The 68,945-nt window shown below is 36.0% G+C and overlaps 3 protein-coding genes, 1 non-coding gene and 1 pseudogene across 4 annotated transcripts in view; 1 reads left to right on the top strand and 4 right to left on the bottom strand.

The window, feature by feature from the left end:
• The window catches only part of LOC145595556 (NAD(P)H:quinone oxidoreductase-like), a 1,924-nt gene extending 1,789 nt beyond the window's left edge, over positions 1–135 (bottom strand). Inside the window, exon 1 of the mRNA XM_081651968.1 lies at positions 1–135. This exon is cut by the window's left edge and continues 45 nt beyond it. Coding sequence (XP_081508094.1) covers positions 1–52 — 52 coding nt within the window. The 5' untranslated portion in view covers positions 53–135.
• A 6,657-nt stretch (positions 136–6,792) lies between these two features.
• Positions 6,793–6,899, bottom strand: LOC145596267 (small nucleolar RNA R71). Its single transcript, XR_014103125.1, has one exon. It is a non-coding gene; the product is annotated as a small nucleolar RNA R71 (small nucleolar RNA).
• Positions 6,900–22,961: 16,062 nt separating this feature from the next.
• On the bottom strand, positions 22,962–25,096 carry LOC145594363 (protein FAR1-RELATED SEQUENCE 5-like; annotated as a pseudogene).
• Positions 25,097–29,192: 4,096 nt separating this feature from the next.
• Positions 29,193–33,061, top strand: LOC145595548 (phosphatidylinositol 4-phosphate 5-kinase 6-like). Its single transcript, XM_081651962.1, has 8 exons — positions 29,193–30,366; positions 30,581–30,748; positions 31,252–31,417; positions 31,772–31,888; positions 31,979–32,172; positions 32,357–32,460; positions 32,564–32,648; positions 32,773–33,061. Exons 1-8 carry the CDS (start codon positions 29,246–29,248, stop codon positions 33,059–33,061), a joined length of 2,244 nt encoding a protein of 747 aa, XP_081508088.1. The 5' UTR covers positions 29,193–29,245.
• A 1,460-nt stretch (positions 33,062–34,521) lies between these two features.
• Positions 34,522–40,603, bottom strand: LOC145595546 (uncharacterized). Its single transcript, XM_081651960.1, has 8 exons — positions 40,344–40,603; positions 38,705–38,989; positions 38,276–38,335; positions 37,967–38,176; positions 36,478–36,575; positions 36,291–36,388; positions 35,342–35,466; positions 34,522–35,244 (listed from the first exon to the last, which is right to left on the bottom strand). The coding sequence occupies exons 1-8, from the start codon at positions 40,545–40,547 to the stop codon at positions 35,107–35,109; spliced, it is 1,218 nt and encodes a 405-aa protein (XP_081508086.1). The 5' UTR covers positions 40,548–40,603; the 3' UTR covers positions 34,522–35,106.
• Between the last annotated feature and the right edge of the window lie 28,342 nt (positions 40,604–68,945).

The following is a 68,945-nucleotide window of genomic DNA, read 5'->3' as shown; positions in this document are numbered from 1 at the left end:
CGCAAAGAGCAACGACCTTAATCACTGGTTTCTCTTCCATTTCACTTCCCATTTTCTCCTAGTACGTGTTTTTTTTCTTTAGGAATTGATTTATTTGATAGTTTAATCTTTGTTTAAGTTGAAGTCGTAGATCTTGTTGTTAAGATTTATGGGGTGTCACATGGCTTTATATAAGGGAGGGAAATATAGAATTAAATGTCGTTACCAAATTTGATTGGTTAATATGATTGAGATTCATTTTGCAGCCAGTCGTTGAAATGTCAATCCAATGGTCAGATAAAGTCCGATGATCATTTTCTATTTTGCTGACCTATGCGATGATGTGGCTTTTCAATCTGTGGTGTTCTTTTTCTTTTTGCTTTTTTTTTCAACTTTTGTAGAAATTACTTCCTACGTCCACTTATTTTTTACAAGATTATTATATACATTCAGGTATAAGGTACACACCTTATGAGTATTTTGTACCCATTTGGATGATTATTTTTCATTTAATCATCAAGTGAAGAGAAAAAACTAACTTTTCGTGAGTTGGGCGGATTAAGTATTTGTTGGAATAAAGAAAGGGAATTCAAGATGTTACTTCCCATTCTTAATTTCAATTGAATAATTCTCACATAATACCTCTTTTAAGTAGAAGTTTAAGGTGATAAATCACCAACGTTGTACTCTTGTATAACTCTTATAACCTTCCCCTTTTATGAGAATGTTAATGGTGATTAATTACCACCATCAATTTGATTATTCATCTCCTTTTACGTTTGATGGGATTCTTCTTTTATGTTTTTTCTATAAATAGAAGAAGCCTTAGTTATGATACATACACTTAAAACAAATACATATCAAACACAAGCTAAACACATACTCTATATTGGGCATAAGTTACTTGGCTCCAACCTTCCACCCAAAAGTGCCTTTGAGTGGAAGTGGTGTGTTAACCTTAGGGAACGTGCCGACGAATACAATAGAGCACCCCGGTTGCGTCGGAATTTCGTTTTCAAGTCAGTGAATTTGCTTCACGACACACCGTACTCTTTCTATTTTTGTGAGGTCAATTTTTCGATCTTGCTTAATATTTTATACTATTTGTAATAGACTACTTCTTTATTTACAACAGTATTTGTGTACTCGGGTGTATACAAAAAATTTCATATTCTTGCCCCATAGGCGTATGTTCACTTTATTAATTTTTTATTGTACTGTATAAAGTTGATGAGAGAATAATAGTCGATCAGTTCAACATATTGTGGTATACGGCATGGAACAAAATAAAAGGGAGCCCATGAAGAAAAGTGGTGCAAAAATTAAGGGACGGTGAGAGTACGTAGCATAGACTATGTTTATTTCACTTTATTACATGATCTTATTATCCTTTGTATTACTAGCTAATTTCAAATAATATTATATACCAAAAAATGTTTAGATCAAATCATAATACAAATCCTTCTCAAAAAAAAAAAAAAAAATACAAATCAGAGATATAACTCCATATGGAGTACAAAGTCTAAAATCATTAAATACATCAAATAAGTTTAGATCATATCAAACATTAAAGTATACGGAGTAGTAAATTTAGATCATATATATCAACACATAATATTATATGGAGTAATAAATTTAGATCATATTGCATGTGATAATTACATCATAAAGCTTATTTAAGAAACTAATTAAGTTTTTTTTTTTTTTTAAAGCTACAAACTAATTAAGTTGTAGGGATTAGTGCTGTCAAATTTCAAACCGTTTAACTGTCCGAAACCGACCGACCCAAATGAGAACCGAACCGATTAAAAACCGATTTTTTTGAAACCGAAAACCGGCCCGAACCATATTTTAGTAAACCCGATTGATCGACCCGAATAATGTTAAACCGTATAAGAACCGAACCCGTTAACAAACCGAACCAAATATAAACCGAACTGAAAGAAAACCGAACCGAAAGAGAACCGAACCGTATCTAACCCGAAACCGGTTCCAACCCGAAACCGTTTAAACTGGCAAAAAAACCGCTTACACCGAACTGTTAGCAAACTGCTACCCGTTTGCACCGAACCATTTAAAAACCGAACTGATTGTAAACCGAACTGGTTATAAACCGAACCGTTTATGAACCAAATCGCTTCTAAATCGAACCATTTACAAACTTTTTTATATAATTAAATGGATTTTTTTTTTACGGGAATATAATTAAATCGAACCGTTTACAAACTTTTTTTTTTGACGGGAATATAACTAGTAAGATCAGTATGATTAAACTTGAAACAGAACATAATATGTATTTATAAAATCAATGAGAATTTGTTTATGATATGATGCCTAAATATGAAATGATTCACGACTTTATATAAAACTTGTGAACGCAAAAGGTTAGCAAAATTTATCAAATTTCAAACCAAAATCATTTAACTGCCCGAATCCAAACAACTCGATAAACAATTTATTTTTTAAAACCGAAAACGGACCCGAACCGTAATTTAGTAAACCTGAAATGAAACCGATATGAATAACGTTAAAGTGGTTAAACCATCGAAGAACCGAACCAGTTATAAACTAAACCGAAAAAGAACCGAACCAGTTAAAAGCTGAACCGAAAAAGAACCGAACCAGTTATAAATTGAACCAAAAAAGAACTGAACTGTTTCTAACCCGAAACCGTTTCCAACCCGAAACTGTTTGAACCGGGATAAAAACCGTTTACACCGCACCGTTAACAAACCGCAACCCGTCTGCACCGAACCGTTTAATACCCAGACTATTTACAACCCGAACCGATTTAAAACCGCTTAAGAATAAACCAAAACCGAATCGAACCGATAACTATTTAAACCGAACCAAAACCGACCCGTGAGACAATTAAACCGATTTCAAACCGACCCGATTAAATACCGAACCGATTTCAAACCAAACCGAAACCGAACTGTCAAACCGTTTTGACAGTGCTAGTAAGGATGATTATAATAATAAAGTACAAAATTACAATTACCATATTACTAATACTATTATCAACACTCCATATATTAACAAAAACAATTGTTATTCTTCTCTCCTTTTCTTATTAGTTCTATTATTTAAAATACCCCACTTCAGTTACATTTTGTGATTTTTACTTTAAGTAAAATATAATTATATAATATTTTTTTAGATTCGTGTTAATGTGTTCATTATTTTTTTAAAAAAATAATTAATTTTATGTTATGAAATATATAAACTAATTATTGTTACACATGCATAATAAAATATGTAATGGTTATAGTTATATATTGACAAATGTGAAAATAAACACAATGTCTTATATGTGGCTGGCCACATGGTGTGGCCAGCCACTATAAGCCCAATTCGCGCGGCCCAGCTTAGAAAATATAACGGACCCCGTTTTCCTAACCCGTTTTCTAATAATCCCGTTATCGATTTAAATAATAAAAAAAAACCGCCTTAACTTCCCTCCTTCTCTGTTAACTTCTCTTTTTCTTTCATCATATTTTCTCTCTCTTCGTTACTCTCTTTCTCTCTCTTCAAATTTTCTCTGCAATTCGAATTTCGTCTCCAAATTGTTACTTTCTTCCGTTCTCATCAAATTTCTTCTGCTTAATCTCCTCCATTGTTGCAAAATGGTTAAACTTAAGGTCGTTATTCGTGGTGGCAAAAAAGGATCGTCTACTTGCGAAGGTTTTGATCGTTCAGGTACTTTTGCAATTCTAATTTTCGTTTTCTTCTTTTAATTTTGTTGCGATTTCGTTTCTTTTACTACTTTATACTTCAATTTCATGATAGTACCCTAATTTTTACTGTTCGTTGAGTAATTTTATTGTTCAATTTTGATGATCTAACCCTAATTTTTACTTTTCCTGTTTTTCTTGCCCAATTATCTGCTTGATGATGTTTTTTGATCTCATGTGTACTATAATTCTGTACTTTGAACTTTTGCATGTTCTTATTGTTGTCATTTGTTTTTGAAATTCTAATTTTCGTTTTCTTCTTTGAATTTTGTTGCGTTTTGTTTCTTTTACTACTTTTATACTTCAATTTGATGATTGTACCTTAACTTTTATCGTTCGATGAGTCATTTTATTGTTCAATTTGATGATCTAACCCTAATTTTTTTTTCTCTGTTTTTTTTGCTCAATTATCTGCTTGATGATGTTTATTGATCTCATTTCTACTATAATTCTGCACTTTGAACTTTTGCATGTTCTTATTGTTGTCATTTGTACTGTAATTATGTTCTTTGAACATTTGCATGTTCTTATTGTTGTCATTTGAACTATAATTATGTTCTTGATTATGATTATTTTCATTTTTATGTTGTTATTGTTGTTGTTTCTTTTATAATTCTGTTTTTTTTTTTTTTTTTTTTACTTTGCTTGTGTTATTCTGCTTTTTCCTTATGTGCACATATTGTAGTTGCTTCTTTTCGGTTACTTATTAATTATATAGGATTTACTTATGATTTACATTAGGTATTACTTTTACTGAGTACCTAAGGTCAGTTGCTGAGTACTTTTACTGTGTTTTCAGTTGCTGAGGTTACTTATTGGTTACTGATATGTCTAGTTTATGTAGTATTTTACCCCCGTCCCTTGGTCATTATTAGTAGTGTTTTTGGCTCTTTAGAGCCATTTTTATTACTAATATGTGTTTTCTAGTGTTTTCGTAGTTTTGGTTGAGTTTTGTAGGGAATTGCACCTTTGGAGTACTTTCCCGAGATTTTATGGAGCAACTACGAGCATTGGAGGAGCACGGCCATCTTTTGTAGCCCAAGATCGGTTAGAGTAATCAAACCGGTGAATAAGGGCTCGACTTGTGTGAAGACGAGGCATTTGGACCGAATGATTAAAGCCCCAAAGAGGATATTTGGTTTGGGCCAAGTTACGAGCCTAAACGAGGAGTCCAAGCGGCCCAAGGGTGTCCGCCCGGTGGTCTGCCCGATGGTCCGCCCGGTGGTCTGCCCGGTGGTCTGCCCGGTGGTCTGCCTGGTGGTCTGCCCGATGGTCCACCCGGTGGTCTGCCCGGTGGTCTGCCCGATGGTCTGCCCGATGGTCCGCCCGGTGGTCCGCCCGATGGTCCGCCCGATGGCGCGCCCGATCGGGCAAAGAAGACTTATATCGCAACAAAAAGGCGCGCCCGGTCGGGCGGTGTGGCGCCCGGTCGGGCGCGTGTCTCTGATAGATCTTTTAAGCATCGTTTAGTTTGTTTTAGTTTAGGATTCTTGCTTATTATAAATATGTTTTTGTTAAGCAAGTTTAGGATTCTTTTTTTTTTTTTACACTTTGTTATTCTTCCTTTACTTTGGTAATTCTTTCTCTTAGATTTTCTCTCTCTACTTAAGCTTATTTTCTCTCTCTACACTATATACTTTGTTCTTTACTCAACTCTTTATTCTGATTACTTTGGTAACGATTTCTTTTCTCTTAATCTCAGTTATTTATTTTATTCCTTCTATCATGTTTTATTTTGTTGCTTTGATTAGTTTAGATTTAATTATGTGTGAGTAGTTCTTTTTCTAGGGTTTATGGGGATCCATAAATAATATGAAGGGGTAATTTATTGTTGTTAATTATCAATGCTATATTAATTTCCTATTGATTGATTTAATGCTCTGTGACTAGATTAAGCCTGATCTTTTATGCATGAGTTTGACAATATTGATTCGAGATTCGAGAGATGAGAATTGATGTTTAGGTCTAGTTTCAATAGGCAGGTTAATCTATAAATGGTTAAGTCGAGATTCGAGAGATGAGATTTAATACCGGTAGATTAATTCTGTGATTGTAATACGTAGCGAAAGCCCTTTATTATCTGGTTAATTGATGCATTAATGATTGGTTATTATGTTTTACCCTGGAATATTATTTATTGGTGAACCTATGCCCTAGGTCCTTAATTCATTGATTCCTCTTATTTTATTTTCCCTACTTATATTCTTCGTAGTATAATCTTTAAATCACAACAAATTGTTACTAATAATTTAGATTGCTATTAATTAGTTAGAAATAGAAAGACTAGTTTCCCTGTGGATTCGACCCTACTTCCCTATCTACTTTAGTTAGAGGACTTAGGTAATTACTTTTGATTAGGTGATACGACTTTAGCTTGTCAAAATTTGGCGCCGTTGCCGGGGAAACGGTTATATTTTTTATTTCTAATTGTTTTTGTAGTCTAGATTATTTTCCTTCGTCCCGGAGAACATAAGTTTTTTTGGGACAGTTCTCATATCTGTTGTCTAGTTCTTTGTTTATGCCCAGGTGTTCCAGATCAGGCTACATTCCTTTCGATCCTGAGATCGAGCGCTCTTTCCATAGGCAAAAGAATTTATACAAGCAAATACTGGCGAGTTCTGGTGGTGAAATTCCTAGAGACCCTTCATCTGATTCTAGTGATCCAGACACTTCTTCAGAATCATAATTAGAGATGGGAGAAAATCCACCTAAAAAGCTCAACGACTATTCTCAGCCATCTTTGGCGCATTTTCCCCACCTTTCTCCTACGCCAGATCTTGAGGGAGTTCAATTCGAGATCAAGCCCCAGTTCATCACGATGATAGAAAGGAAGCAATTTAGTGGAGCTAAGGGTGAAGACCCAAATCTACACATTGCTGACTACTGTCAATATTGTAACACTATAAGGCAAGCTGGGGTCGCGCAAGACCAAATAAGGGAGATTCTCTTTCCTTTCTCTTTATGTGGAAAAGCTAAACTGTGGTTTAATGGTTTAAATAGAACTGCACTTGGCATTACTAATTGGGAGACTCTTGTTTTGAATTTTTATAACAAGTATTACCCTGCAGAGAAAACAGCTCTATTGAGAAGCGCAATTCAAAATTTCGCCCAAGAGCCAGATGAGTCACTATATGAAGCTTGGGAGAGATTCAAAGACCTGCAGAGAGAGTGCCCTCATCATAACTTAGCACAGTGGCAGTTGATACAAGCTTTCTACAATGGGATCGGAAATTCTTCTAGGGCAATTTTGGATTCTGCAGCTAATGGGAGGTTTATGAACCTCAATGTTGATGATGCAGGTCAGGTTATTGAAGATATGGCGATCCATAATTCCCAATATGGGAATCCTAGAGGTTTTGCAAACAAGGGAAAACACCACGTCGATTCTGTATCCTTTTTGCAATCTCAATTAACCTCTATTTGTCAGAAATTGGATAACCTTACTACTGCTAATTCTAAAATAACTAATGTTTCTGCAATTGATAATAATGCTAATGATGCTTTCTGTGAAAATTGTGGAATTGTAGGTCATTGGGAACATGAGTGTAGGAGTTCTATGGAGCAGGTCAACGCTTTTCAGTCCATCAAGCAAAATAACCCATACTCCAACACCTATAATAATCCCGGGTATCGGAACCATCCTTACCTTTCCTATAGGAGCAGTAATGTGCAAAATCCCACACCTCCACCTCCACAACAACCAACACCACCACCTCAGCAGAAATATTACCATCCCAATGCTGGCCAGAAAAACCAACCGCAAACTCCTCCACCACCTTCTGACCCAGCTTTATCAGAAATTAGAGCGATGTTAACTAGTATGCAAAAGCATATGGAGAGTAGAGACTCACAAATTGACTCGATTGTAGCCCACAATAAAGTCATAGATACTCAAATTGCACAGTTAGCCGCTGCTCTTCAAGTTCGCCCACAAGGAGCCCTACCATCGCAACCAGTACAACCCACAGATCAGGCGTTTGCAATTACCCTCAGGAGTGGTTCACACTATGATGGGCCTCCTATGCCCAAAGAAGATGAACCTGTTTCAATAAAAATTGCTAATCCTGATTCCTTTATACCAAGGGATATTAATCCTAGCCCTGCAGGGCTAAAGGGTAGTACTAATATTTCTGATGTTATATTGCAGGGTAAAACTTCAGGGAAGGTTGTAACTCAAGACAGGAATAATGATGTGCAACAACCAATTATCAAACTACCATTCCCAAATCGACATTTGAAAAGCACCATGGATAAGCAGTTTGGTAAGTTCCTTGACATGGTGAAGGATTTGCAGGTAACAGTTCCCTTTACAGAATTAATCACGCAAATACCTGCATATGCAAAATTCATGAAAGAAATATTGACTAGGAAAAGGTCTATTAGTGAGGTAGAGACTGTCGCTTTTACTGCTGAATGCAGTGCCGTACTACAAAATAAATCTCCACCCAAACTAAAAGATCCCGGTAGTTTTTCTATCCCTTGTCATATTGGTAATTTAATGATTGATAATGCATTGTGTGATTTGGGCGCTAGTGTTAGTGTCATGCCATTATCTGTGTGTTTAAAGCTAAAAATGGGTAAATTAAAGTCTACTAATATTACTCTGCAAATGGCTGATCGTTCTTCTAAATACCCCATAGGCATTCTAGAAGACGTCCCTGTTAGATTAGGTAAATTTTATATACCTGTGGATTTTGTTGTTCTTGATATGGCTGAGGATTTGCATACCCCAATTATCTTGGGTAGACCCTTCCTTAATACTGCTGGAGCAATTATAGATGTGAAATGTGGTAAATTGACACTATCAGTAGGGGATGATAAAATTGTTTTTAATTTGAATAATACCCATAAAAGCCCCATGCTAGAGGAGAAGTGTTATAAAATTGATGTGGTTGGTAATTGTTCTAATAAACCCCAAGCTTTTGTTAAAGATCCCTTGGAGGCGGTATCGTGTGTTGCATCTTCTACAGGTACAACTAACCAATGGAAAGAGGAAGTGGACGCAATAGAGAAAGCCTTATACTGTGAAGGTCTTGGTTTTGAAGATGAGAAGGTGGAAATGAGTACACAAGTTGCGGAAACTGAGCCTATAGTGAGAGTTCCACCAGATCGTGTTGTAATAGCTCAACAAAGTGATAAATCGAGGCAACCAACGGTCAAAAAGGGTTCTCAATCGAACAAAAGTAAAGACCCACCAGTTCAAGCCAAAGAGGATCCACCCAATAGGGTGAATTGGCGCCTTATAGGGCGTGTTAGGAAGCCGAGTCGTGGTTTAAAAATCGCTCAACCGGGTGAAGAACCACCCGACCAGGCGATAGGCCAAGGGGCTTAACTTCCCGACATGTAGTAAGAGGGTCGTGCGGGACCTAAATAAACCAGCGCTTTGTGGGAGGCAACCCGTATTTTTCTTGTTTTTTTTTTTTTTTTTTTTAGTCTTCTTTCTATTTCTTGTGAGAGGAGAGAGGAGAGAGTTTAATGAGTTTATTGAGTCGTACAGGTTAGAAGGAAAAGAGTTAGTCAAATTTGGAAAAAAAAGAGATGGAGTCTCTCGTACCAAACATTGCCTCGGGCCCGACCGGGCGAAGGACCGCCCGACCGGGCGCGAGAGCAAGGGTGAAAAATTGACAATTTTTGCCCGACCGGGCGAAGGACCGCCCGACCGGGCGCGAGAGTTGACGAGTACGGACATTTCGACCGCCCGACCGGGCGCGAGAACAAAGAGAATTTAGAGGGTTTATACCGCCCTACCGGGCGGTGTGGCGCCCGACCGGGCGCGAGAGCGGATCAGCAAAACTGCTCCACTTTGACAGGCCATAATTTTTGCGTTTCTTATCCGTTTTTGGCGTGTGACCTATCGTTGGAAAGCTCTTCAAGTCTACTTTCCAATGCAATTGGAATCATTGAATTATCAATTATACATCAAAAGTTATGATCAGAATAGTGCACCTGACTCCATTTTTATCTTTTTTCCACTAACACTTTGTTTCTTTCTTGCCCAATTTTGTTCCAGAGAGATGCATTGCAATCTTGAGGCTTTGGCGACATTGATGTGGTGATGATGAAGAGTAGTCACCTTGAATACTTGCTTCCCCTTAAGACAATGAGGACATTGTCTGATTTAGCTTGGGGGGAGGTTCTCGTGTTCATATGGTATATCTTTCACTCTCTCTCTTGGTATGCTTAGTGTAGTTTTACTGCTTTCCTAGTGTAGTTTTATTGCTTTCCTATAAGAAAAATACAAAAAAATTGAAAAAGTAAAAAATCCAAAAATACGTTCCAATGAATTGTAAATCATGCTTCTCTATGCCCCCATACTTGAGAAAATTTGTTTTGATTCTTGGTTATTGATGATAAGCATTGTGGACTTGTTGGTCATGATTTAAAGTTTAATTGCTTGGATGCCTAAACATGCGTCAATTTTGTCCAACTACTTGTGAATGTAGTGCTTGACTAGTTGATTTGGTTAGGAATGTGTGTTTAGTTCCTGGTATGTCAATGAATTTGAGTATTGGTTTGCAACTATGAGTAGTATTTCATGACTCACCTATTATGCACATGAGGAGGACGAAGGCGTTCATTCTTTTAGGTAGCCTTCAGACGATATTAGATACATTTGTTCCCTTCTTGCTACCCATGTTGTTGCTTGTGCCCTCTTATTGTTTATTTAGCCACATTACAAGCCTTTTTAGCCCCATTGGTTACTAGTCCCAAGCTTGGCTTGGGGGAGCTATAGTTAGTGAGGTGAGGGATTTGTAGTGTGCACATTATTTGCACAATGTGGAGGTATAAGAAGAGTAATTTGTTCTTTGATTTTTGTGATTGGAAAAAATAAGAATTTGTGTTTCAAAGTTGAAATTTCCAATGTGGAATAAAAAGAAAAAAAAGCAAAAGAAAAAAATTGTTATATGTTCAAATTATCTATATGAAAGTTGCCCAAGAAAAATTCAAAGGAAAAAAAAAGTATCAAGTTTGAAAAAAGAATGAGTTCAAAGTTTGTTTATTCACTCAAGTTCTACATTGTCATATTTTTATGAGTGAAATTGTAAGTGTTGGGATTGTTTATGTTGTTTGGAGTAGTATTTGGTGGATTCTTGTTGGAGTTAGTTATGTTGGAGATGTTGATCATTGTTTTATTAGGATTTGGCTCCCTTTAAGCATGGCTTTTCTCTCACATGTTCCCAAATATTTCTTACCCTTTATCCTAGCCTTACATTACAAGCTTTAAAGACCTTCCGACCTTGTGCATAGAGTTGTGTAGATGTGAAAGTGTTGTTTATCAATGCAAATTATGAATTGACATATTCCGAGTCGACTATTAGGTTGAGTGCTTATCTTTTTAAACACACGAGTGTGTGAGTTTGGGAGGGCATTGTTCACATAAAAGGGTGGTTGGAGAGCGATCGAGTACATCTTTTACTCGCCACATAAATGAGAGTTGAGTGTGTGAGCACTAGTCTTGAATTCTATATGCTCGTGTGGTTTGCTCTATTTGACAATTGTTGGGGAGGAAGAGTGATTGGATGAATGAGATTGATTGATATTGAAGCATGCTCATTAGATTTCCCTTGAATCGTCTGTGCTTGATTTGATTATTGGGGTGAGGAATGTTTTATATGTTCATTGATGAGCTCTTTGCTTAGGGACAAGCAAAGGTTTGGCTTGGGGGAGTTTGATATGTCTAGTTTATGTAGTATTTTACCCCCGTCCCTTGGTCATTATTAGTAGTGTTTTTGGCTCTTTAGAGCCATTTTTATTACTAATATGTGTTTTCTAGTGTTTTCGTAGTTTTGGTTGAGTTTTGTAGGGAATTGCACCTTTGGAGTACTTTCCCGAGATTTTATGGAGCAACTACGAGCATTGGAGGAGCACGGCCATCTTTTGTAGCCCAAGATCGGTTAGAGTAATCAAACCGGTGAATAAGGGCTCGACTTGTGTGAAGACGAGGCATTTGGACCGAATGATTAAAGCCCCAAAGAGGATATTTGGTTTGGGCCAAGTTACGAGCCTAAACGAGGAGTCCAAGCGGCCCAAGGGTGTCCGCCCGGTGGTCTGCCCGGTGGTCTGCCCGATGGTCCGCCCGGTGGTCTGCCCGGTGGTCTGCCCGGTGGTCTGCCTGGTGGTCTGCTCGATGGTCCGCCCGGTGGTCTGCCTGGTGGTCTGCCCGATGGTCTGCCCGATGGTCCGCCCGATGGTCCGCCCGATGGTCCGCCCGATGGCGCGCCCGATCGGGCAAAGAAGACTTATATCGCAACAAAAAGGCGCGCCCGGTCGGGCGGTGTGGCGCCCGGTCGGGCGCGTGTCTCTGATAGATCTTTTAAGCATCGTTTAGTTTGTTTTAGTTTAGGATTCTTGCTTATTATAAATATGTTTTTGTTAAGCAAGTTTAGGATTCTTTTTTTTTTTTTACACTTTGTTATTCTTCCTTTACTTTGGTAATTCTTTCTCTTAGATTTTCTCTCTCTACTTAAGCTTATTTTCTCTCTCTACACTATATACTTTGTTCTTTACTCAACTCTTTATTCTGATTACTTTGGTAACGATTTCTTTTCTCTTAATCTCAGTTATTTATTTTATTCCTTCTATCATGTTTTATTTTGTTGCTTTGATTAGTTTAGATTTAATTATGTGTGAGTAGTTCTTTTTCTAGGGTTTATGGGGATCCATAAATAATATGAAGGGGTAATTTATTGTTGTTAATTATCAATGCTATATTAATTTCCTATTGATTGATTTAATGCTCTGTGACTAGATTAAGCCTGATCTTTTATGCATGAGTTTGACAATATTGATTCGAGATTCGAGAGATGAGAATTGATGTTTAGGTCTAGTTTCAATAGGCAGGTTAATCTATAAATGGTTAAGTCGAGATTCGAGAGATGAGATTTAATACCGGTAGATTAATTCTGTGATTGTAATACGTAGCGAAAGCCCTTTATTATCTGGTTAATTGATGCATTAATGATTGGTTATTATGTTTTACCCTGGAATATTATTTATTGGTGAACCTATGCCCTAGGTCCTTAATTCATTGATTCCTCTTATTTTATTTTCCCTACTTATATTCTTCGTAGTATAATCTTTAAATCACAACAAATTGTTACTAATAATTTAGATTGCTATTAATTAGTTAGAAATAGAAAGACTAGTTTCCCTGTGGATTCGACCCTACTTCCCTATCTACTTTAGTTAGAGGACTTAGGTAATTACTTTTGATTAGGTGATACGACTTTAGCCTGTCAGTTACCTATCACTTATAGTTCAATTTTACAGTGGTTACTTATTAGTTACCTATTATTTATAGTTGAATTTTACAGTTGTTACTTATTTTTTACCTAGGTGTTACTGTTATGTTATATATTGGTTACCTTTTAAGTTGCTGAGAAAATTCTAATGTTTTTATAGTGGATTCTTATAATCTTATATATGAGTTACTTATAATATTATAAGACTTGCTTAATTATAATCTACATAAGGATTATTTTTCAAAGTTGCTAATTTCATAGGGGTTACTTAAATGCTTTATAGGGGTTACTTTTGTGTTTTTTTTATTTATTTTATAGTTAAAATTTTAAAGGTTACTTATATGCTTCATAGTGGTTACTTGTTCAGCTATCTTAGTGTATCATTTGTATTATTACTTATAATGAATGTCTACATATTTAACAGGTAATGCAAGTGAAGGTGTTGTTGATCCATCTGAGGGAAGAGGTCTTTTTGAGAGTTCTTCTGCTGTTGTTGAAGGAAGACATGGTTCAGAGGATCCTTCTGGTCATGCTTCAGAGGATCCTTCTGATCATCCTATAGAGGATCCTTCTTGTGCTCATTCAGAAAAGGAAGCTTCAAATAAAAATATTGAGGATGAAGCTGATAAGAATAGTACTAATGGAGATCAAGGTGTTAACAAAAATGTTTGGTTAGACCCTATTTCTTCTGTTTTACCAGTAGTTTCTAAAATTCATCCCAGTAAACAAGAGTTAATTCAATTAAATACTGTTGGGGGTGGGCCTTCTGTAGTTCAATCTGATGATGAGGAAGATGTGAAACCAACTAAAAAAAGAAGAAAGATGGTTATGCATGATGATGAAGAGGATGTCAAGCCAGTTCCTTCAAGAAGGCTTGCTAGGTCTTCAAAAGCACGTTCTGAATCTGTTGAAGTTGTGGATATTGATGATGATGGGTACATTTTCTTCTTTTTTGAATCTTCAACTTTACTTGTTTTATATTTGTTTTTGTCATTTCTTTTATATGTTTTAATTTTGTTTCTTTTATTTCTTTTTCTTCTTTTACTGCAATTACGTATAGTTTTATTGTGTTTTGTAGGGATGAAGTTGAAGTACATGTTAGGTGTTTACCTAAGGGTCTTGTTGATTTAATGAGTCAGTTGACTCCTAAGCAATTGCAAGCTGTTGAGGATATTGGTTTTGGCAGTCTATCACATATTCAGATGACTAAATTTCCAAGAGATATGATTAGGTGGTTGTGTAGGTGTTTTGTTCCTAGCAGCCGTATGTTTGTTATGCCATCGGGTGAGATGTTCCAGTTAACTGCCTGTGATGTACATGATGTGTTCCAGATTCCAATTGGACCATTACGTGTTCCAGTTTCAAGGAAAAATTGTGATAATGAGTTGAAGAAGTCATGGAAGGACTTGTATGGTGGTGAAAAGCGTGAAGTTACGGTTCCTTTGTTGCAAGCTGTTATGACAAGTGATGAGGGTATGCTACAGGGGAATGATGAGTTCAAGAAATGTTTTGTTATGTATGCAATGGTGACTCTTTTTACACCAACAACAAATAGGACAGCTGATTTGAAGTTGGTTTTGGCTTTGAATGATGTTAGTAAGATTCGACAGTATAACTGGTGCCAATTTGTTTTGGATGATTTGGGTGATAAATTGGCTGGTTATTCTGCAACACAGAAATATGTAGCTGGGTGTGTTTTGTTTCTACAAATATGTTACTTTCATAAGTTGCAATTTAGGGGAAACATTATGCCTTCTACCTTGCCTTTGATTATGCACTGGTCAGATGAAGCTGTGAAGAATAGATTGAATCAGGAAGCTGGTGTGTATGGTAATGCACATGTTGATAAAGTAACATATCCTGTTACTAAGTTGCTGAAGAAGGATTCTACTTCTGAAGAAAAAGAGAAGTTTGATTCTGAAAAATCAGCTGCTATACAGCCTATGGGTTTGCATCCTTCTACTTCTGGTGGGTGGCCTTTCACTTCTGCTGCAGTTCCAGATATTTCTGTAACTGGTTTTCCTCGGGTTGTGACATATGAACTTCCTGAAGGACTTAAGTCAAATGAAGAAATTAATCACATATCTAAGAATGTGAGTACTATCTTCACTTTATTAATTTTATTGCATGTGTTTGGTTGAATTTGTAGTGTATACTATTTATTTGCTAATTTCAATTGAGGTTACTTGTCTTTATATGTTGGGTTTACTTTGTAATATACATTGCATTTCTTGTTTCTATTTCCTGAAGTTACTTGATGTTATATTTTGGGGTTACTTTATAATGTAAGTGGGTTTACTAGTTTGTTTATCTTGTGGTTACTTGTTGTCATATGTTGGGTTACTTATTGTTATATGTTGGGGTTACTCTATAGCAAAAATTGTGGTTACTTGATTGTTTATTCTGGGGTTACTTCTTATATGTTGGGTTTACTTTTATAGCATAAAGTGGGGTTACTTTTTGTTTATTCTGGTATTACTTGTATTATATGTAGGGGTTACTTTATAGCATAAAGTGGGGTTACTTGTTTCTTTATCCTGGGATTACTTGTGTGATATATGTTGGGGTTACTTTTGGTTTATCTAGGGGTTACTTGTTAAATATTGGGCTTATTTGCTAGTTTGTCCTGGGGTTACTTGTTAAATATTGGGCTTATTTGCTAGTTTGTCCTGGGGTTACTTGTTAAATATTGGGCTTATTTGCTAGTTTGTCCTGGGGTTACTTGATGTAAGTTACTTGCTAGTTTATTTATAGTTACTTGTTGTTACATATTGGGATTACTTTATAGCATAAAGTGAAGTTATTTGTTATTATTTTCCATTTTTCTTAGACTTTTATGTTGTTTTCTCAGGATGTTGAAGAGAATTATATGTTGATGAATAGAGACATGAAGCTTCTGACACATCAATTTGAAAAATATGTGAATTTCATAAGGGCACAATCAGAAGCTGTTAAGTTGGATTCAAAACTTCCTGAAAAAGAAAGGTCTCCTGTCTTGTCACAGTTGGATCCAATCTTCAATGATTCAAATTTCTGGAATCAAATTGATAGGATTACTGAACAAGCACTTGCAATAAAGAAGTTACAAGAAGAAATGCCTTCGTTTGAATTTTTTTCTTACACTAATCCTAATCTGGAATCTCCTATATCCTCAAACCTCTTTAATAAGGAGATTTTTGGTGAAGTTTCTCCAAAAGAAATTCCTCACATTAGTCAGGGTTTGGGTGTTGATTCTGATTTCATTTTTGAGAAAGTGGTGGAATCAACTAATAAACCTGTCCTTGTTGTTTCTGCTGCTAGTGCATCCATAATTGCACCTGTTGTATCTCAGGTTCCTTCTGCACCTGTTGTTAGTCAGCCTCATTCTACACCTGTTGTATCTCTTTCTCAGCCTCCTTCTGCACCTGTTGTATCTGAGCCTCCTTTCTCTACAACTGCTGACAAACAAAAGGGGAGGGAGCAAGTAATTGTATCTGGAGAAAAAATTGACAAACAAAAGGGGAGGGAGCAGATAGGAAATCCAAGGAAAGGTTCCAATCAGAAAGAGTCAGCAAGAAAGGTTGCTGAGGAAAGTGCTTCAAAGAAACCAAGAAGAGGAAGAAAAGAAGTGACTTCAGAGGAATCGTTAAAGATTTTGAAACAGATAAATTCTGGTGATGATGGTGATGAGCCTTCTGATCATAGTGGATCTTCTAGTGATTCTGCAGAGCATTTAATCTGTAATATTTACTCTGGTACTGCTGGTGGTTATAAATTACAGTTATTATCAAGGTTTTTAAGGGATAAAAACCCCAGAGTCAAGCAGATGAAGAGTATCAGACTTGCAGTTGCTGATTATTGCTTTGCTGAAAACTACGATGGTGTTGATTCTATGTAAGTGTTGTGTTTTGACTCAATTTTATTTATTTTTGGGTTTACTTGTTCTATTTTATAGTAATTACTTATTAAGTGTTAAGGGTGTTACTTATTATGTGATAAGTTTCTAACAAGTATTTTTTTGTGAAACAGGGAAACACTAGTATACTTCTCTGAATTTTATAATCTGCCTCGTGAAGAATTGATGACATTGGTTGGTGAAGAATTTATATCAAGCCGTGTTATGGACTGTTTTTTTGTTTTGCTGAATTATTTGGAGATTCAACAGAAGGAAAAAGGTTTCAAGATTTATTTTGGTGGAGAGTTTTTGGTAATTATTTTGTGATGACTTTAATTTTTTTGTTTATTTATATTTGCTTTCCTTATTTGAATTGTTTTATTTTGCTAGTATCCTTTATTGCGTTATATATATTCTGGAGAAGGGAGTGCTGATGAATTAGAAGTGTTTGGAGCGTGGGATCATTGGTAGTGGTGGGCATGGGCCGTGCCGGGCCTGCCGTGGGCCGTGCCTAGGCGGGCCATGAACAGTGTCGTGCCGGGCCGTGCCGGCCCACGGTGGAGGCGGGCCGTGCCGTGCCGTGCCGGCCTTCAAGGTTTCCCTGTCCACGGCACGGCACGGCCCACCGTGCCGGTCGTGCCGTGCCGGGCCGCCCGTCGTGCCGGCCCACGGTGGAGGCGGGCCGTGCCGGCCACCGTGCCGGCCCACGGGCCACGGCTTACCCTTTTTTCTTTTTTTTTTTTAAAAAAAAAAATTAAAAAAAACTTTAAAAAAACTTGAATTTTTTTTATGAAAGAAAAAATTGAATTGAATAATTATACAATTTAATATTTGAATTTAATAATTATTAAATTTTTTATGGAGTTAAGTTATATTAAATATTGTTTAAATTATATTAATATTTATTGTTCATTCATAATTTACTATATATCATATTATTCATATAACTATATAAGTATTAGACAAAAATTAAATAACAATATAACATATTCCATAAAATTAAAAGTTGAAAAAATTCATTCATAAAAATTTATTAAGTAAAAGATAATATGAAGTACAAGGGTACAACTAACAATAATTGATGAATAACTTATTTTGTTATTTTATTATACGGCTAATGTTAATAGAGTACATAGCCAACATAGGAAATACTAACATTTTCACTAATTAATAGAGTACATAGGAAATACTAGAATTTTCGCTAATTAATATTAATTCTCGAGTTGTTGGTAATCTTCAATCAAGGTCTTCATTATCTTCTTCGTCTTCATCTTCGGCTTCATGTTCACTAGCTAATGCGGAGGAGCTAGTTGAACCAGAACGATCGGAACCATCGATGTTGTCGTTGGCCGTAAAAGTACGATCTTGGATGCGTTCTTGGGCATCCATCCAATCCTTCAAGCAAACACACATTTCTAGTGTTTCGGGCTTCAAACTTGTTCTTCTATCGTCTAGAACCCTTCCCGAAGCACTAAAAGCTCGTTCCGAGGCAACGGAGGAGGCTTGGATGCTGAAAATATCACGTGCCATTGCCGCCAAAATTGGATGCTTTGTGCTTTGGGATTTCCACCAATCTAGGATGTCCATCCCCAACCTCGAATCTTCGTCCAAGCCTTTCATGAAGTCGTAGTTTAAGTACATTTGCAACTCCGAAACATCGCTTTGTGTTCGCCTTGATGATGATCCACTACCTGAAAACTTAGATAACATGTTAGCAGCTTGGGCCGCCAAACTTTTGCCCGTTTTACTTACGCTTTTGGATGTTTGAGAAGGGGCAAAATGAGTGACGGTTCCATATTTAGATTCATAAACTCTATATAACTCAAAAAATTTATCTTTCACATGATTTTTATATTGTTCGACACCATCACCGAGTTGCATGCATTCATAGTAAATATCAATTAGCATAAATGTGCCATCATACTTTGATCTAGGATCTAAAATAGAAGCAAACATATAAACCATAGGAAGCTTAGTGTAATATTTACGCCATTTAGCCTCCATTTGTGGAACATAATCATTGTAATCTTGTTGTGATCGATGTTCATAAAGAAGTTGAGCAAATAAACATGCATTTTGAAGGAAAGAATGAATGCAAGGAACATAAACAGAAGAAAAACAGTGAGTCATACTATATAATAATTGTAAAAATTGCATATATTTTTCACAATTATCCCAATCGGAGTCTGCTATCATGAATTGTGGATACTTATTATTCATCATGATTTTGGAAAATGTTTATGCTATCATGAACATAAACATGATTTTGTCCCTAAGACAATATTCATCAAGAGCACTCATAATACAATTAGAAATATTAAAGGCCGTATGGGGGTATTCAAGCAATTTGAAATAAATAATACGTTTTTGCAATAACCATTCACTATCAACCCAATGACAAGTAACACACAAATAATGTAAACCATAACCACCATCCCATGCATCAGAAGTTATAGAAACTCTTGAAGTAAGAGTTTTAAGTTCTTCAATTAATTTCATTTTGTATTCTAAGTAAGTTTTCATGGCAGCTGTTTTAACGGTTTTTCGGGAGATTTTTTTGTGTTGGGGTTGTAGTGCTCGTTTAATGTAATTGTTAAACGGATCACTTTCAGCAAAAAGAAAAGGTTGTTCGGCTTGGACTATCATTCTCCCAAGTTCATCCCTATCCCTCTCATAATTGTAAGTGAAGCCATAAGGATGGAATTGAGAAATTTTTGGTTGAGTTGGGTCAGTACTAGGGGCACCACATTTTTCACTGTGTCGGTTTAGGTGCCCCGTACCGCCTTTGGCTGGAGCCGAATAAATATTACCACAAGTTTTACACTTGGCTTTTTCACCATCTCTACTTAACAAGAAATATTGCCAACATTTACTCTTTCGGTTTTTCAAAAGGGTCATTTCTTCTTCGGTGTACCATTCAATGAATGGGTTATCAGATGTGGGAATAGTATTTTGGACGGATGGGTCACTAGAGCCGGCAGGTTGTGTGTTGCTTGCTTGAGTTGTTTGATAGTTAAATTCAAAAGGCATATCATGTGCGGAGGCATAATAAGGTGGAGATTGGGTGCTTTGCCATGGTTGGAATGTCCCTTGTTGATCTAATCCGGTGGGAAAACCGGTAGAAAACCCGGGGTGGGTGGGATTGGCCATTGTAGGGATTTGCATAGTAGGGATTTGCATTGTAGGGGGGGGCATAGAAGAGCCTTCCAATGGTCGTTTAGATTTGGCTTTTTTAGAGGAGGATTGGTTCGGGTTTGATGCCATGATTAATTAAGATTATTAACTAATAAATAATAATTAACAACAATATTAACAATTATAACAAATTAACAATTATAAGTTTATAACACTAACAAAGTAACAAATTATAACAAATTATAACAATTAACAAGTATAAGTAAGTTTTTTTTCTTAATTATTACTTAATTAGTAAGTTAATAAATTTTCAAAAATAATTATAATAATAGTAGATTATCTAAATCAATGAGATCTCAGGTAGGTTATGGTTAGGATCGACGTTGTCCAGAGCCCAAATCCCGCCTTAGACAGATTTCAACAATCCAAATAACCCACAATTAAAATAGAAAGTAGTTTTTATGTAATTAAGTAGTTCCAAGTATACAACAATAATAATAATAATAATAATAATAATAATAATAATAATAATAATAATAATAATAATAATAATAATAACAATAATAATAACAATAACAATAACAATAACAAATTAAAATAAAGTTGAGTTAGATCTTACAATGACGCTTCAATGCTTTCCCAAATTTATAATTTCTCGAATTTATAATTTCCCGAAATTATAATTTCCCGAATGTAAATATAACAATTTTTTTTTTTTTTTTTGGTAGTAGACTAATAATATTAAAAATGTAAAATTTATAATAGAATAAGAGATTAAGAAATATTAAGAGATTATAATTTATAAATTATAATATATGAGAATAAGAGAGTAAGAGAGTAAGAGAATGAGATGAGAAGATGAGTATTGAGTTGTGGAAAGAATTGGAAGTTGAGGGTGGTATTTATAGGTGAAAATAGAGCCGTTTATAGCCGTTTATAGCCGTTTATGGCCGTTGGAGGGAAAAAACAAGAGCAGCGCCAGTTTATAGCCGTTAGCCCGCGGGCCGTGCCTGCGGGCCGTGCCTGCGGGCCGTGCCTGCGGGCCGTGCCACGGGCTATTGGCCGGGCTCGTGCCGTGCCGGGCCACTTTTGGGTTTTTTTTCACCGCAGCCCGCACGAGGCACGAGGGGCGTGCCATCGTGCCGGGCCGGGCCTGCCGTCGGGCCGTGCCGTGCCGGGCCATCCTCGTGCCGTGCCCGGGCCGCCCGCGTGCTGACCCGGCCCATGCCCAGCTCTAATCATTGGCTTGAATCTGTTCAAACAATGGAGTTTCTAGATGCTATGCTGGTAGTTACTTTGATTGTTTTCTCTTTATGCAGTTTTTCATTGGAATTTTATAATATCTGATTTTATGTTTCTGTTTTTTTTTTATTCAGGTTTTTATTCCAATTTACTATGGCTATCACTACTCTGCAGTGATGATAAACTTCTACAACAATACTGTTGATTATTTGGACAACAGACGGTATTATTTGGGTGTTGGAAGGAATTGCACCAAGACATTTGATGCTCATCATACATATTATTATACTTTGACTTGGCATTTGGTATGTATAATTATTGAATTGGTTTATGAGTTTAGTCTTTTTTTTACTTGTATTTTGTCCTTCTAATTTTTTTTCCTCCTGTAATTCACAGAGACTTCTCATGTCAAAGTATATGGTTAAGAAGAACCATGATCAAGGTGCTTATGTCAATGAATTTGAAATTCGTATGCTACAACTTGATTCTCAAGATTGTCCAAAGAATTCAGACTGTGGGGTTTTCTGTTTGTATCATTGTCTTTCATATGAAGGTCAAGAGTTTTACTGTAAAAACTTAACCAAGGTAATTTTCTTATTTTCCAATTCCTTACTTGTTCTTATCTTAATTTGCAGCTCATATATGACTTTGATTTGTTTTGTATTTCTAGGCAGTTATCCGACGACGATATCGAGCTGAAATATGTGCTTCTTTGGTTATGTGCAACTTGAACTTAAAACGGGAAGAGGTTCTTAACAAGGTTCAGGAGTTTGCTGATAAGAACAAAGAGTTATATGAAGAAGTTATGGTAAATGATGAGATTGATCGTCAAGCAGAAATTGCTGTGGCAGAAATAGAAGCTAAGAAAAGGGCTGAAGAAAAGGCAGAAGCTAAAAAAAGGTCTGAAGAAAAGGCAGAAGAACAAGCATTAGTGGATGCTACTATTGCAGCAGAGAAACAGGCAGAAGCGGCTAAAGGGAAGGGAGGGAATGCAAAGGGAAAGAAATTACAAGTTCCTAAGAAAGTGGCCACTCGCAAAAAGTAAGAATGAAGTTTCTTTTTTGCTAGTTTGATTTTTGCAAAGTAGTATAAACAAATAGTAAGAATGTTAGTTTGGAAAAAGTTTGTGTGAACAAATATATATTTTCTATTTTTTGTTAATATATATAGCAATTTGTTTTCTCTTGGTATTTTTGAGTCATATTGTTTATAACTAATAGTGATTACTAAATAGAATGATAGGAGTTACTTATTTATTGTTTACTTGTTACTTTAAATGTATTATGATTTATGATAGTATACTAGCATTACTACACGAGAGGTTTATTTAATTAAAATACCAATTACTTAGGTTACTTAATAGAATTATAGTAAGTTACTTAATATAATTATAGGGATTACTTAATTGCATAATAGCAATTACTGAATTGCATTTTAGCAGTTACATAATAGTATGTTAGTATTTACTTAATTGCTTTTGAAGTATTATTAGCCGTGTTACTTAATAATATTAGACTTGTTACTAAATATTTAGAAATGGGTTACTTAATAGAATTATAGGAATTAGTTAAATGTATAATAGCAATTACTGAATGGCATAATAGCAGTTACTTAATAGTATAATAGGTTTTACTTAATAGTTTTTGAAGTATTACTTAAAAATATTAAGGGGTTACTTAATATTCATAATAAAACAAAGTCTGAAATTTAAAAATAAAACATTGTTTATTACATAAATATCCTATCATAAACAAATTAAAATAACTTTGGATTTGGTGTTGGTGTGAGTGTTCCAAATTCTCTTGTATCCCCTTTTGCTGTCATTGCTTTTGTTCTTTTTTTGTTTCCTTGCTTTTCTTTCTCAAAATGTCCTTTTATCCTTTTGCTTCTTCCCTTGGTATTTGCTCTTTCTGGATCCATCACAGTAGGAATTTCTGGTTGTTCTTCTGTTGTTGCAGTAGTCTTATTTTGTTGCAATGTTTCTGCATTTTGTCTTGCTGCATCCTCTTCTTCCTGCATGTAAAAAAAAGGGATTTAGGTTATATAGTATATACTGCTATATTAAATGACAGTTTGGTTTTACCTTTTCCAATCTATTTCTTATTTCATCTGCCTGTATATCAAGCTTTTTGAACTCTGATTCTATTAAATTCTTGGTCTCTGTGTGTTGTTGGCATTTCAATATCAGATTGTATCATTTCCTTGCCATAATTTGTCTCCATGGAATGTATTTCACTGGGATTGTTTCATTTGCTGCTTCTTCATCCCTTCTTCTCCATACATGTGCTTTTGCATTTTTTGTCCACCTCATAATGATGTATCTGTCTGGTATTTTGGTCACTGAATGTTGCTGTAACACACGTATACAGTGATAGCATAACCAACCAACTTCTTCAAAATTTTTGCAAGAACATGCTATACTATTGTCTGCTATGTTGAATGTAACTTTTTGCTTTGAAGCTTCATCATTCTCTAATTGTACTTCATAAAAGATGTAACTTTGAGCCTGAAAATGAAGATTTGTTATGCAGCCAATTGAGTATTCAAATTCTGTTTCAAAGTATCTGAATATTGTTTGTGTGTAAATCCCTGCTGCATGCTTTAGCATTCCATAGAATGGTAAATTTGAAGTTGGAATGGAATTGCTACATTTGAAATCTGCATCAGATTCATTGTTCCTCCACCTTGCTATTGTCTGTTTGAATATCTTGAAAAAATCAGTCAAGCTTGTGTTTTTATTTGCCTTGAAACCTACAGCATTATTAGCACTTTCACTTCTTTGAGAGGAGAGTATTCCTGCTGAAAAAAAGTCTTTGCTGAGAGCAGTGCACCATTTTTCCTTCAAGTTGTATAGTCTTTTGAACCATTTGTTGTTTTCTAGCTTGTAAGTTTTTATCATATTTGTCCAACACTCTTCAAATTCTTCTTCTGTTATACAACCTGTTAGACACTTATTAAAAGCATCCTTGAAAGTTGTGTCTCTTTTTAATGCTCCAAATCTTAATACTGCATTCTTAATTAAATGCCATATGCAAAGTCTGTGTCTTGAGTGTGGGAAAACCTGCATTGAATATGCTGTTAGTTTTAAGACAAGATAGATTGTTATGAATTTATGAGTAGATGAGACTTAGCTAGCTTAATTTATGAACTTTTGTTACTTGTTCTATTTCCTGATGTTACTTGATGTTATAGGTTGGGATTACTTTATAGTATAAGTGGGTTACTTAACTTCTTAGTAGTCTTTACTTTCAAAGGCTAAGTTTTGGTATATAGTGTTTATCTATTAAGGTTTATAGGTGATATTAAATGCCAGAATAGGGATAAATTAATAGGATTAAAACAGAGGGAGTATGTAAATTTACCTTTTGAATTGCAACTGACATGGCCAAGTCTTGGTCAGTAAAGATTGAAGCTGGTTCACTTCCACCAACTGATTTCTTAATAGTGTTTAATACCCACTCAAATGTCTCTATTTTCTCATCAGCAATAAAAGCACAACCAAACATTACATTCTGCCAATGACTATTGACACCCACAATTGGCGCACAAATAAGATTATATTTGTTTGTCCTGTATGTGGTGTCAAAAATAGTAACATCTCCATAAACATCAAAATCTTCTTTCATTTCTGAGTCCCTCCAGAAAATGGCAGTAAGTCTGTTTGTTTTTTCTCCTAACTTGAATCTGAAAAAGAAATCTGGTTCCTCTGATTGTCTTTGAGTCAACATGTCTATGACAGATTGTGCGTCACCTCCTTCAATCTCTTTCATTTTCTTTCTTGTTATGTAATTGAAATGGTCTTTCATTGTGTGTGCTAATATATTTTCACCTCCAGCTTCATAAGACATTAGACGATAAGATTCTGCTGTTCTTAGACCACTTTCAGCCATTATGTCTATAACTTTTGCCTTATCTTCAGTTATTTTTCTTTCTGATCTTTGTAAATGCTGCCATTCTCTTCTTGTCAGTTCATGATTGTGTTGCATGACATGTTCTTCTATCTCAAACATACCTTCTTTATTCTTTTTTGCTCTGATGAAAGCTTTGCAACCAGTTCTGGTGATTGGAACTTGCTTTTTTTTCTTCTGTTTTTGTCCAGGAATAGGAGTAGGAGTTTTTTGGTTTTTTGGTTTTACTCTGAAACCCTCTTTTGAACAAACAAAGTCTTTTCCTCTGATGGTTTTAGGTTCTGTTTGTGTGTATCTTGTTGTTGATTGTCTTACACCAAAGCCAATCACAAAAGCATGTTTTTTATACTGTTCAAGTATTTCTTCTAAAGTTGCAGCAGTAAATCCAACAAGGCTTCCTGAGTAATCTACTTCCTGGTCTTCTGTATGCTGTTCTGCATATCTGCTGTCATCTGTTAAGGTACTTCCACTTACATCTGTAAAAGTATTTTAATTTTGCATTAGTAACTCAGATTATTTCAGAGTTCATTAAGATATAAATGAATTGCATAATAGGGGTTACTGTACTTAGTCTGTTTGGTTGAGTTACTGTACTTAGTCTGTTTAGATGAGTAATTGTATAATAAGGATTAAACTCATAGTATAATATTGTTACTTAGTGATTTTAGTCGTGCTTACTTTCATACTCTAATAGGGTTACTTATAGTATAATATTGATTACTTAATATGTTTAGTAAGGGAAACTTACTGCATAACAGAAATTACCATGCAAGTATAATAGAATTACTTATTGAATTATTGGATTTACTTATTATGTAAAGGTTTATTTTCATAAAGAATACAATTACCTATTACATTATATAAGTTTCTTATTATATAAGTGGGATTACTTACTGTGTATTAAAGAGTTACTTATTGATCTATAGGGTTTACCTTAATTCAGTAATAGAGTTACTGCAACATCATATTAGTTACTTATTATATAGCAAGGATTACTTACTAAATATTAAAGAGTTACTTATTGCATAATAGAGTTTAACTTAATAAAGAATAAGATTACTTATGCGAACAGGGATTACTTATTTCGTTTTAGGAATTACTTATTGGATATTAAATAGTTACTTATTGCCTAATAGGGTTTACCTTAATATAGAATAGAATTACTTGAATTTTGATAAGTATCTTATGATATTACAGGGATTACTTATTGCGTATTAAGGATTACTTAATTGAGATTAAGGAGTTACTTATTATCTAATAGGGTTACTTATTGCATTTTTAGGGTAAGGATTACTTATTTAAATTTAGTGATTACCTTTTCACAGTAATAAGGTTACTTATTATATTACAGGGATTACTTATTATAATAGAGAATAGAATTACTTGATTTTTGATAAGTTACTTACAGGGATTACTTATTGCGTATTAAGGATTACTTAATTGAGATTAAGGAGTTACTTATTATCTAACAGGGTTACTTATTGCATTTTAGGGTAAGGATTACTTATTTAAATTTAGAGATTACCTTTTCACAGTAATAGGGTTACTTATTATATTACAGGGATTACTTATTATAATAGAGAATAGAATTACTTGATTTTTGATAAGTTACTTACAGGGATTACTTATTGCGTATTAAGGATTACTTAATTGAGATTAAGGAGTTACTTATTATCTAATAGGGTTACTTATTGCATTTTAGGGTGTTACTCGTTATATAACAAGGATTACTTATTTTAATATAGTGATTACCTTTTCACAGTAATAGGTTTACTTAATGCGTTTTAGGGTTTTACTTTTGTACAATAATAGTGTTATTTATTGCGTAATATTTGTTACTTACTGTATAATAAGGATTACCAGTATAACATTTTAGGGATTACCATTAATAAAATTTGAGTAAGTTACCTTGTATTTCATCATTTTCTGGATTTTTTTCGATCTCTTCAATCTCCAGATTCAAAAATGAATCACCTATTTCTTCGATTTCCATTGATTCTTGTGATTCTGCTAAGTTTTGTAATTCGTCACTCATTGTAGCTGGTAATTTTTTTTTTCGCAGATTATGAGAAGAATTTGGTGAAATCGAGAGGTTAAAGTTGCGGCTCTAGGGATTTGTGTAAATGTCGGCGCTTTTAAGAAGAAAGGACGCTGAGATCAGCGTGTTTTTTGGATTCCGTTATTTTTGGCAATTTGATGACGCGCGCGTGGAAGCTCCGTTATTTTGCTGAGCTGGACGCTGGCCACACGGTGTGGCCAGCTGCACAGAAGAGGCGCCGAAAAATAAAAGTGTTTGTACAAATTTTTTATTTTTTATTTCTTTTAAGGAAAGATGGGTACAATAAAGTAAATTCTATTTAAAAATTGGATTAGGTGTAGATTCAATATGCATTTCCCTTTATTAAAAAAGTGTAGATTCAATAAACTTCAATTCAATTTTTTTTTTTTTTTTTTTTTTTTTTTTTTGGGTACATATTTTGGTTTCAAGTTTTGATATAAATGCAATGTTTGCCCAATGTCAGTAACAAGTGGGCTTAGCGAGGGGTTGATCCTAGCTAGGCCCAAGGCAGGCAAGCTAACTAAGCACAACCCATAACCATCTTTAAAATTATACTTCGTAATTAAATACCCCGTACAATCAAATCAATTGCTGCATTGCCTACATGAATAAATTAAGTTATTTTATTTCATTGAATACCATTTTTTTCTATAAAAGTTGTCAAACCAACAAATCATGGTATTTATAAAGTTAGGAAAAATTGTATTGTATGTCTTCAAGCTGCTATAAAATATTATAAAATTTATGAATCTAAAACCAAAAATTCGTAAAGAATGATTCATCTTTATTTTTGGTCCATTGAGATCAAAGATAATTACATAAAATGCAACACCATATCACTGATTCACTGTACAATAATTTGGATTAGTATAATATTATTAAATCTCTTAAACTGTTAACATAATACTTGTATGTTAATAGCTAATAAGCTAAATTAAAGTATATTTATCATTGTGCGTTGACCTCAAACACCTCTATATATCATGCAGGCCGTATTCTAAACTACAATAAAATCTTGATCATGAACAAGTCTTGAAAGCATAGTTGTAATTTGTAAACTGATACAACCAGATGCCATGTACCTAAAAGTAGGTACGGTACATTCGAAGCTATTTTTATCGCTCTTTAACTCATAATACTAAATGAGTTTTTAGTAGAAAAAAGATTAGCAAGTAAGACAATTTTAAATGTGCTTATTTATCTAGTTATAGGTACACCCGAATATTTAAGTTATAATAACGTCATCCGTCCATCACAATGGAGTCATAAAGAGCAGTTAATTAAACCAAGATGACTTAAAATGCAGGTCAAAATGTAGGTGAAAACAGGAATATCACAAAAAATTAATTGAAGAATAATGTTAAAATTAGGAGGGATAATATGTAACAAAAAAATGAAATAAAATGATGCCAAATAGTCATAAAGAATAGAGGATTTGGAAGACTAAAAATGGGAAATGCACAGCAAAGTCTACAACTGGCACCATTAAATTTTTTACATGCAAACATCTCTTCCAACTGTTTGGTATGTTAGCAGTTTTAGGAGCAGATTTCGGAGACATTTAGATGGGTTTTGTTCAATCCTTTGGTCCAAACACAAAAATTATCAGAGGATAGGAGAGAGAGAGAAGAGTAAAATAAATTAAAATAATTAATAAGTAAAAAATAAAAAAAATCCCACAAAAATAGACATAGAAAATACAGAGCCGGCCATTGACTCCAATTTTTCACAATTTTTTTGTGACAACAAACATCATATTGCATTTTTCACACCAGAATATTCAACCCCATGTCTTAAAATCATTAATTTATATCAAAGTTCCAATCTTTTTTGAATATTTTGATGATTCAGTTATGTGGGTATGTCAAAGTTTCAATCTTTGAGACAATGTGAGTTGTTATGATTAAGAGGCAAAAAGAAGGGGGAAAAAGATTGAATTTTTATTTTTTCTTAGAATTTTTTTGAGGAAATTGTTTAATGAAGGATGGAGATTAGATGATGGGAAGAGAGAAGAGAAAACGGGGGATTAAGGAATGAGCTGAGATTAGGTAGGAAGAGGAAAAAGGAAGATAATGAGCAAAGATTTTGCTGGTATCTTCAAGTTCAAGGTAAAGAAATCAACCGCATTAACAGCAAGGAGAACAAAAACCAACAGCATCTTTGCATCAATGTCTGTTGCCCACGTGGACGACGAGGACCTCGCCGCCACAGGGCCCGGGTCAAGAGCCGGGCCCGGGGAGGCGTACCGAGCCGAGACGGTGTTCACCAATGGGGATTTTTATACAGGGCAGTGGATTGATAACCTCCCCCATGGTAATGGGAAGTATTTGTGGAATGATGGTTGTATGTATGTAGGAGAATGGCAGAAGGGTAAAGCAATGGGCAAGGGTAGGTTCACTTGGCCTTCAGGAGCAACCTATGAAGGGGAATTCAAAAGAGGTTATATGGATGGAATTGGAACTTATACTAATGCAAATGAAGATTCATATAAAGGATTTTGGTCAATGAATACGAAACACGGGAAAGGTTCCGAAAATTTTGCTAATGGAGATTACTATGAAGGGGAATGGATAAAGGGGATGCAAGAAGGTCAAGGGAAATATCAATGGGTGAATGGGAATTGTTATGTAGGTCAATGGAAAAATGGAGTTTTTCATGGTAATGGTACTTTAAATTTTGCTAATGGGAATGTTTTTGAAGGGTGTTGGGAGGAAGGGTATCCTAAGGGGGAAGGTACTTATAAATGGGAAAATGGGAGTTGTTATGTTGGTGTTTGGAGTGTTGAACCTAGTGAGCAAAGTGTCACCTATTACGCGGCAAGTAATGCATCTGATGCTGGAGAAGGTGAATGGGATCCTCAAGATTTGTTTAATGTTGATATGAATGAATGCAAGATTTACCCAGGAGAGGAGATTACCATGTTTCCATCACAAAAGGTGGTCAATTGGCCTAGTTTCAATGGAAAGACAGCAAGGAAGTTGGTTGATAGTAGGGCCTCGAAAGCAGGTTGGGAATATGATCAAGATGGCTCTCCTAATGGTTTGAATAGGAGAACTGGAGAGCGTTTGGAAAATTCCATGCCACGGAACTTTCGACCTATTCTACTCCCAAAGACGATCAAGAAGCAAGGGGAGACTATCTGCAGGGGGCATAAAAATTATGAGTTGATGCTCAACTTGCAGCTAGGAATAAGGTTATTACAGAATATTTCTTTTCAAACTTCTTTCAATGAACCTACTTTTGTCTATACCCTACTTTGCTTTAGTTGCTATGTACTAGCACATACCTCTGTACTGCAGATTGTTACAGAGTCGAAAATTTCTGTTGTATTCAGACTGCAGTTACAGGTGAAAACATAGTGTTCATTAGTTGATCATTAGCTAACAGCCTTGGGTATCCTTGTGCAGACATTCTGTGGGAAGACCTGGGCCACCAATAAAGCGTGACCTGAAGTCTTCGGCTTTTGACCCCAAGGAAAAAGTTTGGACGAAATTCCCACCAGAAGGTTCCAAGCACACTCCTCCCCACCCATCTTGTGATTTCAAATGGAAGGACTACTGTCCTTTGGTTTTCAGGTTAGCCTTGTAATGTAGGTACTTTGGATTCTTCAATTTCTTTTCTACAAAAGCAACGAAAGCATTTTTGAGGATTTTTATAGCTTGTGCTCATTCAATGAAAGCATGTAATGAAAGTAAATACGTACCAAACCATGCAACTAGCAAGCCAGGAGCTTGGACCTCTTGAGGCAGACCCAGAATATGCCTCCCAAGTCCCAAGTAGGACGAGATCGTGTTTGGCCATGTCTTGCAAAGGCTGTCAGGGGCACGATGGGTGGCTGACTGGCTGGCAAGGCCAATGAGTGACTTGGCAACCTCTAGGAGCTTTAGCTGAAAAATTTTGTATTAAGGAATTCCTACTCAACTGTAGAAGTTTTTATCATCTGCAAAACAACTTTTCTGCTTTATTGGTTTGTATTGGGAGGAAACTTAAATATCATTAACAACTGATAATTTTAAACTGATGACTTTTAAATTATTAATCAATCGTAATCTTAAGTTTTGATCATATTTCTGCTCAGGACCCTAAGGACACTGTTCAAAGTGGATGCAGCTGATTATATGTTATCAATTTGTGGCAATGATGCCCTTAGGGAGCTTTCATCTCCGGGAAAAAGTGGAAGCTTCTTTTACTTAACCCATGATGACAAGTATATGATCAAGACGATGAAGAAATCCGAAGTAAAAGTGAGTTTTTCTGCTTCACATTAGTTACATTTTATCTGTTAATCTAATTTGTTACTCTCAAATAGCCTGATATGATGCATAATAATTCTTAAAAAGCTAAAACATCTTTTTATCTACCTAGCATGTATTTTGGCTCCTTACTCAATTAGCTGACAATGTTTTCAATGATAAGCCATTCTTACATGTGCAACCGGGAGGCAGGAGCACAATCATTGGTGCTCCTCTGCCGGTATGTGCATGGCATATTGGCATACACTACCTTCATGTGCCCTACATGTCTCACATGCTAAGTGGTGCTTCTATATGTGCAAATAGATTAATAGGCCTACTTAACATATTTTGACCCTTATGCAGGTGCTCCTTAGGATGCTTCGAGCTTATTATAACCATGTTCGCACTTTTGAAGACACTTTAGTAACCAGGTTCTATGGTCTTCACTGTGTGAAGTTGACTGGAGCAACACAGAAGAAAGTAAGACTGATTAAGCCACAGACTGTACTTTCAGTAAATCTTATGTACTATCTGCTATTTCTACTCATAGTTTTGCAACAAATGGAACAGGTTCGATTTGTTATAATGGGAAATCTCTTTTGTACTGACTATGCAATTCACCGGCGGTTTGATTTGAAAGGCTCTTCGCATGGGCGTACAACAGATAAACCCGAGTCAGAAATTGACCCAACCACCACCCTCAAAGATTTAGACCTTAACTATATCTTCCGATTACAGAGGTTTTGGTTCCAAGAGTTCTGCAGGTGATTATAAATTTGTTTTCCTTTTCCTGAAACCAGAAACAGTTGATTAGTCAAGATTTTTGACTTCTTGTAATGCTTCAATATGCCTAAAGAGAACTTAGTTTAAAAAGTTCCATGTATTATGATATTTCCTTTTGCGTTTTCTTAATAACCTTTGAATAATTTTGGAAATTCCTTTATGCAGGCAAGTAGACAGGGACTGCGACTTCCTCGAGCAGGAGAGGATTATGGATTATAGTCTTTTAGTCGGTTTACACTTTCGAGATTCTTGTGCAAAAACTTCAGAAGGTGAAATTTTAAATACATCTAGAATCAGATCTTTGGCTTCTTTCAGTTCTTTGCCATAAGGCTATTAAGAAGTTTAAGTATGTGCTAAACTATTTTGATGCAGGAAAAGGAGAAAGTAATAGTGACCTGATAGCACCTCGGCTTTCGAAAGTAAACGAAACAGATAAACTAGTTTTTGATCCTAATCAGTAAGATCCTATCCAATGTTGTATACAATAAATGCTTTAGATCTTGTTAATTGTTGAGAAATTTATTGATTTACTGCTTTATACTTGGTTTAAATTCAATTTGGTAATGGTGTTTTTTTTGCAGGTGGGCATCGATTCGATTAGGGATCAACATGCCAGCACGAGCTGAATTGACAATACGAAAATCAGAAGATGGTGAATTTCAGGTAGTAGAACCAACAGGAGAGTGCTATGATGTTATCATCTTCTTTGGAATAATTGACATTCTACAAGACTACGATATCAGCAAAAAGCTAGAGCATGCATATAAGGCTTTCCAATATGATTCCACTTCTATTTCTGCTGTTGATCCTAGGCAGTACTCAAAACGTTTCCGAGATTTCATTTACAAGGTATTTGCAGAAGATGGGTAATGGAGATCAACAGTCATTCCACAAAATTTAGCTTTCAGCTCAGATGCTCGTTATACAGCCAGGATTTTCATTGTATCAGAATTTAAGCAGGCAATTCTGGCCATCAGAGCAGGCAGCCGGGCAGCATTCGGCAAGAACAACATTTTAGGACACATTCCCATGACAAATTGTTTTAGTGAAAAGAAGGTATAGATTAACCAAAAAAAAAAAAAAAAAAAAAGGAAATATAGAAGCTGCTCCTCAAAGATTATTTTAACTGTAAATTACAACTCCTAAAACTCGAAAGATAAACAGATTGGTTAGGCTGATTCTTCTTACACCTCAAAATTTCATTTTATTTTTTCTTTTGGTCCCAGAAAAATGAAGAACTTGAGGGGTCAAAGTACTAGTTGGTAATTGTACAGAATTCATTGAGGTAAACTTTTTGGTAGTATAATTTATCTAACAGGAAAACGAAATTCTTACAGTTTTCTTTATGGTTATAGCTTGTATTTTGTGATTAGATATAATTAGGAGCACATTCTAAGTCGAATTTGCCATATGACTGCTAAGTCTTATCATAATGCTCTCCCAATACATGGAAAATGAATTCATGACAAAATCACGCATGCAATCAACCAAAACAGTTGAGAACAATACAAGGTGTTCAAAACACCTAAAACACCAAACCAACAAACAACCTGAACCTATAAGTTTCACATAATCCTTCCCCGCCTTCAAATCTAGGCATAATTAAAAGAAACAATTCACTATTTTTATTGTTTAATAGTTCAACTATTACATTCTTATAAAAATACCTCAGGTCTACCTTTACCGTTTTTCTTCAAGTATAAAAATTCTGACTGAAGATTTGTGACAGAATCATTGAAATCAACCAAAACAACATACTAGTATACTACTCCGTAGTAATAAAAGTTTCTATAAAAATATTGAGCCCCTAAACAATCTATCTATCTATTAACCTATACTAAAAGCAAATCCTTTCATGACACTTGTCATGGCGTAGTGAAAAATTTTCCCGCCTTTTTCGCTTCTCTCTATTTTTATTTTTATTTTTTTTTGCAAAATCTATAAGTAAACTATTTATACCTTATGATTTTTTCTTTCCACTTTGACAATTATATTCCATATATACCCAAATGAAATAATTCTGAATATCTTTTATATACTTTATGTAGTATTTTGTAATATTATTGTCAAAAATATTTAACGACCGTGCATTACACGAGATTTTAACCTAGTATTGTAATAAAATAAAGATGAATGGCCTGAAAAAGTTGAATCCTCGACAGATTTCTGATGGTGAACGATTGAGATCCACATACAGAAAAGAAAGAAGAAAAGACAGAAAATAGGCCAGTGATGTTTTCCATTTTCTTAATAGCGTAGTTGAAATTTCTTTAAGGGGGAAAGCGCGCACGCACTAGTAGTCATGAATGTTAGAACAAAGCTTCCACAGATAAGCAAAAACTACCTCATATATAAAGTGAGTTTTATATAAAACTGAAAGTCTGAAACCATAAAGCATGAGAAACAGTGGCATCGAAATACTAGTTCGTAGTTATCAATCTTTCAAGAGTTCCAAACCCTATACAAATGTCATATTAACTGAAAAATACTTTTGATGAAGGTACAAGTGCTATGTACATATTATATGGGAGGTGGTGATATGATGGTATATACATAGCATGTGAAAAATGTGACATGAGAATAACAAACAGTTCCTACTTTATACAATTATCAACCTCCCACCCCGGTTAAACATAATCATACATTTACAAAGAAGCAGAATACTCTCAACAGCCAACAAAATGCAACAGATGAATCAGTCTAGATACATTCATCCAGACAAGCTCAGATTTACCTTCTATGTTTGAGCTTCCAGTTAGTGCAAATATTTTCTCATCTCCCATAGAAGTTGAAGCTCGTTGCCACTTTAAGATCAACAAATTCATTCACCAAGTATTTTGTACTCATGATTTCCAAGTTGCTGTCTGACATTAGCTATTCGATTGATCAGAGGAATAAAATCTGTATCAGATAAGCTACCATGGCTCGGAATTGTTACGAAAGAAACTTGCTGAGGGTCTCTTCCACCCTTCTTCCATCATAATGAGGTTAAGTCGAACAATGAGTTTTTCAACAGCATCATCTTCAGCTGGGTTCAGTGAACCTGATTTTTGCTGCATCATGGAAGAATCACATGTTTACTAATTATTATTGCATGGAGAAAGATACAAGGGTTAAATTTTTGACGACACATATTGGGTGAAATAGTACCTTTACTTCATTGTAGAACTTCAGGTACTGCAATGCCTCCTCATAGTAGCTGCAGTGGTACAGAAGAACAGCATAATCTCTCAACTCCTCAGCATTGGCTTCTAAGAGAATTAGACGTTCACACGCTGAAAGCCCCAAGCAGGGGGGGAGGGGTGTTAGTTGCATTATGCATCAATTATCATAAATTAAAAAAGAATGATTGAATCAAAACAAAAGCACAATACTTGCAATCTATAACCAGTGAGAAAAAATATGGATAGAAATATATATTGTCAGTATGCACTATATATTTGTATCATAATGCCTTCATATTCCAAGTCCATGAGTATATATTTTAAAGTTATGATCATGAACTTTTCACCACTTTATTGTCAGATTCCATAGAGTTTATGGCAAGTTGGCAAATCATGTTTTAAATATTGAACATATACTTCAAAACAAGAATATGTTGCATCTGATAGTTTCTTTTTACTAAATGCCATAGAATTGGCAATATTTCACATCAAATATAAGAAGAAATTCAAAAATTTTGACAAGGGTCACATTACTTAAAGTCTAAAACTAGCAAGGGCCAAAAGATGAAACAATAATTAAGGTGAAGTAAGAACTTAGAAGAGTGGATATTAGAGTAGTAAATTTGTAAGGGAAGTGAGGACTAGGGAAGCCGTGGGTATTGAGTGAGGTGAGGGAAAAGAAGGACGAATATGCCAGTAAAGGGTGGTAGGCAAATAATGTTGAAGATCAGTAGTCGCGGTGGCTAAGATAAGGTCAATGGTGGCGGTTGGGTTATCCAAGATCTTTGACATAAGTTAGTTGAAACCAAAGTTTCGTCAGAACCTCAAAAGTCAAGACAACGAACTCATTAAATCAAAATTGGGGGTTGAACACTGAGTGTAAATGAGTGAATCATTTATAAAACATTCTAATGGCTTCTATGTGCATGGCATACCAGATAATGCACGCCTCATGTCCCCAAAAAGCACACTAGTCCAAACACCACGATCTAGCCTATGTTGGGCAGCCTTTGCAGATGCATGTTCAAAGCCACTGAAATTAGCAAACAAAAATTTCATTAACTCAGACTATCAAATAGACATCACAGCAGGAGAAGTTCATAATTGACAGTTAGCCTCAACCTGTTAACGCAATTAGCTGCAATTGCTGCCCTTAAAAACAAACTCTCTGTTTGATTCTGCTGAAATGGCCAATAAGTATTCTTCAAATCTCTCAAGATCTGCAACAAGCACAACAAATATGCTAACTAAGCAGTTCCACAGTTCTCTAGACAAAGTTCAATTACTTGCAATATTTTATTCTTTATCCTACTGATCATTCCTCAATGTCAACACAAGGAAACAAAGAATCAAGAACCAGATCCAACTAAAATGAAGCACATTACTACTAATCTACCAATCTCCTATTATTCTCCTCTAAGTCCATCAATGATTCACTCATTATTCCACCTCACACATTTCTTATAATATCTCCTTTCTAACCAAACTGAGTGTCGCATAAAAATTTGGTATATTGTTTCATCAATTCCCAAACCCAAATAGATAGTGTTTCACTCTTTCAAGAACTATATAGCTTTATCATTCATATAACTGCCAGCAAAAATCTTTATCAAACAATTGGCCGATTCTTCTCCAAACTGCCATATACTATTTCCATTCATGAATATTTTTTAAACTTTTCTCTTTTAAGTCTCATCTTCTCAATTCCTTTTCTGAATTACTTTGCAGTTCTCAGTCACTTAGTGATGATTGGATTGGAAGTAATAAATTAGGGGGTAATAGGAGGCAAAATAGAAAAGAGGAAGAATGGTGAAGGACTGAAGGTGGTGATTTGCAGGTATAGTAATGATGACTTGATGAGTATCCCCAAAATTCAGTACCTACCTAATATATTGTCTCATCTACAATCACCTGTACCTTTCTCCATTCTCTTCATTATGTGTTCTGTTATTATTTCAGTACCTCCAATCCAAAAGATTTCCCTAGGAGGAGCTTAACTTTTTTTGAAAGCTTTCCCTAGGAGGAGGTTAACTGAAGATATAGGAGAAGTGGTTCACTGAGCACATTTGAATTTACTCGTCCATATTATATGCATAACTGCTCAATAAACAGTATTGACTCTAACAACACGTAATCATTACAATCCCTCCATCCCAAGATAAAGTGCCTATTAAATTTTGCATGGTCTTCAAGATGCAACTTTGACCATCAATATCTCCTTTCAACTTCTTTAATTACAAATTAACAAAATTATAAAAATTTCAAATCGTAAAGCTACACATTGAGACAAATTTATCAATATCTCACATGACTATATTTTTTTCATTTTTTGTATACATTAACGAGAATTTTTGGTCAATAATTTAAAACTTTGACCATGATAATAGAAATGAGCACTATATAATAGGTTGGAGGGAGTATAAGTTAGCATGCAATTGACCTATGCTACTACAAAATGCTTGGCTGAGCAGCACATCTGTAAATGTGCCAACATTATACTCAAAAGAGACAACCAGGTATAATTGCTAGTTGCTAACCACAGATCACACAAGCTGTATTTTCAGCAACAAGAAGGATCAGAACTCAAAAATGTGATGCCAACAAAGCTTACCTCCATCAACAAGGATTCTGATGTCATTATGTGTTTTTGATCGGATTCTTTGCCTTTCTTCTTATTATAGGCTCTAGGGAGACTTGACAAATCATGTGGGTGATATATTTCAACATCAAAATCTATTACACCCCAAAGTTGGAGCATTTTGAGGACCTCTGAATAAATCAGAGATAGGATAGCAACAGATCCACAACGCTGTGCTAGAACCTGTTTGCAAGTTAGCAACAAGACATTCAGAAGCTGACCTTATAAGTGATGTGAAGGACTTAAGATGTAAAAAATTTATAAAATGACATCATGCCATACCGAGTGAAGATAATAGTCTTTTGTTGAAGGGTTAGAACCTGCAGTGGTTCTCCGAAAACCCTATCAAGAAACCTCAAGTTAGTTATGGTAAAAAAATTTAACAACAAAAAACTTCTGATTAAACTACAGCGCATGACTAATAAAAGTTGGACAAACTAATATGGCTATATAAATCTACCACAATCACCACATAGTGTGGGTCCTATGACTTAATCTCTTGCAATGTCTAGGGATGCCACTGTACCAGTAACCATCAGCACTAGCAAAGAGACTACCTTTGAGGAACACACATCATCACAAATGATGCGATAAATCACTGTGTTTTATTATGCAATAACACATTCTATATCCATCCACACTTAGGCATTGTTGATAATTAAGATTTGTCTAATGATTTTACATGATCTGAAAGTCAATGCAGAAATATACCTTTGTGATGTACAAGTACCTCTCTAAACTATCCAATAGATCCTCTGGTGATGAAGATAGTGAAGAACGATAATGAGGACAATAGCTTGTAGAAAGGTTATCCAATCTCTCCACAAAAGCATCAACTGGAAGAGGTACAGATGAGTGAGACATGAGGGGGTCATCTTCTGCAGCAATATATAGAGCTGTTTTACCCAGGTCAACACATCTATTAATACATATGCTAGTTTCTCTCTCAATCTCAGACAAATTCCGAATCTGTGAATTAAAGCCATCCCTTGCAACCTGCTCAAACACAATGCACCAATCAAGAGAAATTTCATGGGGAACAAATCAGTAAGAAAACAACCGTAATAGAATACTACATTGAAAATCACACACAAGCTACTCAACACAAAATGCTTGTTGGCAAAGTATAATAAAATTTTGAAATAAGAATAATAGGAACTTCTTGCAGATATAAGAATTTCTGCATTCATAAATAGGTTTGGTACTCCTTAATAAATACAACTTCCAAATAAACTGCACATTCCTAGAATCAAATGAACACTTAGGACACCTAATAAAACTGAAAATAATCAAGTAATGTATGAAACATCTTTCGGCATGATTCAAATATTGAAATTTCTACCCACCCATTGCGTAGTATAATCACTGCACACATTGATGAGAAAAGAAATTTAAAAAGAAGTTGTGTCCCATATTTAGCATGTATCCGATACCAACACACCTAGTGACGTCCATACACCTCAAAATGGTAAAAATTATTATATGGTAATTCTTTGATGAAAAGTTGTGATTTAGAATCAAATCTAATCAACAAGAATCCTATTTGATGATAAGAGTGCCACAAATTAAATTTTGTAATATGTTTATTTTGAACCTCACTCAATTCAAATGAACTTTGACTACTTTTTTTCACTACCAAATATTATCATATGAGATCCTGTAAAATTTGTTTCAACATTTTAAAATACAACGGCTTTATATTTTTAACAATTATTACGGAGTACATAATTAAAGATATTCTAGTAAATAAAAGTTTCTCCATAGCAATCAATTTGCAATGAGAGATAGCATATTTAAAGAACATATCATGCCTATGTTGAATGTGTTAATGCTTATGAAATTTGTCCACACTCCATATGGTATTAATACTCGAACTTGTTTCCGTTTCCGTTTCCATCCAACCTGACTCAACAAAGCCACAAGATCACATCCTAAGTCAATTGACTGCTCCCATATATCCGCATTTTAAAGCTGGCTAATGTAACACATTTAGCGGCCCGCAACTTATACAGTATAACAATCCTGAATAACAACTAGAGTTCAACATTCAAAAATCAACAAACCAGAAATATAAATCAATACAAACAAAATTAAAATGAAAATTCAATCAAATGACCCTATTTTCATAACAAAGAACATAATTGCGATCATACAAACATTCCATTAATTAATCACATGATCATATCACTTGTTCATATGATTAAGCGTTAATTAATAATATCACTAATAATCAATCATCAAAAAAATTCAAATTCATCCAACAAATACACCAATTTTCAATCCAAAACAAAAATGCAACAAATCAAAATCAAAGCTACTCAGTAATCAAAGATTTTAATGAGAGAAATACCTGAGCATGAGAGATGTCAGTTCCGGAAGAATGAAGAGCATCGTGAAGGACGAATTTGAGGTCTTTTGCAGAGAATTGAGAACGGCAGAATAATCGAAAACCTGAAGATGAAGATGAAGATGATGAAGAAGAATGAAGTCGAGGGAGTCTCGGAGGAGAGAGAGTGAAGGTTCCAGAAATCCAAGGAGAAGAAGTACAATCCATGGCTGCTACTCTGTAAAAGGTCAGCGAATGTTGAAGCTAATTACGGTTGCACATCACAGTGGATTCAGTGATTTCATAGATAGATATTTTTTTCTTTTTTTCTTTCATCGGTTAGGGTCCGCCTCACTTCAGCTTAATTTCAGATATGTTCAGCGTTCAGCCCTAATCAGTTTAGTTGTTTTCAGTAATCGGAACAGGCCATAATTCATGATTTATATTTTTTTCGCTTTTTGGGACATATATTGAAGAAAGGAAGGAATAATGTTTTAGCTCTAAGCCACTTGATTTGTCTTTTTTGGTGTAGACGGTAAACTAAAGAGCAACGATGTAGATGAATTCAATCTCATGTCTTGAGTATCCTCTTTTAAAACTTTAACCAAGTAAACTAATTGGTTAGTTCCAACATTTGTACTCGTATATATAAGAAGTATGTACCAAATATGTCTTAGCCCAATGGTTAAAACTAAGGGTGTATCAGTGTATCTACAATATCACAAGTTCAAATTACCCAACATTTAGACACCTACTAGTTATAATTTATAGGTTAAATACACTTTAATAATCTCAACTATGGGCGATCTACTTTTGATAATCCCAACGAAGGTTTATTATCTAATAATCCTAACAATTGGGGGTGTTTGCCATTCAATAGTCCAACTGGTCAACACTAAGTCAATGACATGTTATAACAGGTTACCATGACACATGTTAACACGTGATTGGTCCAAATTTTTTTTTAAAAAAATAAAACATAAAAACAAAAAAAAATCCCAACCACCCTTTACCACCGTGAAACCCTAACCTCGTCGGACTGGTCGGCCACCGCCTTTTGGTCATCGAAACCAACCAGTCGGTGAATCCCGACCCCCGAAACCACCATCTTAGCCAACGTCGACCCCCAACACCACCAGCCCAGCGAACAAATGGAGAGAACAAAGCAAATAAAAGAAAAACCAAAAGAAAAATATTTATTGTAATTTTTTATACACATGATGTTGAATTTGAATGCTTGAATCGCATTATGGTTTTATGAGTGATCATAAGTTCAATTTCTATGTTGATACGAAATAACCCCTTAAAAACACCACTAGTAGTTTGTCGATCAACTCACATATTAAAGAAAAAGGGTCGAATTTTAATTTCCAAAGAATGAAATTGGATTAATTCCGCCCTTAACACGACCAAAAACTTAAACTCTAAAAGAGAGAGGAGAGAAAAGAGAGTAATTTTAATCTATCTAAAATAAAAAATAATTAAATTTAACATAAAATATTACTATAAATGTTTCTATTATACTAATCAAAACTAGAATATTCAATCAATAAAATATTTCGATTAGTTTCTATAATATCGATAATTTTTTTTAAAATACGAAGTATCAACTCATTTTGTATTTCAATATTCAAAGTTGAGTCTCATTAATGGAGATTGGAGATGGTCTAAGAGTAAAGCATAAATATGGGGAAAATTTGGATTTTGGTACCTCCAATATGGGGGTAATTGAATTATAGTACCCATCTAAAATTTTATTTTAAATTAGTACCTCCAAAATGACAAAACTATAGGTTTCAGTGCCTCCGTCTAGTTCCGTTAAGTTTTCCGTTATCTAATTATTTAATAATTTAATTTATTAAAAAAAAAAGAAAAAACATTTTATAAAAAAAAAACTTTAAAAAAAAATAAATAAAAACAGCCACTGACACCAGCGCCGGCGCCGGCTTTCGGCTGTTGGTGGCCGAATTCCCCTAGCACCGGCGCCGGCCACCCCTTCCCTGGAGCAAAGCCCAGCCACAGCAGCTGCCGCCGCGGCCAGGCAGGAAGCCCAGGTGTGCCATAAACCCACCACCCACGAACACCCGAAACCAGAAACCCACCACACCCCACCACCCACGAACCCCCGAAACCCACAACCCCACCACCGACGAACCTAGAAACCCACCACCCCACAACTGACAAACCCAGAAACCCCTAAAACCCACCACCGCACAACCGACGAACCCAGAAACCCCTAAAACCCACCACCGCACAACCGACGAACCCTAAAACCCCAAATTCGAAACCCACCTTATCTGAAATCCACCACATCGCCGCGGCCAGGAACGAGGAAGGGGAAAGGGAAAACAGGGAGGGAAAGGGAAAGGGAGGGGGTGGGGTGCCGCGGCCAGGAACGAGAAAGGGAGGGAAGATGGTGGTGGTTGCGCTAGGGTTTCGGGGAAGGGGTGGCCAGCGCCGGTGTGGCTGATTTTTTTTTTAAATTATTTTTTTAGTTTTTTTTTAAAAAAATATTTTTTCATTTTTTTTTAATAAATTAAATTATTAAATAATTAGATAATGGGCCCCACTAACGGAAAACTTAACGGAACATGGACGGAGGTACTGATATCTATAGTTTAGTCATTTTTGAAGTACTAATTTAAAATAAAATTTTAGATGGGTACTAAAATTCAATTACCCCCATATTCGAGGTACTAAAATTCAAATTTTCCTAAATATGGTCCTTGAACTTTTATTTTTGTGCATTTTTAGTCCCTCAACTTTCATTTGTGCACTTTTGATCCCTCAACCAAAAAGTTAGGGGACTTAGGCAGTTAGGCCCCGTTTTTTAGAGCTACTCTGCTCTGCCCTGCCCTTCTCTGCTTAAAAATAATAATTAATATTGATTTATTATAATAATAGTTAATATTTAATAATAATAATAAATAATTAATATTTAATAATTACAATAATAATAATTAATATTTAATAATAATAATCATAATAATGATAATAATAATAATAATCGTAATTAATCTAATATATATAAATAAAGTAGGCATTTTTCGGGAGCATTTAGCGCGCCACATAAGAAAAGTATTATTTTGTCCAATAAAAAATTAGATTAATAATTTATTTAAGAATTAAAAAATTTACTCGCCACCTAAGCAAAAGTTACGAATAAGATTTAAGAATTTTGACACATAGGTAAAAACAACGAATAGAAAATAATTAAAATTTAAATTATTTTTAAAAACCAAAAATTATCTTTTTTTTAAAAATTATCTTTAGATGTAGAATTTATATATCTAAGATAAACTTGATAGTGTTTATGATAAGAAATAAAAATTAATCCTTAATTATAAGGAAATTTTGACTTTTACCACCAAAAAAAATCAAAAAATTGTTTTTTACCACCAAAACTTCTAAAACTTTTATTTTACCACCAAAAAAATTTCTAAAAATTGTTTTTTACCACCAAACGTCAAGAAAACCGTTAAATCTAACGGCTTAAAAAAATTTCCTTCGAATTTCGTGCGCAAAATATGTTTTTCATAGATTTAGGGGGGCACTTTGGACCTATGGAAACAATTTGAGGTCAAAATTGACAAAAAATGATCGGAAATGCCTCGTTTTGCGTGTTCACGCAAATCGAGGTTTTTTAAACACGCAAAACGAGGTATTTTCGATCATTTTTTGTCAATTCTGACCTCAAATTGAATCCATAGGACCAAAGTGCCCCCTAAAACCCCTAAAGAGCATGTGTTTGACACGAAAATCGAAAAATTTAAAAAATTCCGTTAGGTTTTTGACGACAGGTGGTAAAAAACAACTTTTAATTTTTTATTTGGTGGTAAAATAAAAGTTTTAGAAGTTTTGGTGGTAAAAAACATTTTTTTGATTTTTTTTGGTGGTAAAAGTCAAAAAATCCTAATTATAATTAAATTAAAATTTGTGATGTCTACCCCTATAAATTGATGCATCCTACAACACCAATAAAATTTCATATCAATACACAACCAAATCAAGTGAATTTTGTGTCAGTATGTCAGTTTTAGGTCATCAATGGTTACGTACTTCTTAGTTTAATTTTTAAAATCCATGTTTAAATGTATATTTGTGATTATTGCTTACATTGTGTTTATTTGGAATACCTCATGGTTATATGTTTATGTTTTGTTTACAGAATTTTGTTTCTACATGTGGATCTAACTTAATCAAAAAATTAAATTCGAGCAAAAAAAAATGGAAAATCAAAGTACGTACGAAGAGGTATTATATCTTTATAAACTGTTTACGTTTATTAAATTTTTTATAAATTTTTTTAGTTTTTATTCATTAATTTTATGATTAAAACAATTTTTTGTGATTTGGGTAACTTAATCAAGTCATCAAATTCACTTAATTTTTATTTTTAATTACAAGGTGATTGCGTTCATGCCTCACCTAAAGCCAACTTTGTACAATTTTGTCAAAAATTAATTAAAAGAAAAATTTACTCCATTAGATACTTTTAAATCGTTACAAACTAGATTAGACCCGTGCGATGCACGTTTACAAAAATTATTGAAATGAAACTATTATTTATTTTCTCGTATATATTTATAAGTTAAATCATAAAAGATATGCAGCTATCATCATAAATTACATGAGTAACAAAATATTAAAATGAAAGCCAATTTCTAGATTTCATAAATTTTTTTTATTTATTTATTGACACAGTCAAAAGCTTGAAATGAAAATGATTAAAAATAACCGATTCCTAAAAAAAAAAAAAAAAAAAAAAAACCATATACATTTGAGAGATAGGATGATGTAAGCAGATTTCTGTTTTAATAATAGTTAATAGATAAGAAGCAATATCATACGCATTGTCAGTGGCAACAAAATAATGATTTAATTTTTCAAAATATTATTGTTCGATTGATTGGGGACGATGAAAAAATTCCAATACTTAGATTTGATTTTGTATAATTAATTTAGTTCAATTTCACATCAATTTTCACTTCCTTGTCAATTTATTGATTTGTTTTATAAGACTATAAAAATTAATTTTATATAAATTTTATTTTTGCTAACATGTTTTATCATTTTGATTAGATGGAAAAGATATAGGTGTGAACGAAGTTGGTGATTCTATCGAAATAGAAGATAAACAGTATACATGTTTTTTTATTTTTTTGATATTTTTATTTTTTTTTTAAAACAATGAATGGTGATTTAGGATTTAAATTATTTAAAAAATTAAAAAAAAATCACATTAAAGATTTTATCCCAATATGTAACCGATAAAATATCATATTTATGATTTTTTTTTTTTTTTTGAAAGATATCATATCTACAATTTATTCATATTTTTAAATTTAGCTGTCATATAATTGATAGCCACAAATAAAATAGAAAACAACAATAAATAAAGCCACATTTTAAATTCTCTCAAAAAAAAAAAGTCGCATTATAAATTACATTAAAAAATAATTTTGTAATAGGCAATAACACTTTAATTAAAACATTAAGTGATTTTTTTTGTCTGGAGCTATTAAATAGTAAAATTAATCAAATAATTAAAAAAAACTTAGAATCTATACGAAATTTTTTTCTTTTTGAGATTTGTGTATGAAAAAACCGTGCATCGCACGGGCTTTCATCTAGTAATAATAATAATTGGATTTTTATAATAAAAATTAATATTTAAAGATAATAACTAATATTGAAATATAATGATAATTAATAATAATAATAATAATAAGTAATTAATTTTTAATAATAATTAATAATTAATAATTAATATTTAATAATTATAATAAATAATTAATATTTAATAATAATAATAAATAATTAATATTTAATAATAATATTTAATAATTATAATATAATGCAATAATAATAATAATAATAATAATAATAATAATAGTAATAATAATAATAATCTGCCTTTTGAAGTGTTTGATTTTATTGGTTTGTCATTTAATGGAATTTGATTTTATGTTTAGGTTGGGATAGCTTGTGGTGAGATTCGAGTGTGAATTATAGGGAGGAGTAGAGTGACATACAAACAGAAGCACCCCAACAACAAATCTATTGATGCTGTGAGTCTTGAAATTACACTCTGCCTTTTTTTTTCTTGCTAAAATCATCTTAATAATATGGATTGATAACTTAAAGTAGAGTCTGTTCTTGCTTGCTTAAAACTAATTGTGCTAATCTATTTAGTTTTGTAATTCTCAATCTCTGTTTACAGTATTTGGTGAGGCCATGCTACACACAATTGGTTATATATATACAAGACAAGCTGCCAAAGAAATTGGAAAGGATAAAAAGTTGTTCAAAGTACTCTATATAGCAGAATGGGTTCGGGATTCCTATCAATTATTGAAGCCGAGATGCACACTCTTGTAATGTCGCCTTCAATTTTTTTTTTTTCCTTTCTTTTTTGTGAGTTGATTCGAGCATGATTTTGCTCCTTTGGATATGAGTTTGGTTTTACTCTGAAAGACCAATAAGAGATTTGAGTGTGGTTTACTCTGAAAGACCAATAAGAAATTTGAGTGTGGTTACTCTGAAAAACCAATATTTGATTGAAGCTCGGTTTTGCTCTGGAAAAACCAAAAATTGTTATATTTGCAGGTTCGAAAAGAATGACATTCTTGTCTGATTAATGACAGATGAGTTCGAAAAGATGAACGTTCTCATCATTAAAAAAAAATTGAAGGCGACATTACAAGAGTGTGCATCTCGGCTTCAACAATTTGAAGAATTTCCAATAGCAACATTCGTGTTATTGCCGTTACGATTGCGGGAGGGTGTTAGAGATAATATCGGAAAATATATGTGATATATTTTCCGTATTGATCTTATTAGGAGAATAATATATTTAGGTTTATTATATGTTAAGATATTAAGTATATCTTTTAGGAAGATTATTTCCTATCTTATGTTCGTAGGTTTTGTATAAATACTCTACCTATTGATGAATAATAGACAAGCCATTCTATTCTCTTCTCCCTAATTTATCATCATTCCACACTAAATTTTTTTTTCTAAAAGTCTTATGTTTTTACAACTAATTTTTCTTGGTCACCTTTAGTCAATCATATCCCCAAATTGAAAGAATTACACTTCCTCCAATTTATTTTAATTTATACAATCTAAAAATTATGCATAATAACATCTTTATTTACCACCTTTTAAAAATTATACATAATTAAAATGTGATCATATATGATTTTGTTAGATTATTCATCTCAATATTTAAATTAAACTTATAATAATGTAAACCAAAATATTATACTTTCTCCGTTTCACAATGATCTTTGCATATGAAATTTTTTAACTATTAAAAATGGCAGAAAATCTTCAAAAAATTTCTCTATATATAAGAGTAAATATACTCATATGGGGTCTAGCTTGATTTGTCTCGCTTAGTGCATTATTAATATCTTATTTTTATAAATTTTGCTAATGAGATATTGAAGATGTTTGCGATCAAATATTTACACCTCTATAAAATCTTCAATTCTTTCCAAAAGTAAGAAAAAACATGATCAAGTAAAGTTCTTATTTAATTAGTCTCAATATGTACTTTTATAATTTTTTATTAACATGTTTTTTTGGTCTTTAGAGAGCCAGAGGGGCAGGTGATGAGAATCTATCCTAAGACATGGAGGGAAGCTCTAACCACTTGAGTTATCCCTCACTCTTATTTTTATTGACATGTGGTAAATATTTAAACAAGTTAATAGAAAATCTGGATTGATAAATGCATCAAAAGAAATAAAAATAACCCAATGGAACAGAAAGAATACTGAAGTATATATAAATAAATGCCAAGTAACATTAATTACAAAAATGGTAACTAATGATTTTTTTTTTTTGTTTGACAAAAACTAATATCATAATTGGAAGGGTTGCAAACACAAGCTTGTAAGTGTATTTTCCATAAAAAATGTAGTCCATACTATTAACGTCTTTTTTTTTTTTTGTTGAAAATGACTATGGATTATTTTTATCAACTTGATTTCTAGAAAACAATTAAAGTAATAAATCACATAAAGTTACCTTCTTAACATAAGTAGTAATATTCAAGTGAAGTTAACACTAAAATTGACAAGAAAAGTACTCACTTTGGGTTTTTTTTTTTTGTTTGGGTTTTATACTTTTATTAAAACAAGTTTGACAAATAATAAGATAGGCCACAAAATTAAGGAACAAAGCCCCATTTGTATGAGTAAGGAGGAGAAGCAAATAAGAGGTGGTGTTTGTCCTTTTGTATGAATAAGGGTATTTTGGTCATTATACTCTCTCGGTTAACAATACTGATTTTGATAAAAAAAAAATCTTTAAACATTTAGCGGAACATAAAAAATATTACTTAACCCAAAATACATTTTAAGATAAACTACCTTCCGTTGTGAAATTAACTTCTGAAATAATATAATCTTAAAATAAAAATTAAGACTAAAATATTTGTTCTTGTTAAAACAGAGACAAAACTTTAATTAAGCTAATAAAATAAAATTAGAGTTTAATAAATCAAGTTTTTAAATCTCGGGTATTACAATATATGTAGCCTAAACCAACCTCATGCAAGTCTATGATAAGTATAGGGGATCATATTCACAGGGAATGGGATCGGAATAAGTACACCGAGCTTGTGAAATGACTATAAGCTAGCTTAGTTCGGCCACAAGTTGGGGTTTTGATTAACTAACTAATTAACAACTAAATTAATTAAGCTAAGGGATAAACTATGGGAGACAAACGCTAAGGGAGACGAGATTCCACACTACTTACATACCAAACCAATAAGTCAATAACAAGCTAGGACAAAATATGAACATACATAGATAACGGAACACGAACTCAACATTGCCCTCTTATGAAGGCACAACACTAATCATTTTCTAAAACAAACTCAACGAACTAACAAGATATGCCAACTAAGTCTCAATGATAGGAAGTGGAGTATTAACTCGGGTTTGTCTTTCCATCAATTCAAGAAAGCAATAAGACATAAATAATTGGGATTTCTCTCCTAATTATCGCAACTAAAACAACCACATCGTCTAAACAAAGAACCGTAATCAAGATAGGTATTTAGTCTAATCACACAAGAGAAAACTCATAACTAAACTTCATCTCTCAATGCAAGCATAAGAAGTTAAACATGAGCAATAAGTGGCCTTGAAATTACACTTCCATATAACCAACTCTTGAACAATCAATCATCAATCCAAATGACACTTCTACAAATTTGGCTAAAAGTATCACTAATAAGAAATCCCATTTGTAAAAGGAAAAATACACTTTGATAATCCCAACTATAGGCGATTTACCTAGAATAATCCCAACTAAGGATTATTTTCTAACGGTACAAACTTTGCCTCTTATTTTCTTCCAGCGGTCCCAATTCAATGACCGGTAACCTGTTGAAAAGGTAATTTCTTTAATTTTTTTTAATAAATAACACGTGTCAACAAGTGATTAGTTTAGAATTTAAAATCAGAAAATAAATAAAATCAGAAAATAAATAAAATCAGAAAATTAAAAAAAACAGCAAAATTTAAAAAATAAAAATTAATAAAAATCAAAAATTTAAAAAAAAATCAGAAAATGAAAAAAAAAATTAGAAAATTAGGAAAAAAAATAAAAAACAAAAAAAATCAGAAAATAAAAATACAATTAGAAAATTCATTAAAAAAAATCAGAACAGGATAATAAAAAAACAAAAAGTTAAAAAAAATCAAACAATTAAAAACAAAATATTCTTTATAATTTCTGATTTTTTTTTCTAATTTATTTATATTTTTTATTAATTTTTTGAAATTTTTCTAAGTGCCTGATTTTTTTTTGTTATTTTCTGGTTTATTATTATTTTTTGATTTTTTTTTTAATTTCAAATTTTTTATTTCAGATTTTTTTTTTAATTTTCTGTTTTTTTATTTTCTAATTTTTTATAATTGTTTTATGTTTTTTTAAATTTCTAATTATTTTTTTTTATTTTGGACCAATCGTGTGTTGACACGTGGCATATGACTTGTTACAACAGGTTATTGACCCGTAGTTGACCGTTTGGGTCTACTAGAAGAAAATAAGAGGCATAGTTGGTACCGTTAGAAAATAATCCTTAGTTGGGATTTTTCTAGGTAAATCGCCAATAGTTGGGATTATTAAAGTGTATTTTTCCTTTGTAAAATAGGGTTGATTTTTTAATAAAAAAAAACAATAATAATATTCCTAAACAAACAAAATAAAAAATAGAGTTCTGTTAAAAAAATTTAAGGTAAAAGTAGAGTTAGAGTTCAAGTCGAGTATTTTTTCGGGTCGGATTAAATTCAGGTTAGTCAAATTGATTCGGTTTAAGTTCAAGGCGGGTCGAATTGATTTCGGGTTGAGTTCAGGTCAAATCGATACCGGGTTAAGTTCGATCGGCCAAATTCGAATTCGAGTTGAGTTCAGGTCGGCTACAAATCGGATTTGTGTCATGAATTTATTAGATAAAATCAAATAGGTTACAGTTCAAAACGAATGATTTTTTTCGAGTTGGAACAGTTTTGACACCTCTAACAGAGGTAGTATCTCTATATTATATATACAAAATTAATCACCTTAGTTATCCCAAAAATACGCGTGTCGCATCTACAACAAAAAAAATATCCCGCCAAAAACTTTTTTTTTCCTAAAAATAACATGATAAAAAATTTAGTAAATACAAACTTACGCTAATTTATATATAAAAAGAAAAATTAATTCTTATGAATACACATCAAGCAAGAAACTATTATTAGTTTATTATTAATATTTATTGATTTATTTTTTTTTTACAAGAAAGGAACTAGTATTTTAACAAAAATATGAAAGGTCCAAAATCAATTTTTAAAGGGTTGGACTGAAAAATTGTTTTCAACCCTACTGCCCATTTTTAAAAAAACACACATAAAAATGGAAAATAAAAAATAATATAAAAAAAAAATCTAAATGTCTTAAACAAGAAGTAAAACACTCCCAATTTGAAATTGAAACGCGCCCTATTTCCCATTTTTCCTATCCTCATCTCCGCGCAGCTTCACTAACTCCCTCGTTGCATCACCTCATGCAGCCCGCAACTTTAGGCGAGGCGGCGACTCCGACTCTGACTCCGACTTTACCCCGGTATTTTTTTTCATCTTTTGTTTAGGTTTCGAATCTGATTAGATTAGTTATCGTTTATTGTTAAGGTTTTTTCAATAATAAATATTATGTGAGGAAAAACCTTTTAATTAGATTCTAATTTTCTCCCATTTCTTCTAATTAACTTCTGATTAGAGGTTGGTAATTTCGAATCCATCCTCATCTGATATTAAAGTAAGTTGGTGAAATTTGAGATGAACTGAAAACCCCAGATTGGAAATCCTTAGTTAGTAATCCAAATGGCGAACAAGGGTTTTGCTTTTACCTATGGAAAAGTAAGACATGTACAAGGGAATATTTCAGAAGGCTCAATCCCATTAATCATGGAAGATAGTTCTTTGCCTAACTATGCAAGGAGAGATGTCGGTGTGGTGTATCATACTAGGCCTGAGCCTCTGAGTGAACACATATTAGCACAACATCCCTACCAATATAGGTGCAATCCCTCGAACCTCGATTTCAATCCAAGTGAGACGTCGAGACCTGTAGTCGTAGCAATAAGGGGAAAATTATGCTTATAAATTCCATCAAATTATTTACTGAATAATTGTTAAAAATATACTTGTATTTCTTTATCATATCAAATAATTTATAATGTTCAACTACATGTAACAAATTACATTAAATCAAACCTTAATTTGTAATGTTCAACTACATGTAACAAATTACATTAAATCAAACCTTCATTTGTAATATTCAACTACATGTAACAAATTACATGAAATCAAACCTTAATTTGTAATGTTCAACTACATGTAACAAATTACATGAAATCAAACCTTGCTTAATAAAATATATAAAATCTTTAATAAATGATAATTATGAATAGTGTAACATCACATCATTTAATAAAACTTTGTCACTTTTATAAATATGGGTTATATTAAATTTTTATTTTCTTGTTAATAATCATTGCGTAAGAAAGAAAATTGAGTCTGTTCACCAACCCCACCACCACTCATGTCTGGGTCATCTTCCCTACGAAGCTGAAATAAAAGACCACTTGAACAGTTAGAGAACAAGTTCTGCAACATCGTCTCCATCATTCGCTTACTCTCAATTGCCGCCTCCTCCCGCTCCTTCTTCAATGCTGCCTGCAATTGCGTAGCAAACTGTGCCTCCATCTGTGTTTGCATCTGTACTTTCGCCTTCTCTATTCGCTCGGCAACCTCGGCTTTCACACGTTCCTCCAACTGTGAAGCTATAGAAGGATTGTACGATTGCGAGCTTTTCTCAAGAGAGGGGCTGTAAAACAGACTAGCGCTTGCACCTAGGCCCTTCACTGACCTCCAAACTTGCCATTAGGAGGAAACCCATCAGCACACATACCAAGTCTCACATTTCTAGTTTCAAATGCGAAATCGGGGAAGGATCTATCCAAGTGCTTCCAAGCTTCACTATCACTAGGATGCGCCATTGTGCCTTGGACTATAGGATTTTTGGAATGCCAGGTAATTTCCTCCGCAACATTCTTTGTTGCAAACAACCGTTGTAGCCTTGGAGTGATGGGAAAATAGATGAGTTCTTTTATAGGAACCAATGACCCCTTTGAAGTCCTCTTGCATCTGTCCCTATCGCACACTCTACACTTATCCAACTCAGCATCAACTTTCCAAAATAACATACAACCCTTTAGGTATGCGTGAATCTTCTCATGCGGAAGCTCAAGTCCGTTAGGAATCTTCTTTGTATCATAGAATGTTTTTCCCATCTTATTATTGTCGGGAATCGCTTCATTCAGTAATGATGCAAACCCATCAACACACCTATGGGGCAAATTGTATTCCGATTTCAAAGATACAATTCGAGATGCCATTTCTAGCACAGACATGGAGCTACCTTCGTACAGTGGTTGCTCGGTAGCCATTAAAAGCTCTTGAAATGCTTTTGCTTGAGCATTTGGCTCTTCATCTGAACCACTAGTACTATCGTCACCCGATGGTTCATGATTACTCCCAAGAGCATCGAGAACCATTTCACGGTACGTATTTGGTTGCTCTACACTTGATGTAGGAAACCCTTCACCATGAGAAACCCACTCATAGTAATCAGGTATAAACCCCTTTTTGAATAAATGGAGTGTTACTGTGTTTGCATCATGAAGACGTCTATTCTTACATAACAGACAAAGGCATCTTACTGTAGGAGTTTACAGGTACTACGCAGCGGAAATAATATGAATCATATTCAATAAAGTACCTAATCCAAGGATCATTGCATAACACATAAAGAACACATAATTGTACCTTTGAAGCATGATTCCACGTGCGATCGAGCAAGAACAAAGGGAGATAAAGAACCCCAAGCGTGATTCCTCTACTTGGTCCACGGGCACAAGTTAAACCTCCACTAATGCTAGTTAGTCGTGATTGAACGCTTCAATCAACCTTCAACGGAGAAGAAAGACACGAGCTAACCACGAACCACCACGACGAACACCACGAGCCACCATGAGGGGCGCCGCACGTACGGACGTGAAGGGGAGAGAAGAGGGCCGTGAGTGAGGAGAGTGTTTAGGGTTTTGGGGCTTGGTTGCTTCTTTCACAATCTACTGTATGTTGATTGTTACTGCTTACTTGCAACCCTAGGCATGGATCTTATTTAGAGATGTGATCTCTAAATAAGAGCCCATGTCAAAAGCCCAAAACCCTTATCCTAAACACACTACTCTAGCCCAACACTCTACATGGTATGTCATAATCTCATGAGGCCCATTAACGGGCCTCTTACTTGTTTAACCCAATACCCTTGTTGTGTGACCTCATAGGATCCATTCTATAAGGCTTTGGGCTATTTAACTAACCCAAAGATCAATTATCATATCTAGCACCAGATACTGACGACCCTATAGAATGAACTTATTATCTCCATAATAGTGATCCTTGATATATCTATTAATTACACTTATCAAAGACATAATTCCTTCACTTACTTTACCTACGCTTGGGCTCTCAGGATGAGCTTCACAGAACCGTATGAATTGTTCAACACCATCCACAAACTCTTTTATAAGTTTACGGGTATTACGGCCATCGTATCTATCATACATCCACCAACGCTCTTTCCTTTTCATGGTGACAAAATCTATAACACTATGAAAAACAAATCACATTAATCATTCACATTGAACTTGTATTCATTACAATAATGGCATAAGATACGATTAGAATCGAAATGATATCCAAAGGTCCTTATCATGACTTGAACGGGAAAGTTGATGTTATAAATATTATTCTTTATTAAGAGATTTAACCATATATATGTCGATTTCACAAGCTTTCAACTTTTTACTCATCAAAATTATCACAAACCCCTCATATAAACATACATATTTTCAAAATAATTAATAATAATAAAAAAAAAGCCATAGAAATTAATAATAGATCTGTTCCCACTTCACATTTCTCCATTATCATCATGGATTATCATCATGTAAATAATTTCGATAAGCTAAAACAATTCTATAAGAATCCTTTTTTTAAACGGAAACAAAAATTAGCTAACACATGAGTTCATACCAACAAATAGTCCTACATTGGACATATAGCAAAATAAAATGTCTATTCCAATCAAAATACATCCAAATATACTTAAATTTTTTATCCACTACATACATTTATATGTGAAAATGCAGGAAACTAATTTAAATGGCCAATGTACTTTAGAGTTTTACATGTGAAAATGCAGAAAACCATCCACCAATTTTAAATGGAGAAAACTAATTTAAATGCTGAAAACTAATTTAAATGGCAATGTAATTTTACATGTGAAAATGCACAAAACCATCCACTAAATTCAGAGTTTTGGCATAAATTAACTAAATTTCCAAAAAAAAAAAAAAATCAGCCACTTACCTGAGTATAATGGACGGAAAATGGAGGAGGCTAGGATAGAAGAGGAAACCAGCGATGATAGGCTTGCGAAGGAGTTGATTTGTGACCCAAATTTAGGGTTTTTGCCCAAATCAACTAAATTAAAAAAAAAGTAACCAAATTACATGAATTACCTGGAGTGCGGTGGACAGCTAACGGAGGAGCGAGGCTAAGAGAGAAGAGGAACTGGCGACGGTAGGCTTGCGAAGGAGAAGTTTTTTACCCAAATTTTAGGGTTTTCCCTCAAATAAACTGAAATTCAAAAAAAAAAAAAAAATTAACATCGACTTACCTGAGTACCGCCGTTGGAATACAAAGGAGGGAAGAGCAGGAGGGGAATCTGGCGACGGTGGGCCTGCGTGGTGTTGATTTGCGACCCTAAGTTACGGTTTTCGCACAAAATAACGACCTTAATAAAATTAAAAGAAAAAAACAAAATTAAAATGACATACCTGTGTAGCGTTGACGACCGGAGTCAGGTCGCCGGTGGGAACAACGAAGGAGTAGAGACCGCTTCTTTTCGCTGTTCGTGGTTCACCCTCTTCCCCCTTCTTCTCTTTTCTTATTTCCCTTTCCCCTTGTTTAACAAAAGCAAAATCGATTTTGTTTTAATTTGTTTTAAAAACTGTTACGACCGGTTCTACGACAGTCAGACCGGTCGTAATTATTTTTTTTTTACAAAAAATAAAGTCATATAATTGTAACGACCGTTATAACGGCCGCAATAATAAAAAATACGGTCGCGATTAATGAAAATTACGACAGGCTATAAAACGGTCGTAATTAATTTAAATTGCGACCGTTTTTACGACGGTCACAATAAAACAATCGCAATATTCCCGAATTTTAGTAGTGTAAGTAGGTCAAATCCACATGGAAATGATATTCAATCTAACTTCTACAAAAGGCCTAGGGTTGTGATTCACCATGTTTATAGTTTTAAATTAAATTTATCAAAATACCATTAACAATTTAATTAATCTAAGTATCATGAGCAATTGTTAAGCCTACAGTTGGGTCTTAACGCTCTCTATTAACATATGTAGTACTTTCGCTTGCATAATCAAAATTGCTAATTGTAGGTAAGTTTCTAAAAGTATGATCTTTCGATTCAAACTCTTATTAACAATATAAACGCTATTAATTAGAAAAATCAATAATCAAAATATCAATAAATATCAATCAACTTATAGCATAAACATGGATTCTCAAACCCTAGAAATAAAACTACGTACTCAAGCTTGAAATAAATAATTAAAATTAAATCTAATAAAAAAAGCATAATTAAAATTTAGAAATAAAATACCTCTGTGAATTAATGTAATAAACTCCAAAGCAATCCATGGAATTACCCAAGAGAAACTATGACTAAAGGAAAACAAAACAAACATAAATAATAATAAAAGGCATAAGGAGAAAATAAGTCTCCTTGAGTATTTATAGCTCCCTAAATTCTAAGCTAAAAAAATTACAAAAGATAAAAATAAAATAATTAAGCATAAGCTACAATATTATTTGATGACGGGCGATGATGAGGCAACGACCTATGAACCAAGCCTCAACGAGTAGCCAATTATGCATATGTAAGTGTTAGCTCATGGGGCTTCAATAAGCGTCAAAACAACAATGAGCTATAATTCACCATCGAGTGAAGATAGGTAGGAGCGAGATATAGAAAAATTGTCAATTGGCATATACTTTTTTTTTCCTATCAATAGAATGGCTTATGCGCGCGTCAATTCTAGTCATGTTCTAAGCTCTTTAGGTCGTAATTTGTCTATTGCTTTTATTTATGAAGTCTATTAGTAGAAAAAAAAATGAAGTATTTCCATTGTTGCCAGGGAACAAGTACATGCTCTCCACTAAAATTGCTTCATATTAGGTGGCCTTCTAACATTCCACACTAATCTCCAAATATCTCCATCTGCATGACCCAACTAAGTTTCTCTTCATCTCATATGGTCTAAACAGCCCAACTAGTAGCCAAACTTAATCAAATCCTCAATACATTGTACGCTTAATGAAATGGATGACTATTTTTTCTCGAAATAAAAACACTAATTAACATGCACCCTCATATTTTTGCACATTACACTAATGAAATGGATGACTATTTTTTCTCGAAATGGTTGTGCGGGGCTACTATTGATTATGGCTCGGATTCGGGTTACGGAATCAACACAAGAATTTTCTTTCTCCCAAAATTACGAAGCGGCGACGGATCCACTCAAAAAGTTGTATGAGACAACGAACCGAGAATGTGCCGAATTGTTATATTTATGCATTTGGATTCTTAGCCCTTTCTAGATTTATTCTTGTTTGATTTTGTTAAATTCGTTTTCATTATCGTTAATTGTCAATTGTAGATGTCGTATGGCTATTATTAATGAAGTGTAATGTCCTTTAGGACTTCTTTCAAAAAAAAAAAAACAATTAGTAGAAAAGAAAGAGGAAAATTTGAGTACTTTGTTCCTAATTTTTTGCTCCTTTGCAAAAATACGGGCCAAACATTAAATACTCTAAATTTTACAAGAGATAATATATTTTGGATTCGTCTCATTGCATATTTTACTAATATCTACTGTAGGTTTTACAATTTTACACGACAAATGGAGATAAAACTGTGAGACCTCGAAAAGTCAAATGGAGCAAAATATTAGGGGACGAGAATGTATTGTAGGAGTTTATAGGTACTACGCAGCGGAAATAACATATATGAATCATATTCAATAAAGCACCTAATCCCAAGAATCACATGCATAACACACAAGACACATAATCATACCTTTGAAGCGTGAATTCCACCAAGCTATTCGACAGGCAAATCAGGGAGAGAATAGAGCCCCAAGTGTTGCTCCTCTACTTAGTCCACAAGATTCGAACGAGCCGTCCACCAATACTAGATTGGTCGAGTGATTGAGGAAAACCGCGATCACCACCTTTTCGGACAACCGACCACCGCACGAACCACCACCACCACGAGACACCACCGGCGCCTAGGAGGAGGAGAGAACCGTGAGAGAGGGGAGTATGAGAGGGGTTGGGTTTCGTGTTTGCTAATTCGGGTTTGATCAAATGATCAGTAAACTACTTACTTGCAAACCTAGGCACCTAGTCTATTTATGATCTCATTATAATTAGACTAGGGCACGAAGCCCAAAACCTCTTCTAATCCCCATATGGCCGGCCACCTAGAGTGATGAGGCCCATGATGGGCCTCGTCCTCTAATGCTCGATCTAGCCCCTTTGTGTGACCTTATAGGATCCGTCCAATTGGGCTTTGACCTATTTTACTAGTCCAAAGATCGTAAGTGTTTAGGGTAAAAATACCCCAGGTACGTGGCCCAATCTCATAGTGACACGTGGCCCAATAAACAGGTGACACGTGGCCCTATGAGAATGTGACACGTGTCCACTGGTCATAGTGACACATGTCAGCCATCTCTAAATGCCCCAATGCTAAAATCAGAAAGAGAAAAGGGCCCTGATGACATCAGGCCCAAATCCCGAGAAAACCTTGAAAGCCGTAAAACGGCGCCCCTTACGACACGTGGCGACTTCTGATTGCGCAGCCAATCATGTCACGAAATTCTAGGGTATAAACCCTAGAGGGGTACAAGTTCTCACCCCTATAAATACCCCAATCATTTATGATGGGAGGGGGATTCGGTGACATAACATAAATACAGAGCATCAAAAAGCTCCAACTTCTCTCTACTTTCTCTCTCTAGCCTTTTCCGTTTCCGTTCACTAACTTGAACGTCGGAGGCGAATATTCCGTACACCGGAATATTCGTTATTTTGCAGGTGTCCGAGTCTCATTGCCAGCAGAGCGTGACCAGTATCCGAGGGAATCACAAAAAACCCCGAAACATTTGGCGCCGTCTGTGGGGATACTCGTCCGTTATGGCAATAGACGGTCAGGCACCTAATTCTGGACCTCGTCCAGGCGAAGATGGATATGTAGAGGACTTACGTACTACCATACACTCAAGCAATCCTTTGACCGCCTCATTTGAAGAGGCCGAACAACCTTCCCCGGCTGCTTTAATGGCCGAGCTGACTAAGCTCCGCAAGGAGTTAGCGGCTGTCCAGCAAAAAGGGGGAGGAAGTATCTCTAAGAAAGCAAACAACAAGACCAATGCAACCGATGCTGGTAATACCCCATTCCGTCGTCCGCACGGAAGATCTCCCCGAGTCCCTCGGACCAATTTCTCTGACCTGCTGGCGAAAACACAGTCGGCTGGGGGGAAGGGCAGACAGCCAAAAAGAGTAGAGGCTGAACCGTCCCAGCGTTTTAAGGATGCAAGGGATTACATTCGGCACAAACAAAGGGAGAGGACCGCATACTCTGACACGGCCTCTACCCCAACCATGCCGGAGGGAGTCTCCAACCAATCTTTCTCCCAATACACCAACACGGCTGCTTCTAGCAAGAGTCATACTATTACTCCCCGACCAGTTCAGCCGTTGCCATATCAGCCCCCTCAGGTACTCAATGGGTGGATGCAACCAACTCCCCAAGTTTTTGGGCAAAATGGGCCGTATGGTCAGATGTTCGGCCAGACTCCCTACCTGGCTGGAACGTCCGCTCAGCCTCAGCCCATTGACTGGCAGATGCGTTTGTTGAATTTGGGAGATAAGCCGCCTCCGTTTTCGCAAGACATATTAGCATCTCCTCAACCAGCAAAAGTCAAGAGTGTACTAGTGGGTGCCTATGATGGTACGGGCAACCCAGAAGAGCATGTTACCTCGTACAGGAATCTGATGTACTTGCAAAGTGTAGATGATGCTACATGGTGTAGATGCTTTCCGGCCACTCTCAAAGGGGTAGCTCAGGATTGGTTTAACAGCCTCCCAGCCGGGTGCATCAATTGCTTTACCACCCTCAGTTTGTTGTTTGTGGGAAACTTCTCATACAACATCCCACCAAGAAAGACAAGTCTCAACTTGGCTACAATTGTCCAAGAAAAGAATGAAGGACTACGTTCGTACGTCCAAAGGTTTAACCAAGAAAAAGCCCAAATTCATAATCTTCCGGACGAAATGGCTTACTCAGAATTTCTCCGGGGATTAAGGCATAATGGTTTTAAGTTTGATTTGGTAAGAAAAAAGATTCGGTCATACGCAGGTGTGTTGCGGGAAGCCGAAGCCTATATTGAGGCCGCGGATTTTTGTTCGCTCACCAAATCAGAACAGCCGGCCAAGGGGGCTGAGAAGAAACAATCTTCTCGGCAAGACTCGGCCGGTCGAAAGAAAGAAAGAAACAAAAGAAAAGAAATCTGGGTAGCTGATGACCAGCAACCCAAGTCAAAGAAAACCAAGACATACGAGCCTCAGCATGAGTTCAACAAGGATGGGTACTCTATTTTGATGGAGATAAAAGACAAGTTTGAGTTTGAGAAGCCTCAGCCTTTGAGAGGCTCAGCCCAGTACAGAAACAAAAACAAGTATTGTCATTACCACAAGGATGTGGGTCATGACACAAATGAGTGTATTAACTTGAAGAGACTGTTGGATAAGTTGGCCGACAAGGGTCTGCTGAAACCCTATGTGACCAAGTCCAAATTCACCTTCAAGCGGACAGACAACACGTCCGAGAAAAGGCAACAAAGCGAAAAGAAGAATGACAAGGAAGATGATGGGAATAGCACTGATTCAGGTTTTGTGGCCGTCATATCAGGAGGCTTTGCTTCAGGCGGCCCTACCATGAAAGGAATCAAGCAGGACGCCCGAAACCTGTCAAATGTGATGCAAACGGACGTTGTTAAAGCCGAGCCATTTCCTGAAGTTATCATAAGTGAGGCTGACCGTGGTGAGGTCAGAGCTTTGCACAATGATCCCATGGTCTTTGTAATGAAAATAGCAAATGTATGAGCCCACTTTGCGGGTAATGCTTTATGATGAATCGGCCAATTGGGAGGCCATGAAGACCGCCCTAGATTTCCTTCCGGAAGCTAGGGGCAATGCGGCGCTTAGGCATGAAATTTATCGCCTAAGGATGACAAGGGCATATAACCGCCGAGTGTCTAAGCGGCCGCTCAAGATGGGGGATCTAGTGTTGAGAAAAATGGAAGCTGTTGGTCGTGCCAATGAGGACGGCAAGTTGACTCCAAACTGGGAGGGACCGTACAGAATCAGGGAAGAAGTCCGAGACGGCACATATCGCCTTGAGGCAATTGATGGCCGTCAGATCCCACGGACATGGAACACTGATAACTTGAAAAAGTATCATGTTTGAGCTTAGTTTCTTTAAGTACTTAGCCAAAAAGCTGTTTATACAGCTAGGTCTACTGACCGAGCCTTGTAATTAAAGCCGTACGGCCACAACAATGTACTTTTGACAAAAATTAATGAAAGTCAGGCATTGTTGAATTGTTTGTTGTTTTTATGTTTAAAGGCCGAGTTAATAAGGAAGCAAGGTTGCTTCCAATATAGTAACACGGCCTATCATTCTTTTTGAATGGCCGAATCAAAAAGGAAGCAAGGTTGCTCCCAATATAGCAACTCGGCCACACACACAAAAAAAAAAAGAAGCTGATTTAATTCAGAGATCAATGCGTCCGCCCAAATCTAGGCGGACGATTGAGGCAAGGTATCCCGAACTTGTGTAGAGAACAAGTGTCCTTTATAAGTAGGGCAAGGGCATACCTAGGCATTTAGCCCGGCCAATCAAGGAATCTCTGAGTTGAGATAATACTCAGGATTTCTAGGGTACGTCCGAGCGATAGATTCAACGGACCACTCGTACAATGATAGCCGATCGGCCGATTAAATTAATTCGGTGCTTCACCTAGCCCAAGGGCAATCATTACTATGATTTGATTAACCTGCTAGCCGTCATGCCCTTTTAAGGCATAAAAACTACCAAGTTAATCAAACCACTTAGAAAATGGACTAGGCGAACACCGAATAAAGGGGCATACCCCTAGAAGCGTACGAAAAGGCATAATACTGAGACGTACGGAAAACTTGCAAAAAGCATAAAATTTGCAAAAAATTGCCAAGTATGAAACAGAAGTAAGAGCCGCCATAAGGCGGACAAAGCTTTCATTAATAAGACCGCACAAAGGCGGCCGAAATGCTTACATAACCGCTTGTACAGGCGGCCTAAAAAAAAAAAAAAAAAAAAAAAAAAAAAAAAAAAAAAGTACAAAATAAACTAAGTACACAGTAAGCTGAAAAAGAAAAGGAAAGCTGAGCAGACGGCTGCTGGAGGACCTGAGCTCTACTTAGCCGTGTTATCTGTGGCAGGCTCCTCCGCTATCTTGGCGTCCTTGGCCGGGGCAGCCTTCTTGTCCGCCTCCTCCTCCTCCTCATCCCCGTCCTCTCCGGACTCGGGGGAAGTAACTACTAGTTCTGGAGGAGGCATGCCGGCCTTCCTTGCCTCTTCTTTAAGGCAGACGTACTGAAGCCGCTTTTTGAAGCGTTCCTCGTAGTAGGCGGCTTCACCTTCGTCCACCATCAAGTTGAAGGCATCATAGAAGTATGCCTTAAGCCTGTCTTCTGCATTTTGCTCGATGCGGATGACTTCTTCAACGCTGATCGGCCGAGGAGTTTTAAGTTGCTCCTCATAGTCCGCAAGGGACTTCTTTAGGGTTTCCACCTCGGCCTTCAACGCGTCCGCTTCATCTAGCGCAGACTTAAGGTTGGCTTGTGCCATCTTCAGTTCGCTCTTCAGGGCCTCGGACGCCTCGAAGCCCAACCGCCATTTTTCCTTTTCCAGGACGGCCTCGTCCCTCTCAACCCTCATGGCCTCCCTGGCCAAGGACTCCCGTTCGAGTGCCTGGCCCAGTTTGACCAGGTCCTCTGTTTGCCGCGCCGCTTTGTCGGACAGCGCGGTTATTTGGGTCTCAAAGTGTACCCTTTGGACGGCGGCCGTCCCAGTTACAGCGTCCTCAGCTTTCCTGATTTCAATCCAAGCGTTCTTCAACCGTTCATTCTCCTTGTCCTTCCAATCTAGGAAGGCGTTCAAACGGAGGAAGAGCTGCGGACAGAAGGAAGAAACTCAGACAAAAATATAAAAAGTTGGCTAAGTGTTGGAGAGCAAAAACATAAGGAGATAGAAGTCTACCTCGGCACTGCAGTTCAGCATGGGGCCGAGGAAGCCTTCGTTGATCCCCCGCAGCTTATCACGCTGCGCTTGTGGGACCGCGCGAACCATGGCCTCGCGCATGGCCTTCCTGTCCGCGCCAGTCAGTGACTGGCCGGGTACCCTCAACTGCATCTCCTCTGATATATCTGCGGACGACCGTGTAAGAGAAGTTAGCTGAATTTTACAACAGACTTATAAAAAGTGAGGAAAAAGATGGCTAACCAGTAGAGAAGGTTGGAGGAGAACGGTTGGTGGGAGGAGGCGGTAAAGGAGCTTCCTCTTCCGGACGGCTCCCTTCAGCGTCGCTGGACGGTGGGTTGACCAGCACCGTCCCGATCCAGCGACCGGTCATTTGTTCTGGGGTTAACCTATCCCCACCGTCCGAAGGGACGGACTCCTCACGGACCTGACCAGCAACAGGTTCCGTGGGCTTGGAGGCCCCGCTTTGTGTCAGCCGGGGTTGTTCTCCTTTAGACTGCGTTGTAGCAGTCTGCGACTTTGCCATGGCCGCTGCTTGAGAAGACGTCTTGGAAGCAACCGTCTTTCTCCTCTTGGATGCGTTCGCATCAGGAGTGGACGTGGCCGGCTGCTTCCGCCTGGTCTTCGGGGTGGAAGAGGAGGTCTGCAAAAACACCGAGTCAGAACAATTTGATGACGTCCGTGCGATTTGGGAAAGGAGCTCCCTGTCAGCATGCATGAACGGACATAGAGCGTCCGTGCAAACTCAGGAAGTAGGCTCCTTCCAATATAGCAGAGCGGACGCATTAAGAAATGAGAAATTCAAAAAATAAGCTAAGTGTTTACCTCTTTGAGTTGCTCGTACATCTTGAAGCGAGCCTTGTATCTGGCCAAGTCCATCTCGGACATCTCAACCTCCGCTTTTTGGGCCGAGTCAAGCATAGCGTACGCCTCCGCTGCAAAAACAGAAGGCAAAAGTGTTAGAATATTTTTCTGAAGAATTCTATGTGCGTACAGAAAAGTTTATATATCTAGGTGCCCACCTTGGGGCATGTTCTGGTACAGGCCGTACGCAGACATGAAGATAGGGTCCCTAAGCCAATTGGCAAGTGGAACCCAATGGCTAGGGACCCGTTCAGTTTTGTTGCCCCGCCTGACTCGATTAACTTTGAAGTACTCGAGCTGGTGTTCGTGGCTTGGGTGGATGGGCGGCTTGTCAGGCTTGAGGTCTCCGCGTCCGAGTTGAATAGGCTCTGGACGGCACCTGTTCATGCGGAGGCTGAACTCCGCGTCCTGAGTTTTGATACGGTAGAAACGGTGCTTCCAGTCCCTCCACTTACTGACACGGTCGACCACGACCATGTAATCCCTGGTTGCACTCAAGATAAGCCAACCATCCACCTCCTTTTCCAGCCGAGTGAGTGAGTGCATCTCACAAAAGACCGCAAAGTCTGGTGTAAATTTCTTAGCGATGCACGTCACTAAGTACCCAAAGATGTTCAACCAACTGTTTGGCGTCAGTTGGAAGAGGCCGATGTCATACTCGTCCAGGACAGTCCGGACGAATGGGTGAAGAGGGAAGCGGAGCCCTACATCAAAGGCGGCCCGGTAAACGCAAAACGCTCGTTTGCGCGGCTTCTCCTCATCCCAGATAGCCACAGCAGTGGCCTTCCTGGGGACTTGAATCTCGAATCCCTCCCCCAAATGGAGGGACTCCTTATACTTCTCAAAATCTTTCTTTAAAAACTTTAGGGCTGTCTCCCCAATTGTACAGGCGTACGGGTCCCTAAAGTTATCAATGTTGGCGACGGTCTCTTCGGCCGCCTCCTCGCCCTCGGCTGTCTCACCCACGGCCTCTTTTTCAACTTCCTCCTCTTCCACTTGGTGAGAAGGGGCACTCCCAAACTCTGAAGACAGCACTCTGTCCAAATCTGCTGCCTCGGCCGAGCTTCGGCCCCTTGAGCTTGGGACGCCCATCGAAGAAGGAACGTCCTCCTCGACCATTGGACGCTTGCCTTTATCCTTGGCAGCGTCCGCCCCATTTCCCGAAGGAGGGGCGTTGCGAATAGGCAGAGCGGACGGTTCACGGATTGAGATTCCTGTTAAGGGTCTGTCCGCCCCACCCCGTTGAGGCCGAGGTTGAGAAGAAGGGACGGACGAACCAGAAGCGTCCGCCCCCGGGTTGGAAGGGTTGTCCATACAGGCTACCAGTTCAGCCCCATCCATGACTGAATTGGCAAATTGAGGGAACCTAAGTTCCGGAGCGGGTGCGGACGAGGCGCCTTCAGCTCTAAGGCGTTCCTCGAAGGAAGAAGTGACCTCCACGGCCAAGTGATGAGAGCCAGTGGAGGCGGTCGTTGTTTGGGCGGTGGAGTCAGTCTCCACCATTGTACTTGGATCACTAGGGTCATAAGGGACCCTAGGATGAACCAGACTTCCGTCTGGGTTCCTGGCCGCGTTAAGCTCACGCGTACGCATGGTTCTCGCCATTGCCTGTTGGGACAGAGAAGAATAAGTGGGGGTGAGTATGTACGCATCAGACATAGACTCACTCCAGGGAGGAGACAACTCTTCTCCGTCCACTCTAGATTCCTCAGTCCCAGGCGAACGGCCGGCCTCATGAGAAGAGTCGGACGAAGCCGAGTATGGATCCAGAATTGAAGTAAAAGAAAAAGAAAACGAGTAAAAGAGAAGATGTAGACGGCCTACCTCTGTACGTTCTGAAAGTTCTGAAGGTGGTGGTGAAGTTCTTGAAGATTGACCGGAAAACTCAAACTCAGGGCGGCGCTCTTGAAGATTAAGGGAAAAATAACTTTCTCTCACTAGAACGCTCTGACTTCTCTCTAGAATTCACAATTGGGTAAAGTGTGAAAATGAGAATTCACCTCCCATATTTATAGAGTGAATTCAGGAGGGCAAAATGGTAAAACCATCTTTCCCGCCTAAACACTCAAACGGTAATTTCTTGAGAAATCACTCGAAGAAAGGGCCAGGACGACGTTAGGGTTCTGTTAACTTGTGAAAGAGACCAGATGAACAATTAACACCTTCAGCACTTAGTCTCCAAAAATTGAGAAAATCTAAGAGGAAAAGCGTCCGCCCAGTTCTCAGACGTACAAAGCATGATTAGGAAGCCAGGAAGTACATCTGAAATCATGGAAGCCCAGATTACCCCAAAGAAGATATATGGCCGTTCTGGTCAGTTAGGAGATCAACTCCCCCCAGAGTACCAGGACGTCCAGTCCCATTAAAGTGGCCGTTCTGGGTGGTCAGGAGATAAGCTCCTCCCAGAGTACCAGGACGTCCAGTCCCATTAAAGTGGCCGTTCTGGTCAGTTAGGAGATCAACTCCTCCCAGAGTACCAGGACGTCCAGTCCCATTAAAGTGGCCGTTCTGGTCAGTTAGGAGATCAACTCCTCCCAGAGTACCAGAACGTCCGGTCCCACTAAAGTGGCCGTTCTGGTCAGTTAGGAGATCAACTCCTTCCAGAGTACCAGGACGTCCAGAGTGCAAGATCAGAGGAGGCGGCCAGTAAGTGTACGAGCCACCCCCTCTGAGGGGCAAATGTTTAGGGTAAAAATACCCCAGGTACGTGGCCCAATCTCATAGTGACACGTGGCCCAATAAACAGGTGACACGTGGCCCTATGAGAATGTGACACGTGTCCACTGGTCATAGTGACACATGTCAGCCATCTCTAAATGCCCCAATGCTAAAATCAGAAAGAGAAAAGGGCCCTGATGACATCAGGCCCAAATCCCGAGAAAACCTTGAAAGCCGTAAAACGGCGCCCCTTACGACACGTGGCGACTTCTGATTGCGCAGCCAATCATGTCACGAAATTCTAGGGTATAAACCCTAGAGGGGTACAAGTTCTCACCCCTATAAATACCCCAATCATTTATGATGGGAGGGGGATTCGGTGACATAACATAAATACAGAGCATCAAAAAGCTCCAACTTCTCTCTACTTTCTCTCTCTAGCCTTTTCCGTTTCCGTTCACTAACTTGAACGTCGGAGGCGAATATTCCGTACACCGGAATATTCGTTATTTTGCAGGTGTCCGAGTCTCATTGCCAGCAGAGCGTGACCAGTATCCGAGGGAATCACAAAAAACCCCGAAACAGTAAGTACCTCTAGCTATGGCAAAATGACGACCCAAATGTCCGGACTTAATTATCTCCATAATTTGATCCAATTATATATCTAGTAATTGCACACGACGAAGACATAACTCCTTCATGTATAACATGCACTAATATTATAATAAGTGTATAACATGCACTCCGATCCGTACCATATCTTTCAATCTTTCATACTCCCTTCGTGTTTTAATAAGTGTTACATTTTGACAGGCACAAAATTTTAGGCAATTTAATTAACTTAAATAAAATAAGAGGTAAGTGATGTAGTTAGAGTATTAAAAAATTGTAAAAGAAATATAGTAGGTTTAAAAGTTTATTAAAAGGTAATGAATCTGAGGAGAAAAAAATAATAAAAAAAGAAGTAGTAGTGAGTTTGAGTGGGGACCATAATAGGAGATAAATATATATATATTATTAAAATGTAACTTTTTATCAAAAAATGTAACACTTATTAAAACACGTCCGCATTTGATTAGTGTAAACTTATTAAAATACGGAGGGAGTAATATGTAATTTATACTTATTGATAATTAAAGATAGTATTGGTCAAAGTTATACATCGATATGTATACCAAGTTATAATACTCACTAAAAAAAGGAAGGAGTACTAATGCTGTTATGCAAAAAAAATAAAAAAAAAAAATGTGCATGATAAACAAAATGATGCTCCCTTCGATCCATACTGATCTTTCTCTAAGTATAAGAAAAAACATAGGCAAATGAGGTCTAGTTTGATTTATATCGGTGGATAGTTGGGTACAATATTAATATCCAATTTTTATAATTTATGTTAATGTGAAATTAATATAATAAGCGATAAAACGTTCTCTATATATGAACAATAAAAATCTAACCGTCTCCTCTCTATTTTTTCTTTCTATGGTTCTTCAAAAAAAAAAAAAAAAAGTGTTTCATATGTCGGATATAGTCAAATATCTTCGGAAATTTGGCTATTTTCGACCCTTTCCCTTTAGTTTCTTTATGTTTTTGTTATTGAATTCAATAAATTTACATACTTTGAAGGTACGTAGTAAGTACCCCTATGTGTCAAAATAAATAAATAAATAAATAAAGTAAGTACCCCTATAGTAGGTTTGAGTGTAGTAAATGCCCCTATGGTGGGCTTTGTTCTAGTTTTTTTTTTTTTTTTTTTTTTTTTTTTTTTTTTTGTGTAGTATGGTACAAATTGTTTCATGGGTAAAGATTTGTGCGGGATCGAGAAAGAGGTTAGTTCTTCGATTTCAATCATACGAATCAGACGAAAATTTTCTTGACGACTACAATAGATCGATAGACCCCTCGTCGAAAAAGGTTGTAAATCACAGCGATATGAAAGAGAGTATGAATAATGTACGATTTGCAACAACGATCATAGCTCGTCTTAAAGGATGTTTTTATCTGATT

The sequence above is a fragment of the Chenopodium album genome, chromosome 19 (genome assembly GCF_948465745.1).
Source record: "Chenopodium album chromosome 19, dcCheAlbu1.1, whole genome shotgun sequence".
Lineage (NCBI taxonomy): Eukaryota > Viridiplantae > Streptophyta > Magnoliopsida > Caryophyllales > Amaranthaceae > Chenopodium > Chenopodium album.
This window is presented reverse-complemented; position numbering and strand designations above follow the sequence as displayed.

Excerpts from the sequence above, each read along its gene's own strand:
- LOC145595548 (XM_081651962.1), top strand. The coding sequence starts at position 29,246 with ATGAGCAAAGATTTTGCTGGTATCTTCAAGTTCAAGGTAAAGAAATCA. Across the intron at positions 31,889-31,978 it reads CTGGAGCAACACAGAAGAAA|GTTCGATTTGTTATAATGGG; the intron begins GTAAGACTGATT and ends CAAATGGAACAG. Across the intron at positions 32,461-32,563 it reads TTGTGCAAAAACTTCAGAAG|GAAAAGGAGAAAGTAATAGT; the intron begins GTGAAATTTTAA and ends ATTTTGATGCAG.
- LOC145595546 (XM_081651960.1), bottom strand. The coding sequence starts at position 40,547 with ATGGATTGTACTTCTTCTCCTTGGATTTCTGGAACCTTCACTCTCTCT. Across the intron at positions 35,467-36,290 it reads CATGAGGCGTGCATTATCTG|CGTGTGAACGTCTAATTCTC; the intron begins GTATGCCATGCA and ends TGGGGCTTTCAG. Across the intron at positions 35,245-35,341 it reads AGTTCTACAATGAAGTAAAG|CAAAAATCAGGTTCACTGAA; the intron begins GTACTATTTCAC and ends TCCATGATGCAG.